Source organism: Aulonocara stuartgranti, assembly GCF_965226115.1.
Source record: "Aulonocara stuartgranti genome assembly, chromosome: 15".
NCBI lineage: Eukaryota > Metazoa > Chordata > Actinopteri > Cichliformes > Cichlidae > Aulonocara > Aulonocara stuartgranti.
In genome coordinates this window covers 10,030,955-10,102,704 of record NC_138951.1, presented here as the reverse complement: position 1 = coordinate 10,102,704, position 71,750 = coordinate 10,030,955, and the positions used below count along the sequence as shown (strand labels likewise).

The 71,750-nt window shown below is 39.4% G+C and overlaps 1 protein-coding gene across 1 annotated transcript; it reads left to right on the top strand.

Annotated features, from left to right (window-relative positions):
* Positions 1-40,932: 40,932 nt before the first annotated feature.
* LOC309688843 (potassium channel subfamily K member 2-like) lies at positions 40,933-71,434 on the top strand. The gene is made up of 7 exons (XM_082504863.1): positions 40,933-41,312; positions 44,725-45,038; positions 52,465-52,582; positions 59,048-59,208; positions 60,892-61,087; positions 63,171-63,313; positions 67,155-71,434. Coding segments are annotated over exons 1-7 (1,290 nt in total). The 5' UTR covers positions 40,933-41,311; the 3' UTR covers positions 67,512-71,434.
* Positions 71,435-71,750: the final 316 nt, after the last annotated feature.

Here is a 71,750-nt window from a genome sequence, read left to right as displayed (position 1 = left end):
CAGCTGATCGTCTCTCTTGTTTATTTATCGCCCACTTTGTGCCAGAAAGAGGAAACCAGCAGATGTCGCGCTAAACAACAGCAGCACATTTAAGCTTGATCAGCTGTTGTTAGAATTTATTTAATATTAATTTCTAGTATCAGCTGATGTTTGCTGGAGCCACAGCTGTAAAGCTGCTGGTCATGATGTCGGTTTGGATATGTGGTGAGAGGGAAACATGAAGATGAAACCAGGAGATGTCCTTACTGAATCATCAGAGCTGTGATGGAGAAACAGGTTTACCTTTTAGGTGACATGAATGAGTTGAAGGGAAGTTATGAACTGTTTCTGAGAGACAAATAACACCAGCATCATTTTCTAAGCAGCTGACAGCTGGTAACTGTGCAGGGGCGGATCTAGCAAAGTGTTGCCAGGGGGCAGGTAGGGCATTAACAGGGAAAGGTGGGGCACAAAGAAATACTTTTCTTTCTTATTCTCATTTAAAATATCTAGCTTTTATTAAATAATTATCTAAATCTTACAACCAAAGTTTTTATCTGACGTAAAATGTATAGAAATCATACATATACCAACAAGACTGTACATCACTGTCACAACAGCATTTGTTTTCAGTCAAAGGCTTTATGGCTTTAATACCTGGGGGGCCGGTCTCTAGTCAAAATGCCCGATTTTCTGTCCCAGTCCAGCCCTGCAGGTTAATACTGGCAGTGTCACCATGCCAGCTGACTGGATTTCATCATCAGCCAGTGTTGTTCTTTATCAATATTACCAAAGTTTACCATAAGGCAGCATAGAAAGTATTTACTTGCCTTTAGGTTTTATTCAAATGTTAGTCTTTTCAGTTGTTTCCCCACTTTTTTCCTGTTTCACAATCAAACACCAGTTTGTGAGAAGATTATCTTCTTTTTTTAACAGGCAGATAAAGTTTTGCATTGGCTAATTTGTCAATTGTTTGTTACAAATGTTCATATTTTAATATTAAAAAATGTTTTTGCCCAAAACATATGTGTACTATATGTCAGTAAAAATACTATGCAAATATTGATGTCCTTGAATGCTGAGTAAACACTGACAAAACACTGATTGTATCTCTTGTCCTTTAGCAACGCAGTATCTAAAAACTTTGCACAGTAGTGGTTAAAATCTCATTCTAATAAGAGTTAAAAGCGCATTCGGTTATTAGGTTTACAGGGTTATTGAATTATGGTTAATAGAATTGTTTTTAACATTATCTGCCAATTACATCTGCCACCCTTCTCCAAATCTGTGCCCCTACCTGGCCCCCCCAACAAAAATTTTCTAGACACGCCACTGCTGGGCGGCAGGAGTGTTTAGGGTGGAGGATGTAGTTGCAGGTGGAGGTGGTGCAGGACAAGCAGAGCAGCAGGTTTGTGAGTGTTTTTGACGTCAATTAAAAATATAAATAAGGGCTGACGAGGCTGCTGTGTGAGGTAGAGACAGGTATAATGGTGTGTATAAAGATTGGGTCCCGCTGTATTGCTCAGGCTGCGCTACAGCATCTATTCACAGGCGCCATCCCACTACTGAGCAGCACGGGGGCTTTGACCTGCTCCGTCTCCGACCTGGGCCGGTGCACCCCTCTTTAGACGACCTGGTGGTCCCGGGCTCCCCCAGGATCACCATATCGATGCCGAACTTAGCGCGGACACCCGATCGACACAGCCTGCTGCAGCTCAGAGCTCCTGAGCTCAAACGATCCTCCAACCTCAGCCTCCCAGTAGCTTGGATGACAGGCACGCGCCACCGCACCCGGCAAGAAGCAGCTACGTTCACAGGAAGTTTTACTTTCATTCATGTGAGCTCATCAGGTTAGTGGCCATCATCAGCCAAGATGAAATGCTGTAAAAGTAAAAAACCTAATCATTTCAAAATGAGGAAGTCAGCACAGTAATAACAGGTTGTTGTTTTATGTTGGCCTTTTCTTTTTTTTTGACAAAGCAAAAACATGACATAGCCTTTTTACAGTTTTTCTCAGTCGCTTTGGTGCGTTCCTCAGAACACCATTAACATTTGCACAGCAGTTAGTGCATTTCCCAAAACAATTAGTGCAAACTGCAAAACCTAGTGGATAGCCTGCAAAAGCACGTCACATGCACAGAATTGATTATCCATACCTCAAAAGCAAGTATCCATGTCAATGAAACTGTCAGTGCCATCAAAATGAAAAGTCTTGACACCATCTTTATGAACAAGATAGTCAAATGGCATTGTCATGTTTCCACTATGACAGTTTATAATTTCAGTGTTTCCCATTGCAAAAACAATTGGTGACACCTGAAAATGCTGACGACAGCACTATGGCCTACCTGTACAGCCATCTGAAATGTGCAGTAAAGTCACTGTAGATGTTATGGGAGTCTTGGGAGTAACTGAGACACTGAATACGTACGTTTCACATTTCCATTGTGTAGAAGTGTTTGTAATCCTACAGAATTGTGCAAAAGAAAAATATGCTACAGTCACTTGTTCACTGTAGAATACATGTAAACATAAAATCACCAATTTGGTAGAGCCTCCTCATGAGTGACAGCTGTAATTCACCTGAGATCAATTGTTCAATTTCGGAGACATTTCCAGGAAAAATGATACAGAAAGGTATAGGATTTGCTTGACAGATGGCCAATATTTGGCATGTGATAACTAGTTCAACAATTTTGTGTGTGATGACTTAAGCAATGGATGTATGACTATTAGTTTTATTGGGAATGACTATTCAGCATCCATAGGTATGATTACTTTTGACTGACATGACATAAGCAAATGGAAATGTCAGAAAGCAGCAGGGAAATGTATGGAAGCAACTGATTCATGTCCAAAATCATTTGCAGTTTGTTCAGAGAGAGGAGAAATTGCTACTATGATGTGCACAAATGACTGAGTGTTGTGGAGGTTGAACTAATAGTTATGAGAATTTCAATTCTGATCTGAGAAACGCACCAAAGCGACTGAGAAAAACTGTAATAAGCCGAAGGACAGCGTATGTGTACGTGTGTGTTTGTATATTATTGTTTTGTGTGTACACTGTCAGAAATACAATAAAAATGTTGAAGAATTTTTACTCAGTGTTTACAATTTTTGCAAGTATCTGATTGAATTGATGACAGCCTGTCATATTTTCATGCCATGACATGGGATGGGACCAGTCCTTATTTTAGGATAATTGGAGTCAATAAGAAAGATTGTTTCAACTTGCTGAAAGTTTTGACTTCACAAAATCAGGTTTTTAGCACATCAGTGTCAATGTGAGCACATTCAAAGATGCACACATTTAGTTGTGCACCAGTAATCAGCTTCCTGTAGTGAATTTTATTAGAATTATGTAGAATGTTTTTACAGTGTACATCATTATAAAATCCACTACAGTTCAGGGATGAACGGTGCACAACTGTGATAAGCAAGTTGTGAGAAACCTCGTGGTTTAACCAAATTTCAAGTGTATGTTGTGACAATATCAAGAAGAGCAAAGGGAGAGGTCAAGGTTTGCTGCTTGATTTTATATTTATATAGCGCCAAATCTTTTGGCGCTATATAAATTACATATTGTATTGTAAGGTAGTACACTCATTTGTCGAAACTTTAAACTAATGTGCCAGCCTTTAAAATGACTGTATATCAGTAACAACACATGAAAAAACAGTTTTAATTACCTGACAAAGACAGCTTCACATTTGGCATAATGCTAAGAAGCTTTTTCCAGCATGTTAGCATGAAGCTGAGAGCTGAGACTGAGTGATGTGACAGTTTGACAGGATGCAGGGTAGGTGTTGATGGTTGAATATGGTGGTGGTAGACAGGAGGTAGTGTTGGGAGGTATGTGACTTTGTGATGTGAACATGATGTGTTTGTAAAGCGACATGAAAAAAGGTATGAAAGCAAATATAGTTTGTAAATATTTATGCAGCTCTCTTCTTCTAACTAACAATAAAAGACCTTTCCTTTAAAAGCTCTGTGGAGATCAATCACAACACTGTCTCAAAGATCCTTTGAAAGCAGATGAATATGTTTTTTCAGCTTTATATTCTTCTTCAAAAAAATCCAGTGATCTCTCGCCCTCAAAGAGTGATTTCTGAATAAATGAGTAAAGATGCATGATGTATGCAAATGCTGCTAGACTGGAGACATGAGGTCACAAGAAGGTTTGATTAGTATGGAGAAAAAAAAAGATATGAAATTAAATGCTATGGCCTTCACAGCCATTCAGAGGATTCCTCTGCTAATTGGAGTTTAAAAATAGAAGACATTATGGCCATCATGTCATGATAGCATCCCTACCACCTGAAACAGATTACATTTCTTTTAAAAATATAGAGCCTCAGAAATTACATGTTTTTTTTGACTCTGTAATTATTTTTCTTAGCAGCTAATAGCAGGGTTGCAGTCTATCCCAACTGGCACTGAGACGTACCCCGAATAGGTACAATTACAGATTATAAGTGATTAGTGTGATTAGACTTCAACATATGTGCCTATGAGTGCCTATGATTGAACTTGCAACTCTACCATCTGGATGGATGGATGGATGGATGGATGGATGGATGGATAGATAGACAGATACAAACAACTTGCATGGGTGAGTGAATAATTTTGACAGTAAAGTGTAGTTGCCATCATACTCACCTTCTGTAACAGGTGTAACACCCTCCAAAGTAACATACTGCAATGCATTATTGTACTAAATAAATTTATTACATTACACTTACAACTGTGTCATGACAGTCCTATAATAATACAATACAATGATTGGCAGCAATGGGAAAGAAAATCTCTCTTTTAACAGGAAAGTGTAAGGTAATGTGAAAAATTATAGGCCTAAGTTTCCAAACAAAAGCTTGGTTTTGGCTATGAAACGTTAATGTGTAGCTTGTATTTTTGATTTTTGAGTGACCAATGAAATCTGACTTTATAACGTCATAAGTGGGCAATCACACCTGAAGAATGAAGACTGTGAAGTTTTTATAACATGAAAAATAAATCATCGTTCTTTGTGGAGTTCATTCCAGAAATAAATTGCTGGTTCATGCTACACTGATGTAAGTGAATAAAATGCTGCGGTTGAATGGGCTGACATTTTCTTCAGAAAAATACAGCATGACATGATCTTCATTAGCAACAGGAAGGCTTTTAGTATCAGATCAATGCTGGACTTGCCTTCCATTTAAAAAGCTTTATATCTAACCGCATAAAAATCACAGAACAGTGGATAGATGGATTGTTATTAAGTGCTGCCAGTAGTGTCCATTTCCTTTGATTTCTTTCTAATGTGACTGTCATGAAAATCTCATGAGAGGCTTTGAGTGCCCACATCAGTCCATCAGTAACAATCATTGTGTATCACTCGCTACGGGCTTATGTATTTAGTGATCTCGGGCAGCTCAATGATAAGGGATTTAATTTGTTCCATTCATCATGTCTCATGTAAAAAATATTACCAAAAAGCTCCATAGAAGAGGTGGGTCAGTCTAACAGACAGTTGCCCTCTTTGATCATAACAGCGTCAGGTTTCAGCCTTTCAAGGGGGTCGCGCAGAGCAACTGGATAAGTCACTGTGCGGTGATGCAGTTTGTTTTTCCAACATGTCTAGGAGCTGGGAGGACCTTTGACCTCCAGCCATCGGCAGTGAGTTCTTCTGTTCTTCTCTATTGTCTTTCTGAATTATTTATACGACGACACTGACGCGTCAGCAGATTCATCAAGCGCACCATTGGCTGTGTCTCATTGTTTAGCCTGAGGAAAGACTTACTCGACCCCAAACGCCTCACTCTCTGTTAACCTAGGTCTCTTAATTTGATATAGCACAGACAAATGACACATAACGCACTAAATATTGCTGAGCTAGATCCAATCAAAAAACAACTTTGAATTTCAGTATTTAAAAAAAGTAAATAAAGAGCTTCTTTTGTTGCTAAATACAAAGACGTAGATGGTATCTTGCATATGATGTCAAGCTAAAATAAAAGCCAGTCATTCATGCCCCGTCCTCTTGACCTTCACTTCACATCACAGAAAAAGCATTTCAGACATAGTGTGCATTTCATGCATTGGTGCACCAGCGCAAAGTGGGGTTATATGTGTCTTGATGTGCACATCTGTGTGAGTGTGTGTCTTGCACAGTGAGAAAAGACATGGCTGACAAAATGTGCATTAGCTGGAAAATTGAGTCCCTTGTACTTTGCAAGTGCTGGTACAGTCACCTCAACATTTTCATGCCTTATTACAGAAAACCTGCTCAGAGCACCGAGCGCAGAAACACATGGCTGACATTTTCTTTGATGTAAACCGACAAAGAATAAACAACGAATGGCCCGAATCTCCTTATAAGAGAGCGAGGCATCAAAACCATCATAGCCAACCATACATTACAGAGCATCACAAGTGGTATATACAACCCTGAAATTAGACACAGTTTCTAAAGGTTACCTGCTGAAATCTCGAAAAGGTTAAACAAACAGCACAAAGTAAAAATTCGATGAAAAGAGACACTTTCCATACTGATAAAAATACCATTCTTGACTATTCAAAAGTGCCGTCTACCACAGTCGAATTTGATTCCTGGTAACTGCTGTCACATTTAATATCAGACGTCTGAGACGGGTCTCGCTCTCATGGCATTTGAAAGTTAAACGTTTGTTTTACAGCTGATTTGAAATTAAAGTGTTGGGATTAAAGCAGAAACGAGCTAAGGCCAGTAAGTGGTGTGACTTTCAGAAACAGTTTAAACAGTTTGAAATTACTAGAAGGTTTCATTAAGGAATCAGCAGAATTTAGAATTATTTCTAATGCAGGATTTTCAGGTGACTCAGGAGGTTTTACTCTCGGTGAGATGTGCTAGCACAAAGCACGCACTCTGTTCAGTGTTTCAGTCTGGTTTAATAATGAAGCAAAACAACAAACATATAGTAATCCCCATAGCCATGTTGTGTTCCTTAATTCCTAGAAATTGGCTCTTTTTTGTTGTTGTTGTTTTTTTTTTTTTTTATCTCAGATGTTCTGTTTTTAGCATTTCTTTCTCAGATTTGATGGCACCTGCTGATTGAATAAATACTTGTTTTCTCAACACTTAATGTTCCTGTGTCCACATACCCTCTGGCTACCTGCAGCATGGGAACACTCAGAGACTGAACAAGACATAGGCACCAATACACTTACGAAAAGAAAAAAAAAAAGCCCACGCTGTTTCTTCTGCAGGTAAGTGACAACCTGCTGCTTACACAGCTTTTACACAACAGCGTTTACACAACCTGGATCACAGGGAAACATATTGATTTTAATAAATGTAAAAATTACCTAAGTACTCACACTCCTAACAATTTTGACAGAAATGGCTGAGCCGATGAGTCACAATTATTTAGTGACTTTGTGTTTTTTCTAAAATGCTGAACTAAAATGAGCTGCATGAACATTTCTGAGGCCACTGCTGCTAACACTAAAGTGAATCAAACTCCCTGCAGAAGCACACTGTATTTGACAGCCTATTTCACCGTGTGTGGCTGCTTTTGAGCAGAATGAAGTGCTGAATTAATGTTTTATGAGCGTGTCTTCGTGACCCTCCTCTCCCCCTGCCTGTAATGTAAAAGGGGATGCAGCTTCCCATACATTATCTATACAGAGTCTTCAGCTCTGGTCTCCTGCTTCTCCTGATTGTTGAAAGAAAACAAGGCTGCCGCCATCATGAAAACACTCATGAGCAGGTGTAAAATAGGAGGTCAGTTTTTTCCTCTTATTTATGATGTTTGTGTTGTCAGTTTTATATGAGAAGACTAAATATATAAAACTGTTACTACTGCTAAAACATTAATAGTATTATTTTTGTTTGTTTACTTTAAGCACATAAGTACATGCAATATTAATTAAATGACTCACATCCCAGCCATTGCCGACTTTTTTGTCACAATGAAAGAACCAAGCTCAGCTTTTTTTTTACTGCCATCACTACTTAGAAATGGCTGTCTGTTAGCATGGTTATGTTTTTTATATATCAGTATGATATATGACCCTGATGGGTCATAGGGTACCAGGAGTACAGTGGCTACATTGGTAGTCCTGAAGTAAGCTTGCATAAGCCCTGATGAAGGCCATCAGAGTTGGCCTTCCTGAGGTGGAATCTCATGGAACACTCATGGGGTGGAATTCTGGTAGTTCTTATGACATCACTGCTATTGCACAGTTACAGTGCAGGTTTAAATGTTACAACTGAAACATATTTTTGACTCCAGCAACAAGCAGATACACACACAGCTGAACTAGGACATTTTCATAGAGCAGTTTCTTTGAAAAAGAGGTGAGTTTTGGGGGAACTGCTTTATAAGTGAAACTTACTTTTGATGCTGTAACTTTGATAGCTGATGGTAGATATTTACAGTGAGATTTTTGAGCATGCCCAACAGTACAGATGGGAAATGTACTGCTTAACTTGAATAACTTATGTCTTTGTGGGATCTTTAAAGCTCAGATGACGGAACAAGGAGATGGGGCCCATGCTCAGCCTAATGAGGGTAAGAACTTGATCTGTTATTGTACAAAAGAAACATAATGCAGTGTTGAAGTTTCTTTTGATTAGCTGTGACTTTGCTAACTGAACTTTCATGTAGAGCAACCACTCTTGGCTGAAGATGGTAACTGGGGAGATATGGACAACTTCTTTGAAAATGGTGTGGAATATGTTATAATGTTTGCACCACGTATCTTTGAAGTTGCGAGACTTTGGGAGCCAGAGCAGCTTAACAACAACAATGGTGATCACATCAATCAGAATAATTTCTTCAACATTCATTTTGAAATTGATGACAACAACTCTGATGATGGAAATGATGGCAATAATGCTGGCAATAATGCTGATGATGAAAATGACCACAATAACAGAGATACTGAAAATGACCACAATTATTGCAATTATAATTTTGCCGATGATGATCAAAATGCTGACAGCAGCAACGATGAAGAAGAACGCAATGAAGCTCATCAAGATGAAAATGACCTTGCTGCTGCTGAGGTTGACTATGAAGTCAACCCGGATGAAGGAGAAGCAGCGGAGGATCTGCTTCCTGGAGGATTTGGGAGACAGTTTAGAGAGGAAGACAGTGATGATGAGAAAAGTCATGCCAGCGAACAGTTCCACTGGTGGGATGAATTTGCTGACAGCGCCTCTGAAGAACAAGACTCCCTACTTGAAGGCAATAAAGAAAGCGATGAGGGTGATGAAGACGAGAGGTGAATCCAAAAGTGACATGCCAACCGTCACTCAGAGTGACTGAATGGAACCTCTTTAATAAAAATGCATCTTCTACTCAGTTGTCCTTTGATTAAATACGAGCACTGCAACACACTTGTTTTTAAAAAGATATAAAACTGCTTTTGTAAAACCAAATTACTCTTGCAGAATAGACGTACCAAGGTATGGCAGTATTCTGATTCTGATATTTAAACACAATCAATGTGCCATCCTACCAAAACAACTTAACACATAAACTTTAAAAGTGTAACAAGATGCTGAAAAATAGTGCTAAAACATCAGTCCTCAACCACAACATTTACTGTAATCCAGATGCTGATATTTTTTTAGATGTGACATTGACAGGATAGGTTAGAGTGTGATGCAGAGTCCACAGACTACTAAATGTTTAACATGTACAAGGGAAACCAGCAACATGACGAGATACTATGAACATCTCAGGAGCAAAAGGTAAACGGACTGGTACTTATGCAGCACTTTACTACTCTATTTGAGCACTCAAAGCCCTTTTTTTTTACTACATTCACACTAAAAGGGCCAACTCTGTATGTAGTAACATGCCCAAGGATACTTTGATTACAGGACTCAAGGGGTCAAACCAGCAATCTTCCAAATGTTGGATGACCTCTTCTACTTCCTGATCCACAGTAACTGGGCGGTTACTGGTTATTTTAGTAGAGAGGATGGCATGACATGACAAGAGGTAACAAGGAAAGCAGAGACAGTATGGGAACTAAACACAGCTGAAAACAATCACGATAAACCGCTACCAAAACAAAACAGGAAGTTAGCCACAGCTAATCAGGAGAGCAAGAAAGAGCTTGACACAAAGGAAGACAGGTATTGGACAGAAGAACGATAGACAAGTACAGAGAGAAAACAGAAGGAACCGAAAGGGAACACAGAGGGAACTAAGTAAATAGAACAAATAGAAACAATAATGGAACGAAATTACTATAAGAAATAAGGGGCTCACAACAACTTGGGAAAGAAATCAAAACAGGAATAATAGTAATAACAAAACTGTGAGGGACCAAGCAGCCAAGGCATAGAGGACACAGGCAAAAAAAAGATATCTTCAAAAAGGGTTTTCTTTATTTCAACCCTCAAAAAGTTCAAAAAATGACAAAGTTTTATTAGTTTTAATCTTTTAACTTTATGCATCAAGCAAAAATTTAATTATATGCAACATTCTCTGACTGGAAGAAATTTGTTTAACATTTAAACCTATTTTCTGCACATTCCAGCACATAAAATAAAATATTTTTTTGTGTTTACACTCAGTCTTTCAAATAAATGCAAGTGAAACACAGCAGAAAATAAATAAAATCAAAGACTCAGCGGTCCTGTTGCTCTATTTTCACCTGTATAGCAGGCAGATGTTTGCCCTGGTGCAGGTGTGCCGCAGCGGTCAGTGGAAGAATCCGTGAGTTTGTCTGTGAATTTCCCATTACGTGGTAGCGCACTGGGTGCTTCCTCGGAAGTTAAGGGTTTTTTTTAGCTGTAAAAAGAAGTTTTCTTCCCACGCAGTGAACAGTGGACACTAATGTTTTTGTCACTTTTTACAGAATCAAACTCAAAGTAAGGTCAGTACTTCCACGCTTTAAACGTTGCACGCTCATACTCTCTCCTGCACTCGATAGATTATCCATTGTTGATCTGCACACAGCTGTTGTCACAAACGTCGCACTCGCTTACGTCACTGTCATGAGACACGGTTTTAGTAATGCAGTAACGCGGCGTGCTTACGGGAAAGTAACAGTAATCTAATTACCTTTTTTTGCAATAGTAATCCCCTACATTACTCGTTACTTCAAAAAAGTAATCGGATTACAGTAACGTGTTACTTGTACTGCCCATCTCTGTTGTTGACAGACATTAACATTAACATCAGGTTGTTTTTGTTGTAATGATGTATGTTTCGGTGCAAAAACCTGTCATTGCCAAAATCTCAGTTTTTTTTTGCAAAGTAAAACTTTGTTAGTTTAGTAATATTGAAAAATCTTAAAAATAAACACACTGGTTGGTCTAAACAGTGTAAGAATGTTGAATGTTCACAGTTTTGCTTAATCATTTTAGGATCTGGATAATTTCATTATAAAGTTGTTAAACTTATTGCATAATTTCTCTTCTGGAGGAAGAAGAAATATATGCAGAACTAGCTGTTGACTGATTTTCATGGTGAGGGTGTGCAGGAGGTGCTATGATGAGGCAACATAATGACATTGGATGAGCCCATTAGAAACATGGGCTTTGCAAGTGATTATATTTTCAGATCAGCATTGCGTGAGGCACATGTGGTTGTTATTCAAGGCCATGAAAAATTTATAATTAAGATGTATTTGGTACAATTTAATAATCTAACTGTAAAACGTGTGTCTGTATGACTGTCCTCTGTTTTTCTTAGTGACTCATCATCCAATCTACTTTACTGTAGGAGGCCAAGAAAGTACAGTGTTAAGAAGTCATTTGGCTGAGTAGGTGGCTTACTTTCAATGATGACATCATGATCCTTCACCATTAGGACCCACTGACAGAGCATTCACAAGAGCTGACTGACTGCAGCTTATTCTGTACTCAAACTGTAACTAAATGTATTATTACCCTCCACCTTCTTTTCCCTCAATGTCAAGTTGTTTTGGATGCTATCTCGGGAATTGGTTCTGCCACTACTTCTTTTAAAAGCACAGTGGTAAATGGAAGCGTGATGAAGGTAGGGGCCTGATTTCAGTGCACAGTTACACAGTGTTTTACAGTTTGAATAAAACCACACACTGAAGATAAGTAAACATGTTCCAGCATAGAGACAAAGTCAAATGGGTGAAAGACTGAGAAAAATGGACCTATAAAAACGAGTTTTTAGTAGTCTTTGAAAAACACCACAGATTTAGATGGCTTGATAGGCAGAGACAAGTTGTTACAAAGTTTAGGCACTTCATCCTCAAAAGCTTGATTGCCTCTGGATTTAATACTAAAGAGGGAAACAGTTAAGAGTTAAGAGAGGCTAACTGCTGGAATAAGGTCTCTGCTATATATGCAGGAGCCTGACCATCGAGCTTTTTATGTTTTTATTAAAATTTTTAAATGGATAAAGAATTTAATTGGGCAGTGAAGAGAAGAACGAAGAGGAGTGATGTATGAGTGTCAGCTAGTTTTTTGATGGGCCATCTCTTCGAGATGGAAGAAAGTTAAAGCATATATACTCAAGATTCAAATTAGAGGTTGGATTTTTGCAGTGTTTCTTAGACGAAAGAAACAAGATTGGATGAACTTTGAGATGTGAAATGTGCATTTCAAATGCTGGTCAAAAAATATACCAACGTTCTTGGCAGATTTGATATTAAGCCGATGTAATGACCCCCCCACCCACCCCCCAAAGAAGCTGTCGGGGTGAAAAAGAAGAAGCTTAGTTTTGCCAGGTTTGATTCTGTATTCAGCTGTTGTATTATAGTTAATTCCTCTTATTATACTTAATTATACTCTGTTATTCTGGCAGCTTTTTTTCTGCATTGCTGATAAAAACAAGAGTGTGGATGCTGATTTAGTAATTGGCAAAAATGAATAAAATAACATGGAGATCATTTATCCGAATTTCAGGAGCAGGCTCACACTTCATGCATCCCCTTTCCATTCTCTGTTGATATATGACCCCCCTGCACTATAAGCAGTTTGTTCTCATTTTCATGCCCCAACCTCCCTTGGGCAAACATGGGGATCTGCCCTGTCCGGAAGCCATCTCCAGTCCACTTAGAGACCTTTTCTAAATCGTAGACTCAACTCATTTTCATGCCATTATCTACTAGAAATGCTGTGAGAAATAAATGAGGATGTGGTCTCAGCCAGTGAAGCGTCTTACTAAGAAAATGTGAGATAATTGCTGTTAGATCCTCCTTCTTCTTTCAGCAGTTCTTAGAGCTCACCACAGCAGATAATATGCCTTCATCTCACCCTGTAACTAGTATTCTCCTCTGTCACACCAACCCTCTGCATGACCCCTTTCATTCATTCATTCATTCATTCATTCATTCATTCATTCATTCATTTCTTTAAGTAGTCTTTAGGAATAGTTCTAGGACGTTTAAAGCTGTTGTTGAATGTGGGCTGACTTTTGTTTTGTTAGTCTGTCTGCCTTTTGATGCCGCTTATTGGTTCTTGCAATTGGGCTACCAGCTGATAGTGACACAGTGTAGAGTGAGGATATGGACATTTATTTTTATTGTACAGAAGGGTGACATAAATGGTAAAGGGGAAAACTGCTTCCAGGACAGAAACAACCACATTATTCTGCTAACACAACTTCAGTTCTTTGCAAGCATTTGTGCAGACAGCATGCTAACGCTAAGCTAGCCAAGATCCCCAAGTGCTCAGCGAATGCCGACCCCAGCAGCCAGACCCTTAATATCAGGTAACAAACAGATGAACAGTCAGGCTGTAGCCTCTCTTTAACATGCTGCATTCCTTTTAAGAAAAGTTTTCGGTGTAATGTCTGTGAAGGTTCTCAGTCATCCAGGTCATCATAGTGTAAGGAGCTTGGAAACAAAAGCATCCGGACTTCTTTAAGTTTCCTTGAAGACGTTTCACATCTCATTTGAGAAGCTTCTTCAGTTCTAAGAGCAATTGGTGCAGAGTCCCAGATTTTAAGCCCTATGGGAGTGTCCCCAAGAGAGCCATGGACCCCTTTTGGTCCTACCTAATCACACGAGGCAAAGTGTGGAAACGGGTGTAGTCACAAGCAGCCAAGGTTTCGGGTGAACCCATTGTGAAACCTAGCCCCACCCTATCATGCGATTTACTGAGGTGAAATTGTCCATGTTCTGTTTAAAATGTGTAATAATTACTTTTTTGAGTAATGACTCCAACACTGATCTCAAAGAAGAGGGGAAATACCTCAACAAACATGAAACATTTGACACACAGCATGCAATTAATTTGCATTAATGTAATTTCTTTATTGCTGCTTAGAGATTGTGGTGACTCTCAAAACAGAGCCAATGAGAAACCAATGACAATCCATAAGAGAATCAATAAGGAATTGAATCGATAAGTGATATCAATAATGGAGTTTTTGGAATCTCTGTCATGCTAAAAAATGAAGCTGTTGCCAGTAGGAACTTTTATAGATGGTATTGCGTGGTGGATCCAAATCTGACAGTACTTTTCTGAGTTCATAATTCCATCAATAGTGACAAGCTCTCCAACACTGCTGGCTGCCCCAAGCCATGACAGAGCCTGCACCATGTTTTGCAGAAAACTGTTATATGTCTCGCCTGACCTCCTTCAAACATGGTTTGAATTAAAAATGTGGATAAATCACTCTCTGAGGCCCGTTGCCACTCATTTTTCAAACATTAAACCAAAGAAATGAAAACAAATTATGTATTTTTGTGACAAGCTGCTGTTAACAAAGTGGCTAAAGATACAATTTAAAATTGGTTCTTTGCTAAGTTGTCTGCTTAACACCGGTTCATCCCCTGAAATAGGTAAAATTCTTGAATTATTCATAGGTCAGTGTTAACTGTCTTAGTAAGCAAAAGAAACATTTCTCTGAAAATGGTCAGGTACAAGGACTGGACCGATAATGGGTAAAAAAAAGAAGGAAAAAAAAGCAATTGGCTTTGTTTTATGATTGTTAGAGCATTGAAATGAAATCAGTTAGCGGCACTTGGTGTGTCTTGTCCACTTTTTCTTATGTTCTTGGGGCATAGCAGGACATTGTCATGACTCACATTTGGAGAGTTTTATGTAATCAAGTGTCAAATAATTATGTATTGTGAATAAAAATGTTTAATCACACATTCACAGTATGAATGTGCTTTATCAAATGGCAGTGTTTTTCACACTGAATTGCAGCAGCTGCATTAGCAGCAATGATTTCTCTGCAGACAAAGAAATGAATATTGTGCTAATGTCATTGTAGGTGAAAAAAACTTGTATCACTTATACTAAGGACTTGGAGACCTAAAAGATATTACACTAACCAAAGTGCATTAAGGGGTTGCTGCATGGGGGTATACGGCACAAAGTACAGGAGATATTCTGACACTTTTGTAAATACAGAAAACAAAATATTGTAGTTAAAAGGGAATAAATAAGTTTGGGGTCAAAATACACTTCATCCCACACTACACATGCATTGAATACATATGAGTTCACACTATCCAGCCCTCTTCACTCAGGTGCCCTGATAGTAAACAAGGTCATGGTCTGTCATGCATGTGCGTCCCACACATGAGCACAGCTTTTGTGGCCAACGTAAAATCAATAAAACGCTGAATCTGATTTTATTGTTCTCCACAACATCCAGTCAACCCCACCTAAAAACAAAAATAAAACATAATCAAATTGGAGGTATGAGGTTTTCACATCATTTAATAATAACAGCTTCACTTACTGATGCTCTATAGTAACATGTGTTTGTCATGACATTTGTTGTTTGGGGATCCATTACTATTACTGTGATTTCATTATACAATATATTATATTACACAGAATTGTGTTTCTTGCTGACAGGCATGGGTAAAACGATAACAGAGACAATATCATTTCACAATATCACCAATTTATTACCCATTACCTTCGTGCCTCTCCAAGAGTGGCTCCACAGTGTCTACGCAATACAGTGACAACATTTATTTCTTTTGTTTTTACAAATCGCCTGGCTCTATGGACATAGATGTGCATAGAGACAAGTTTGACTAGATATGCCACTATTTTTGGACAGGTAGTTGTTGGAAGAAGTGTAGTAAAAGATCAGAAATGTCCCTGAACATTTTTGTGGCTACATAAACAGGATTTTGTCCAGTAGTTGAAGGTGAAAAGCTGGTTGAGTTTGGTTGTGAATGAAACAAATGTAGTTAAGTTGTGTAATACAAAGCTGTCAGGACCTGATATGTGTATGCTGCTAATAACAAACAACAGATACATGTATCTGGCTCATTGTTTATTCATTATTGTTCCAAGGAAAAGAAAAAGAAAAGGATCTAATCAAAACACTGCAACACAATAGTTCATGGAGAAAGGAGGTCTGCCGCTCTGGATTTTATTCATGAGGCACACTGGAACCTGTGTGTGTCTGATGCTGCAGATTACCCTCTGATTACCCTTTCTTGTCATTTCTTGAAGTAAAAGAGTCTCTAGGCTTCTTGAAGTACATTTAAAGCTCTTCTTTGGATGTTGGCTGCCTTTTGAATTGAATTGAATTGAATTGATATACCTTTATTAGTCCCACAAGGGGAAATTTCATAAGGCTGCCGACCTATTGCACGCAATGGCGGCGCCATCTTACCCTCTGACCATACATACATTACACAAAACATCACATGGGGAAGACAGGTCAGAGAGGTATAACAATGGAAAATACACCACATGAGGAAAGATAAGGAGAAAAAAATAACTCCCCCCAGACTGAGCTCCAACAGGGAGATCAGTTTGAGAACAGAAAAAAACACCTCTGCACATAGCCCATGAAAAAACTCTTAATACACCAAAGAATCACATGACAAGCAACAGGGGTGGGTAAAGGGTGAGAGACAGCTGAATTAGACAGTACATCCGAGCCTGCGTGCGCTGGTCTCCTTGATCCACCGTCAGCATCAGAAGGGAATAAGCGTCGAAGGCGTTTGGAAAGGGAGGGGGGATGAGTGTGTGCATATCAGTGTATATGTATGTGTGTGCGTGTCCAGAGTTCAGCTGAGACAGTGTCCTTCGCCCTGCTAGCCTAAGTAAACAGTCTTCCAGCCAACCCAGGTGGCCTTGCATGGAATGGGAAGGAACAGACTAAACACAGTCGTTACCAGGGTGTTGTTGTTCAGCTCCAGCCTTGAGACCGCAGCTGGCGCCAAAGGGGTATCCGCATGAAGTGATGGTGGTTTTTACTTTAGTGCGAACAGCTATGAATTTCAAAGCAGTTCTACAGTCCAACACTGGTCTCTCAATCTCCCGTTGGAGAGCCACGAGCTTCGCCATACTTGCATTCTGTGATGCTGTCATTTCTTGTGCTCAAGGAGCCAATTCTGAGAACTCACGGCAGTGTGCCTCCCCGAAATGTCATCCAATTTGCGCCCAGAGATGTTATTCCGAGCTAGCCCTTCCGAGATGTATCCAGTCTGCAGTCAGAGATCTTATTCTGAGTATTCACAGCAGCCGTAGCCTCTCCAAGATCTTATTCGTGCTGCACTCAATGAGCCCATTTTGAGAAACTCACGCCTCTCCCATCGTTCCAATCCCAGCAGGCAGCCTTGTGGGGGTTTGAACAGCCGGTTCCGCTTTCTTAATTCTTCAATAAGTCAGGGCCAAGCCAGCTCCGATCCGCCAGAACCCTGTTACCATGTTTCCGAATAGGTAGATATCTTCAGCACTCAGGCTCACCCAAGCCCAAACTTCTTGTTGAGAAAGGGGTGTCAATTGCATTTAGGGACCAGTTGATCCAATCCATAATTCCTCTTTTAGGTTTTAGAGAACAGACTGTGAGAGAATGTTCCAGGGAAAAGTAATACAAAAAACACGAGACTAGACAAGGACATAAGAGGCTAAGCAGGGAAGCTAAGGGAGAGGAGGAGGAGGAGAGGAGAAAAGTGCGACCGCCTTCGTCTAGCTCTCTGTTAAGATGATCCCACACTGCTTCAATAATGTTGAGTTCCAGGCTCTGGGGAGGCCAATTCCCAATAACTGATAATAATCTGTTGAGGTTTTTTTTATCCAGGTATGCCTTTGCTGTATTGCCAATGTGTTTGGGATCATTGTAATGCTAAATAATGAAGCCATTGCCAATGTCCAGATGGCATTGCATGGTGGATCAATATCTGACGGCGCTTTCCCTTTCTGTGCTTTGAAAGATGGCGGACTCCCTCAGGTGTCGGTGTGTTGGTGGTTCTTTGTGTCTGGGGGTGGGCGTCCGGGTACACACCGGCTCACTCCTTGGCGGCCGCTTGTCGGGGCCTGGGGCCTGGGGCTCGCTCGGGCCCCTTTGGAGGTGGGGTGCCCCCGGCCTCTCGGCCTGGGGCTCGGTCACTCAGGCACAGCTGGGGGCCGGCGGAGCTCACGGGCGCGTCACTGCAACTCCCCCTGACTTCTGCTCCGCGGCTGCTGGGCGAGCCCTCATCTGGGACTCTCCTCAGCTCTTACTGGAACAGTGGCGCGGCTGCCCCTCTGTTGGTCTTCCATGGTCTCTTGTGTTCTGGGGGCCTCTGGATGTCTGGAGTTTTGATCTCCTCCATACCCGCTTCACACCCTGGAGGACGGGGCTGTGGCCCCCCCACACTCCCTAGCAGATCATTACATGGAGAAACCTTTGGAATGCAAGCATGCTGATCCACACAGGTATGTACACATGGGTATTCACAGACGCGGACTAAAGCTTTCTTGGCTGCTGCCTCAAAGCACACTGTGCGCTGTCTATCTTGCGTGCTGCACAATATCGTTTATTATTTAGTAAATATTGATATCTATGACTAGCTAGTTTATTGTGATGGTGCTTTGTTTTCTCTATTATTATGTTACTCTTTGTTGTTTGCTGTCTCCTCTGTTTGTTTTTTTTGTTTGTTTGTTTTTTTTTCTCCATACAGGTGACCCAGGAGTTCTTTTTTTTTTTTCTCTCTCTTCCCCCCCTTCTCACCGTCTCTTCTCCCCTTTGGTTTTCTTTCTTTCTCTCCCCCTCTTTCTCTCATTCATTCCCCCTGTCCTATTTATTAAAAAAAAAAAAAAAAATGACAAAGGATGAACTGAAGCTCTGCCATCACGTAATGTCGCATACTGCTGTTTCTGATGTCATTTAAAAAAAAAAAAAAAAAAAGAGAACAGACTGTGAGAGAATGTTCCAGGGAAAAGTAATACAAAAAACACGAGACTAGACAAGGACATAAGAGGCTAAGCAGGGAAGCTAAGGGAGAGGAGGAGGAGGAGAGGAGAAAAGTGCGACCGCCTTCGTCTAGCTCTCTGTTAAGATGATCCCACACTGCTTCAATAATGTTGAGTTCCAGGCTCTGGGGAGGCCAATTCCCAATAACTGATAATCATCTGTTGAGTTTTTTTATCCAGGTATGCCTTTGCTGTATTGCCAATGTGTTTGGGATCATTGTAATGCTAAATAATGAAGCCATTGCCAATGTCCAGATGGCATTGCATGGTGGATCAATATCTGACGGCGCTTTCCCTTTCTGTGCTTTGAAAGATCCCCAACACTACTGTCTGAAATCCAGCCCCAAACCATTAGAAGTGATGGATCAAAAATATTTTTTCATGTCTGTCAAACTGTTTTATGTTTGGCATTTTTCACACATTCACATTCAGCCAAAGAAATGGGAACGTGCCTATATATACAATTGCCGATTTTTTTTTTTTTGCTAAATTGACGTTATGTGTAGATATATCACTTTATTCTTGAATGATTCATAGGTCAGAGTTAAGTGGTTCATCAAGTTAACAAAAATAAATTTATAAAATTCCTCTAAAAACAAGCAGATTCAAGACTCGTGCTTTGCATACCCCCCCCCCCCCCCCCCCCACACACACACACACACACACAAATCTCAAACTTTAGCTCCACAACTAAGTAGAAAATATGTGAAAGGCATAGTGAGACACAAACATAAGCAATATTGCGCAACTACCTTGTATTCAATGCACCATTTTGAGAAGTCTGCCACTCAAACGAGAAATTCTGAACTTAAAGAGCTGCACATACTTTTTCTCTCTTGCACCCTGTAATTTCAAAGTCTCCAAAGGCAACATGACAGGCCACTCATTCACACTGGTTCTGTTCGGTCTTTCGAATTTTTAATCTAACATGAGGAAATTGATTTGCTATGAATAAGGAGCCAACAACGGCAAACAGCTAAGTAAATACACGCCAGGCAAACCTGATCAAGTCAGAGGCTGCCAAACATTACACCGAAGAACATGTGCCATGTGTTCATGAATGCAGCATGCAGCCACAGATTACATTTTGCCCTCTGCGACCTGGTAACCATGGCAACAACACATGCATGGTCATCGTAGCAGAGTAAAAGTCACCCTCCTGCTCAGATGAAGGGAACAAGAAAAGTAGATCGATGAAATACAGTGAGGGGCCAATAATGGATGCGTGCAACAAACTACAGATGCATAAAAACAAGGTTCTGCTGCTGCTGTGCTCTGCTCTTGTGACTGACAGTGTGTAATGAATTGCCATAATCCCTCAGACTGCATGTCACTACATAACTCTATCCTCCCACTCTGGGTTTTTAACTTATAGCTCACTCAGCCTACTTTGTGTGCTAATCGCACTGCCATGCTTTCTTTCACATTTGCATTTGCATAATGACAATGACAGGAGGAATGTGTGCTTGTGTGTGCAAATGTGTTTGGGGAATCTAAAGTGTCCCTCTGCTGCATCTGTTAGGACTGTTATACAGTTTTTCTTGGGTATTCTCATTCAGCGTCATGAGACTAATTCTGCCATTAAGCTGGAGATCCTACAAATGACTCGCTATTCATTACCGCATCATCTACTAATTTGAAAGGCAATATTTAATAGTCATACACCAAAAACAATGAGATCATCCAGGCACTCAACTACAGGAGCCCTGTGCTCACATTAAAGTGATAAGATCCATCTGCCAGACAATATATCAGAACAAGATTTAAATTAAATAACCAAAAAGGTGTCATGGTCCTGGCAAGCCCCACTCTTCTTTCTCTTTCACTCTTCCTCTAGATTCCCCTTTTCTCTCATTTAGTGTTCGGAGCAGGTTTTCTGGTTCTCAGCTCCATCTCTGGGCAGGGCGGTGCCGGCCCCTCTGACCCAGCTGGCACACAAATCCTTACTCTTCTCATTACTCCTTAGTTCAATGGATTTAAGGCCATGCTAATTTATCATCTTTTGCCAGATTATTGTTGCCTCTATGGTGGTAAATTGGCCTCACAAGGTGTATGCCTGTTTCTGAAATCTTACCTGTTCCTGACAAAACTCTCTTGGGCCTCTCCTAGTTTATGTCCCTGCTTGTGCTTAGATGGATCCCTCAGAGGAATCGATTTACTTTCAGCTAAATCGCCTGTGATCTTCTCAAGCTGGTCTCAGTAAGCCATTCATCATTTTTACCTGTAGTTACCTGCCTACCCACTTCCCACCTTTTCGTCCTCTGAATTTATCCTGGCAGTTCTCCTCCACCTTCAGCCTAAGGAAAAGATTTAAGCGGCCTCCCTGGAGAATAGCTGCCCAGTCCCAGAAAAAGATTTTACCTGATCTCACACAATCTGCTGACTGCTAGTACTTTAATGAAAACAATGACTTGCTTTACTGAAATACTTGAAGAAGCTATTAGAAATACAGAAAAAAGCATTGGTTAAAGCAATGTAAAAAGGGCTTATTAAAAATGTATGCAGTTTGATTCAGATCCACTTTCATAAAGTCATTAGATAAAGTCAGTACAAAGTTATTAATATAGTTGTTTTCAAAATGGACATGATTTGTTATTTCCACATTTTCCCCATTTAAAAGCAGCCCTTCAAAAAATACTAGTAGCACCACTTTGTGTTTTAAAAGTTTCTGATGAAACTAAGGTGTCTTCTAGTTTACTCTTTCACACATGGGCAAACACACACAATGCTGCCAGCTTAGGCATTTCAGCAGGGAAGTGCACAATATAGAATAAAAAGTGTATTGGCTCTTGTCTTCAAAGATGGAAACTGTCAATCACTGATCATGACACCATATATAGTGGCATGTGCATTAAGCATCAAACACGAGGAAGCTGTCAAGGTTTAACTGTGTGGGAGGCAGAGTAGGGCCAAATTACAGGACTTAGAGACAAGGGATTACCTAAAAGAGGCAGTTTTATTGTTGTTACTACTCAATTTTACACAAATTCAGACAAAGAAGGAAACTAGGTGCAAAGAACAAAGGAACAAACTAGAAGAAACTAGGAGGAACTAGGAGATGAGGAGATTGGAGACATCTGGTGAACACAGCTGAACAGAATCTAACTAATGAGACAGGGGAAACCAAAAAAAAGGAGAAGAGGCTATCATAATAATGAGGAAATCACTAACAGTGAAACCAGGACTAAAATATACAAACTTGAGACAAACACAGAAGATAAGAAACAAAGAAAAAAGAGTGGAAAGACAGACTAGGAAGACCAAAAGGGGAATAATCATCACCTATCAAGTAACAAACAGCACAGAAAACAGAATCATCATAAGCCCAGGAATGTAAATATAACATTATGACCAGATGACTAAATAATACAGAATATAGGATCCAAAAAATACAAAACCAGAAAAACCCAAATTTCCCAGGAATTCAAAACCCTCATCTAAAACCACGACAGAAGCAGTGCATTCCCGTCTTTCCAAAAACATGGACACGGACAGATATACCTCATTGTTATTACAAAGACATCAGGGCAAAGTGTCCTGAAGAATTAGCTGACTCAAGAGCCTGGTGAGATATTTGTAAAGCAGGCTTCATTCATTCATCCAACAATGTCACTTGTCCAATTCAGGATATCTGGAGCCTATCAGAGCTGTGGACAAATTGCTAGTCTATCACAAAGCAAACACGGAGAGCTAAACAACCAATCACGCTCACATTCACACACATGCAAAATATAGTTTCACAAAACTGACCTAACTGTGAGAGGAAGCCAGAGTACCTGGAGAAAACCTCCACAGGAACATGCAAACTCCTTGCCCTGTGTGGAAGCATCTGCATTCACTGTGTTTCTCCACTTATTCTGCATTCTTCTTATTTGTAAGTACAGCAGATCAAAGGTCACAAAGAGGACAGCAGGGATTCACATAATTCTTGCTTTTAGTGAGTTAAGTTCATGCTCATTTTCCATTTTCAGAATTTTATGAGATGTCGTTTTCTGAAAGCCTCAAACCTGCACCACTGCTTACAGGCTTGAGACAGTGATAAAGAAATTGTATTCTTGAATTAAATCAAGGATTATATTCCATCCAGACAAGACGGATAATTAAATCTCTCCAAATTCAAGGGTCATTCGTGGTAACAAAGAAAAAAATCTTCTCAGGCTGAGTCGCCGTTCCCATGCATTTTATGTGTTTTGGTTTTGATAGATCCAAATAAAATATTGATGTGTGTTTACAGACATTTCTTAATATCACAGTTTTGTTCTTTTTTTTTTTAATTTTCTGCTAGTGCCAAAGGGTTTCTTTCACACTGCAGAGGCGGTTGTGAGAACAGGGCATGCATGGGGAGAGGTTATGTAACAAAGAAAGCAAAGTGCTGCATGTTTTAGTGCTGCCTCAGCATTTTGTTTTTAAGATGTTTTTGCCCAGTATGTGTTGCAGTCCCAGACAGTGACAGCCCTGAGTGATATAATCCAAAATATAAACATTTAATTTTCTCTTAAAAATCCACTTTTTCCATTAGGGTTCTGGAAAACTGTTTCTTATCTCATCTGTTTCACACAGTTTAGGTAATTACAGGCTGCTGCATACCACCAAATTACCCAAATCACTTCTCTTCTTAGCGCCTGACAAATTGCAGCATTGAGAAAGGTAGGAGGTTCTCCTTCCTCTGCCTTAATTTGGGGTATTTTTGTGGCACACAGATATTTGTAAGGTGAATGTTCAATACATGGCTGAATTATTGATAAATTTGATGAATTTTACAGTGGAAAGTTCAGAGTATTCCAGGTCAAAAAATTCAAAATGCATGCCCATCATAGGAGAATATATGATGTCCAGCACCTAGACTATGAAATCACATGTAATATTGGAATGGAGTCTGAACTCTACATGAGATGAGTTGTGTGGAGTTGAGGCAAATCTTGAATGTAATTAGTTAGTTAGTTTATCTGGTCTGGATGGGCCTGGGCCCCCTTTCCCTGGCGGGTCGCGGAGTATGGGGGTGCCTACTGGGGTCAGCGGGGGAGCTGGCCCCAGGGAGGGGTCACTTGCCCCTCCCTTCCTTCCCTCCCCATCTCCAGCTGCCTCCCTCTTCCCGCTCCACCACAACCACCCACACATGCAGGGCCTTGGAGTAGGGGTATGTCACCAGGGTGCAGAAGAGGCTACCCCCCCCCCCCCCCCCCTCTGTCCCCTTCTGGCTGCCTCTGCCTCAATTTTATCCCACAACTTAGACATTCACATTACTCACACTCTCATTACACATACATATAGGATCTTGGGGGTGGGCACGATACACGGAGTCCAAAGTACCATCAGGGTGTACACCCCACCCCTGGCATCGTTGCCCACCTCTCAATGTTAAATACACGTAGACATTGAGGGCTAGCAGGAGGGACCATGCGCTTACCTGCTGCTCTCTGGCAGGTAGCTCCATGCCCTCCTGGGTTCTAATTGCACCTTAGAACACACATGCATCAACATTACAATGAGCGGGTGGAGGGAGGTTTGGAGTCTTCTCTCACCCCCGTTCTCTGCGACCTGCTGGAGCAGGGGGGCTAGGACTAGGAGGAGGAGTTGGCCGTCCGACTGCGGTCTGGAGTGTGGAGCCTTCCTGCTGCTGCGGAGTCGGGGCGGTCTGCCTCCCCCCACCGCAGGGAAAAGGGAAACACCACCTGGGTCTGGGTGCAGTTCCCCCCTCCAGGGGCGGGGGCACCTAGACCCGGTTTGTAGAGTACGCTTGGGGAGTGTGATCGTGTGTACAACGTCTCTTTATGTCTGTCTCCACGTTGGTTGAGTGTGGAGTAAGTGCATATGAGAGCATGAGGGTGGGAATGGATGTTTGTATCTGTGTGTGCCTGTATGTCTGTGTCTATATGTCAGGTTGGGTGTCAGGCGCCACCTCTCTGGGGACATCTCAGGCCCTCCAAGGTTTGGAGGCCTATCTCCCCCTACCACCACTTCCCCTGCCAGTGGCGGACCCCCTCAGACATCGGTGCGTTGGTGGTTCTTTGTGTCCGGGGATGGGCGTCCAGGTACACACCGGCTCACTCCTTGGTGGCCGCTTATCGGGGCCTGGAGCCTGGGGCTCGCTCGGGCCACTTCGGAGGTGGGGTGCCCCCGGCCTCTCGGCCTGGGGCTCGGTCACTCAGGCGCAGCTGGCTGCCGGCGGAGCTCACGGGCGCGTCACTGCAACTCCCCCTGGCTTCTGCTCCGCGGCTGCTGAGTGAGCCCTCATCTGGGACTCTCCTCAGCTCTTTCCGGGACAGTGGCGCAGCTGCCCCTCTGTTGGTCTTCCTTGGTCTCTTGTGTTCTGGGGGCCTCTGGATGTCTGGAGTTTTGATCTCCTCCACACCTGCTTCACGCCCTGGAGGACGGGGCTGTGGCCCCCCCACACCCTCTAGCAGATCATTACATGAAGGAACCTTTTGTTTTAAAAAAACAAAAAACAAGCGCGTCCATGCTCACAGGTGTACACACTGATGATCACACCCACAAACTACACCCTTTTTGGCTCCTACCTCAAAGCACACTGTGTTCTGTTGATCTTATGTGCTGCACAATAATGTTTAACATTTAGTATTTACTGTCATATTCCCATATATCATTGTGATGTTGTTTATTCTATTACTCTTGTTCTCTTCTGCTTGCTTTCTTTTTTCTTTCTCAGCAGGTGATCCAGGTGATTGATATATGCATTTTTTTTCTCTCTGCCCGTTCTGTTGGTTTTTGTCTTTTGCCCTTCTCCCCCGTCCCTCTTCTCAGCTGTTTCTCTTTCCCTCTTTCTTTCTCCCCTTCTTTCCCCCAGTCAAGTCTGTCCCGTATTCAGTAAGTGAAAATAAAATAAACAATAAAAGGTGAATCAAATGGACCATTACGGCAAGGCTGGGATGGTCAGTTTGGTAAAGTAAATCCGTTGGGCATCTTTCTTTGCCTTTAGACAACAATTAAAAAAAAAAAAAAAAAAGTTAGTTTATTTGCTTGTTTTAATCAATTTTAAATCATGCTTTTTATTTGTTGTTTCTAATGTCTCTGTAAAGCACTTTGAATCACCTTGTTGTTGAATTGTGCTATACAAATAAACTTGCCTTGCCTTGCCTTGCCTAATTTAAAAACCTACCTAATTTTAACAGCATAATATCCAATCTTATTGCATATCCAATACAGCATTAATGGGATATTATGCACAAAAATATTGCAAATGATTGCCATTTAAGTGGCTTTTATGATCAATTTTGCTGTCGCCTATTGTGGACTCTGGATAGCCGACAGCAAGTGATTGAAAATTAAAATAATAACCTAATAAACCAGAGAGCCAGGAGCCTTGTTGCTCCTTTGCAGTATTGCACTTCATTGTTGTTCAGCCTCAACATTGTGCCCTGGTTCAGCTAATGCAACTTGTGAAGCTATCAGTGTCTCTGAAAAGAAGTGCTTGAAATTATAGTTCAAAACTCTTCACTGGAAAATATCTTCTTGGCAACTGGAGAGCCGGCGTCATTAGTTCCAGCATTCGGGTTTCACGGGTGGAAAAGTTCTTCTCCAGCACCTCAGCAAACGGCATTTGAGGTACCAGGTTCATCTGGCTGTGAAAAACCTGCTGCTGGATCTGGTTAGCGGCTCCTTGACAGCTCTATGCACACTTGAAAAGAATGAATAACCCTCAGTAGCGTGAAGGGATTGTGTAAGCAAGCTGTCTACTGTGGCAAACGGTGCTTGTGCAGTTATTTTTATATCGTTCTCTGAACTGCAGAAGTTAGAGAAAGTTGCTGGAATAGGAAGATACTTTAGTACAAACATGAAAGACATATTATTTCTGGAGCACGTTGATGCTCTGAACAGATGGTCATTACTAACAAGTTAATTTCCATTTACTGAATAAAAATGTTGCCCTTCCTAAGCACCCTTTTCAATATGAAACCTTTCGTATTACGGCAGTTCAACTGAAAGCTTGATTTTTTTTTTTAAAAAATGTCAGCGCCATGCCATTCTTCTTCGACTTCCATGTGTTAAAGTGAGGAAATACCTTCTGAAAAGCGTACAACAGATGCTTTGTGGAGAGTTCTTCCACCACAATTTGCTATTCCTGGTATGTATGTCTGCAATTTGGACGATGGTTAGTTGCCCAGCAACACAAGCTGCAGTTATTGTGATCCTTTTAACGTGATGCTGGCACACAGGCACTGAAGATGCAAATACAGGTCAGTGAGTCAAGGTCCCCTTCCCGTCTCCTCTAAATCGCGCATCAATTAGGAACGCATATGAGGGAATCATATACTAGAAGTCAAACATGTTCTCTGTTCACTGTTACATAACTTAAAACGAGGGAGAAAGAACCTGTTGTAAAACTTCAGCATCACTTTTTTAAGCAAGAGTTCAGATTTCTTGCCAAATTCAGAATCATTGTTTGTTTTTGTTTTTTTAACAGTTTCGCTGCCAAAGCAGAGCCTCATATATGCACAAAATTTTACACCAAACATGCCCACAGGACTAAATGGGTGAAAAGCTGAATTATTTATGAAGGTTTAGCAGCAGATTTATTTTTTGATTGATCATTTTTACTGTAGAAGTCAACAGACTCTCTGCAATATACCATCTGGCATTCAGTTACACAAGAAAAATTAATGTGAGATGATGTGTGCAGGGAGCCCCACAGGACCCACAGGACTGCATTTGATTTCAAGAACATAAAAGAACAATAAGCTTTGTGGAGAAAAACACAGACAGGGATATTTTTGTGTCAACATCAGCATTTGTCTTGAAAGGCTTTGGCCTTTAGCATCTTGCCTCATTGTTTCAGTGATGTTTAAGTAGATGTGGGAGCCAGAAACAGAAAATATTGCAAGCAATACTTTAAAACATCAACCTGCTAATAACTGTCTATTTGTGAACTGTTTTTGGTCAGCGTTCATGTCAATAACATGGTTTCCAATTTGCTTTCATAGCAAGCTGTGATGGAAAAATACATCTAATTTCCTGAAACTGCTGCTAATGATCATCTTTTCATCAGGCGAAAAATAATAAAGAAAAGAAAGTATGCATCAGACTTTATTTCTATTATGAGCAGCAAGCTGATGTAATTTGGCAAGATAGGAGGTGCCTCTGTGGCGAAGGCAGACAAGTTAATTCTTGATTAGCGTCACATACAGAGTGTTGCAGGTAAACAGGACACCTTGTATTAACATCTAGCTGGCCGATATCTATTTTCTGACAGTTTCATTTCCACACAGGTGGCACCTGCTTTCTGGCGAGCATGACAAGATAGCAGAAGCACCTGGACGCGAACTACAAATATATCAGAGTCATTTCCCCTTTTTAGAATTTTCCGTGTGTGCATGCGTGAGTGACAAAGTAAGCAATATCTGTGTTGTCCTACATGGCAGGGAGCATGTGATCTAACACCCCCACTACTCATCGACTGGCGTGCAGCGCAGCGAGTGTTTGAAGAGAGCAGCAATAAAAATGTCTTTGCAGCAGCACAAGTTGAGAATGTAAAGCACGTTTTTAAACGAGAGGTGCTGAAAGCACCAGATAAAAAGCCAAAGTGAATATTTCAGCATAAAGGATTGTCTTTTTTCTCTCTCACAAAAACCGTTAAGAATAAAGGCCTAATCGCAGGTTCGAAAGGCTTCAGATGGCGCAAATGAATTCACATGCACACAAAAAGCTGCCTTCCAAGTATAGTATTTGCCACTGAGATGAATGTTATCCAACTGATAATGAGCTGTTGGGCTGCAGCGAGTTGAAGTCTCCAAAAGGGAAAATGGGTAACCACAAAGTCAATGTGATAGGAAGCGAGGGAGGGCTCTTGTGGGGTTTTTTTTCTTATCAAAGCAACGCCACATAATCATATCCTTGGGCAACAGCTTATTATACAAGGTGCAAACCCCAGTGCTTCAGCAGACGCACACACTCACACACATTCAAACATAACCGTGAAGAGCTTTTTGTTTTCAGCTGAATTTCTGTATTAGTATCTACAAAAGCATCCCGTTTGTTAGAAGTAGGAATCAGGGGATCTTTTGTGGTTTGGTGATGTTGTTGCTCAGTAGTCGTGTTTGCAGGGAAGGACACAGTGGGAGTTAAATGCGAGAGCTCAGTTCACTTGTATGGATTACCTTCTTCAGCTCTCAGACGTTTATTGATCGGTCCATCTTTGTCTGACTGCTGCGTGTCACTCTCCTGTGAAGAGAGAGGGAAGTGCACAAGGAACAAGGAAGGGGCAGATTCCCCCATGTGCACACGTGTTTGTGCACATGTACTTAACCACATATAGATATAGAAAGAAAGTGGGCACAGAGGGGGAGGGGGAGCAATAGAATCTAGAGACAATTATTAAAACCGTCACTTCTCCAAAGACACCCGCTTAATTAATCAATCAATCAAATGCCAACAGTAAAATCCAAAGCAACGGAGAAAGATATCAGATATCACACACACACACACACACACACACACACACACACACACACACACACACACACACACACACATATATATATATATATATATATATATATATATATATATATATATATATATATATATGTAATAGAGCTCCTAATTTCACCACACAGATTGTTATCTAAAAAGCTCTTCACCCCTGTGTTATTTGTCCTGCTGCTGCTCCGTATGTGAGACACAGGTAAGACTCAATGTTGTGGGGACCTAAAGTTTTATTGAGACTAAAAGGTAGCACCACAATGTGAGTCATTACATTGTAAAGCGAACGAATGTTTTAATATTTTGGGTAAGGGTTAGTATTGGGCGAGTAGTGAATCTGATAAAGGTTAGAATACACCTTAGAAAACAAACATAGGAAGCTGTAATAGAGACTAAAGTCGTGCATCTAAGTGCTTGAAAACCTCCCCGCCAAATAGGTCTTCTCTCCCCGAGGAGAAGTTCCCCTTTTTCGTGACAGAATGCTCCACCAATCCCATAATAATCTTGAATCCTGCAGAAGGAAGAAAAGGCTGACAAGAGAGTCACAGTTAAGTCGAGGACACACCTACGCGGTCTATTATCTATGAGTAATATTGTGAAGGTACCCTTTGTGATATTTCTCTGGAAAAAAGAACATCTAATTCTGCCATGTGCAGTTGTTATGTATGTTTGGCACATCCCATTCTGAACAAGCAGCGTTCAATAGCTTACACAACTTCAGCCCCACCACCTGCAGCTCCCTGTGAGCACCTGTCATTGTCCTCGTTGGTTTTCTTGTGCTCCTTTGTGTTTCTTGTTTGTTTCAATCATTTATTTATGAGTTATTTATGATATTTATGAGTTTATTTTTGTTTTTTTCCTATTTTTCAATAGATGTTGGCGTCCCTGTGTATCTAATTGTGGTTTTCACTTCCTGCCTTTGCCCCCCAACATCACCAATGCTTCATTTTCTTTAATTTGCATATCTCGCCTTTCTGTCTTTGTTGTATTATATATGCATTTCCCCAGTGTTCTTTGTAGCCCTTTAGTTTTTTTTTGTATCAGTGCTTCTTGATCCTATCCTGACAGTTTCACATGGGATTTCTGTTACCAGTAACTTCATTTAAATATCTGTTGTGTTAGTGTATCAAGCCTGACGCCAGTGTCTGCGACTAGGTCCACTTTTTGTCCAAAAAGGAGAAGTGGCTGACAGAGATACAGCCTAATAACTGCCATCTGCATCTCATTAAATATAATATGGCTTTTCCAGCTTTTTATTATTATTACACACCATCTCAGTAAAGACACCAAACAGAGCATCAGAATGGAGAAGAACAGGGATTTAAGTGACTTTGAACATGACATGGTAGTTGCATGACAGGCTGATTTGAGTATTTCAGTAACTGCTGATCTACTGGGATTTTCCCCACACATTCATCTACAGAGAATGGGCCAAAAAAGAGAAAATCTCCAGTGAGGGTAGTACTCTGAGTGAAAGTGCCTTGTTGGTGCCAGAGGTTGGGGGAGAATGGCAAGATTGCTTCAAGCTGATGTGAGGGTAACTGTAACTTGATGGGACAATGGGACAAGCTTGGAGTGATGACTCAATTTCTGAAATATCTGCTATAATCGTAGGGTCGGAATTTGGTGCAAATAACATGAAAACATACATTCTATACTTCTTTGTATCACCAGTTCAGACTGGTGGTGGTGTAATGGTGTGGATAATATTTTCTTGGCACACTTCAGTTCCCTTTGTCCCACGTGAGCATTGTTTAAACACCATAGACTACCTGAATATTGTTGCTGACCACCATGTACCCATCTTCTGATGGCTGATTTTAGCAGGATAACTAAGTAAAACTAAGCTAAGCAAAGTCTCAATTTATTATGAACCATTTTCATATTTTTATTAAATAGAGTTATTGCAGGTTGGGGCATAAATGCGTTCAAGACTGTAGTAAATTAATCGTGCCCTGTGTGAATAATGTGATGGGCGTTAGAAGGCATGATGAATAAAGTGTCAAATCCAAGATTTTCAGAGTTGGCTTTGTATATGGAAGAAGATGTAACAAGGCAGGTATTGTCACACCTGCTGATTTTATATGCAGCGTTCATGATCACAGATGCAAGCTTAGTCAGCGATGCCCTTGTCTGCCACCACATTAATCTGAATTAACTCCCTCTTGCTGAGGTGTACAGGTGTGAAAGAGCAGTGTGGAAAAGATCACACTGAGGGGGGGGGGACTATAAGATAACAGGAAGGATATGTGAGGGTGAAAAATCTAACGTATGAAGGGATTATCTGACATCCATAACTTTTCCATTACAATGTTTTTTTCATTAAATATTTTAAGGTTTAAACATTTGTGAATAAAATATGAGTTCATGAGTGTTGTGGAAATTTTGACACAAGCAGGTTGTCATTATTTAGCCCTTTCAAAGGGGGTCAAACAATACAGAGTACAGCAGCAGTCTGCATGTTTCCTGATCCTCCAGTCCTCCTCTCCTCCCCTGTGTCTTTCTGTGTTCGTGCTAATCACACCTTCTGTTACAGCTGTTCCTCCTTCTTTGCTTCCCGCTACAGCACACCTGTGATAATTAACTCACCGGTTGACAATTCTGTGATCAGCTGTTGCTAACTACTTAAGGAGAAGGAAGCCCGTCAGCTAATGCTGAATTGTTAAGCTGGAAACAGTCTGTGTTGCTGGCGCTTCTTACTAGATGCTTTGTGGTATTTTGCTCCTGTTTCTTACCTGTTTTTTTTTCTCGTCTGCACAGGACTCCTGCTTCTCCATCTGACGCGACTTACTGAGAGACAGAGAGAATATTTTCCTGTAGGAATCAACTCTGTGGGTTTACCTGTGGGAGCCAAGAAATCCTCTGACTACTATTGCTTGCCTTTGCATTACTGTTGAACAGCCACTGTAAATAACCGCACTGAACTTATCATCCTGAGTCCGCATCGTGTCCTGCAGAACTCTCGAGTTATGATAGCATGACATTTGACATAGAAGAAAATCAAGCATAGAACCATTGGACAGAGCTGGGGTAATGAGACACCGTTTAACACAATCATTACAATAAAGAGACAACAGACACAAAAAACTGGTACAGGACATAAAAAACAAAGACGACTGGTATAGGCCTGATTACTAATACTTCTCAAGATGTATGAGAAAAGGAAACCCAAAGGAACCAAGAAGTAAACAAAACAATAAAGAAGAAAACAGAAACACAGAGAGACTTTTACTGCTACAATTACTACTATTAATAATAGTAATAGTAAGAATAAGAATAATAGACAATTAACAAAACCGGAGACTAAACAACATTACAAAAGTCAGCCTGAGTGTTAGAATCATAAGGGAAACAGGAATTAAAAACTTTAAGTAGTAGAACAATAGAAAAAAATCTAATATACAAATATATTAACTAAAGATTTCTAATTCAAAAACCAGTCCCAGAGACCATACTGAATATAAGTGAGGTCTGTGGCATTGATGATCGGGTAGTTTGTCCTATGTGGGATAGTGCGGATCGATACTGAAATATCGATTCCTCCGATACCAGTCATTTATGTTCTAGAATCGATTCTCACATTAAAATATCAATATTTTAGTAATTTAGGGTAAATTTGTAGTTTATCATTAACAAGAACACAGTGGAAAGAAACTATATCATTCGGATTGTCTACATTGGAAGGAACTACTTCCTCTTCCGCCTTTCATAGTCATGTGCGAAATATAGCTGTATAAATGTGTCGCAGCCCCTTGGCGTGCGCACTCACAACAATGACTGAGCGTAATTGGAGTCATGTGCGGACGTATTTTACATCCACAAACAGTCGAGACGTGGTTTGCAATACATGTGGCAAGAAAGTGAGGTGTTGTGGCAACACCACAAATTTGTCAAACACCTCAGAGTAAATCATATCAGAGAATCGACGAGCGTATATTGAGGCGAACTGAAGAGGAGGAGTGGACATGAACAGGTGCTGCTAGGGCGAGACAGACGTCTCTCACGGAGTCCTTTAGTGCTGCAGGCAGGCAAGGTGTTCAAATAGCGCACAACTTCAGGTTTTTTATTTCTATATGATGAACTCTGCATTATGAAGTGATAAGAACAAGTAATCTGATGTCCTGTAATCATTATGATGCTATAATTTGAGATACAATAAAAGATACAATAAATAAAATACAGTTTTGTACAAAGTATCGGTATCGGATCAGTATCGTCGATACCACCCTGAATTTTACTTGGTATCAGATCGGAAAGGAAATCAATGGTATCGCACATCACTAGTGTGGGAGAGCTGACTTAGTGTTTTTTAACAGCAGTAATGATCAGACTGTGTTACTCTTGCACCAAACTATCTTCAAAATATTCTCTTCAAACGTACAAAAAGATGATAGATTTGCTTTTTGCTTTCCAGCAGCCTGAGACATTATTTTAGACTTAGTCATTCTAACAGTGACCTTTGAGAAATACTGTGATTGAAATAACATCAGCATTGATCCAAATCCAACAGTTTCTTAAAACAACTAAGCCATTACAGCAGGTCAGGCATGGACATTATTTTTTCTGCAGAAATGATTGTCAGAAGGTTATCAGGAAGTAGAGCAACCCTCATTTATTTGAAATGCAAGGGAAATATTGTTATTTAACTTACCTTATTCATTTAATTGACATTTTATTACACTGAAATGCTGCTCTAAACTGCATTGTGTGTTATAAATGATGTTCTTTGTGACTTTGGTCCCGTGTGTAACAAGCTTCTCCCATGTATTTTTTGGAATATCCACCACCTTTCTCATGATGATCATTATCCCATGATTTTCATGGAGCTCCTGGCCATGGGTGATTGATGGTCACCTTATTACAAAGGTTCATGCTGATGATCTTGTAGCCCATGCCAGCACTGTGCAGGTCTACAGTCTTGTCCTGAATGTCCTTTGACAACTCTTTTATCTTGCTCTCAGTGGTGGAGATGTTGGAATAGGACAAAGTGATACTGTGGACATGATAAATTTAAGTTACTTCAATTAAGTTTAATTCAATTTGATTTATATAATGCCAAATCACAACAACAGTTTCCTCTAGGTACTTTATATACTATGTATAAGATAAAGACCCTACAATAATACAGAGAAAACCAAACAATTAAACAACCCCCTTGAGGAAGGACTTTGGTGACAGTGGGAAGGAAAACTCCCTTTTAACAAGAGGGTCTGCTTTTCAGGAGTATCTGTAATTGATTAATCCATTGTTGATTCTTGGTTTTTGTTTGATATCCTGTCTCTCTACATTAAAATTAAACCACAATGAAAATTAGAGACTTTATTTCTTTGTAAGTGAATAAATATACAAATTCAGCAGGGGGTCAAATAAGTATTTCTCCTAATATGGGCGTATTATGTGCATGCATCTGTGTGCACCTGCAGGTGTTTTGCGTGAGCAGGCGCTTTTGGACAAGTTCATTTCGCTCAGTTGTTCATGGTGATTGATTTTTGCAGGGCTCAGTTGACTGAGCAGGAAATGAAAGACTCCAGTCGACGGATAATGCAGCCTTTTTCCTTTTGAGCTTAATTATCCATCAAGAACCAGTGACTAGAACAACTCGACCCTACAATGAACATGAAGCACAGGGTTAACTAGACAGATGCTTGAGAGCAACATCAGTTATAAAGATTGTTTCCACACAAATGCTAATCGTGTGTCAAACTATGCATTATTGGCTATCCCCTGAACACAGTGAGAGTAACTGATACAAAAACAATGTGCAAAAAGGCTGCAATTAACTGGACTTCACTGAATCCCAGAGAGCAAGGCTGTTAAAGCATTGTCCCATGCAAGATGTATAATTCTCCTTTTTATAAGTTGTTTCAAACAGACTTTCTAAAATGTGTGCTGTCTTCATAGTAGGGGAGACCGGGGATAGTTGTAACGTGGGTCAGTTGTAACACTTCCAATTTCTCCAATCAGGGCTAAGTTTCAAATGATGTGACTCATCCTGTGCATGCCCAATTCAGTTCTGCTATCACATGTGAAAAATCAGCACATTTTGTCAAACACAGACAATTTAACACGAAAAAAAGTAATTTGTATGCCAAAAAGTAAGTTTTTCTACTTTATTTCAATTTCTAATAGCATTATCTGCTTTGCAGTTAAACTCATCAAACTTGAATTATGTTATTTGTATGTCTATGGGGATATATTCTGTGTAGGTCTTTAGTGCTAATGTTTTAGCCGTTGGCTGTAATGTAAGCTAGTTCATGGCTATAGGAGTCTGGGTCAGTTGTAACAGCAACAGTCTGGGTCAGTTGTAACAATAATGCAGATGTTACAACTTACCACACTATTACTTTAACTTATATTAAACAAGTTGGGGCAACGACATCAGCAGAGAGAGGTTCACTGGTCGCATTTGTATATGCGGTTAATGCCATTGGCAACACAATTCCTCCACTGTTTGTGTTCCCACACATACATTATGCAGACCTCTGTGTCAGAGATGGACCAGTAGGAAGCACTGGTAGTGGAAATAAGTCAGGATGGGTGCAAGAAACAGATTTCCTCATCTTTCTGAAGCACTTTGCAAACCACATCAAGGTAAACCCTGAAAAAAATAATGGAATTGCGATGCTGGTGAACAACTACATTTTTTCAGCTTCATTGTTATGTTTAAAATTGGTGCAAGAGCTGTAGGTTATAATGCCCACTGAGCCAATGAGGCCAAACTCAAGGAAGACCAACCAAAATTAATGAAATATTCATTTGCAGAAAATTCCATAATTTGTCTTTTTTGGGGGGTTGGAATATGCTCAAAAGTTAGATTTCTGCATTCTGTCACACACACACACACAGCTACATAAATGGCTCTAAGTACAGTCATGTGTTGAATAAACAAAGATTACATGTTAATGTTTTGTTAGTACCCTTATTTCATTGTGTTACATTTTACCCCAGGATATGTTACAACTAACCCAGACTATGGGGTTAATTGTAACATTTCACTCTTTGTGTTTGAGACCATACCATGCAATGGGTAACTGTGCTGCAGAGAAAATAGCTGCACTATTTAATAGCAGAGACATGTAAATACTTTGCATTACATTTTGAATCCACTACCTTTAAAAGAGCTCCAATTTACAGACAGAAATGTCAAAAATGTTACAACTATCCCTGGTCTCCCCTAATTTGTTTTTAATGATTTTTTTTTCAATAGATTCAGTTTACTTTCAGAACTTGTTTGTGTTGGGCTTTCATTAAACCTACCTAAAAGAAACATCAGTATTTCATTAATACAAAATGACAATTTCTGTGGATACTGACATTGTTGTATATATTTTGTAAAATAATGAAGATCAGAAAATTGAAGATCGATCTAAATCTGATCTTTCTTGTTTTTTAATTCAAAAGGCTTGTGCTCCTAAAAACTGCTGATAGCTCTCTGCAGGATTTAGAAACTGCAACCTCATTAGAAAAGATTCAGGTGTGTATTCAGCAGGATTGGGGGCAGAGATGCAATTCATTTGTTCAGCACTAAACCCTCTGAGCTTTTACAATGCAAGTTTGCAATGAAGACTATATTATACAGATTTAATCACATGAAAGTATAAGCATTTCTGTTTGCTGATGTTGCTAATTATCTGTTTCCAGAGCTTTTTTTTTTAACATTACTGCAGTCACATTTTTGACCAAGGCAATATTTCTGCATGTCCTTGCATCTCTAAGCATGTGGGAATAACAGCGAGAGTTGAAGCATTTAGAAACAGATCCTCAACCATCTGTTCCTAAGATACACTTTTTGCATCTCTACCAAATATGAAAAATATGCCCTCAATAATACACCCCATAATGTTGATGCACAGTACACTCAAATTACCAGATGCAAAACATGCTATCGGGTTCATTATAATATAGGTAATAGAAATACAATGTGCAAAAAATACATTTGAAATGTAAATCTTTAAACCTTTGTGATTAAATTTTAATCAACAGAAATTTTATGTAAGCAACTATTACGTAAGAACCTTTTGTAACGGGTCATGGGTGAACTCTCAAGTGGCTTACTACAACAGCATCATTTCGCTGCACTATTAGGAGAAATTACTGTGGTAATATGGCCCATTAGTGCAACAATGTCACCCATAATAGGATTACTATCCTGATTGCTGTCTGTAACAAAAGCCATATGTTCCAGTTACAGGTGCTGTCCAGCTTGAGCGAAACAGTCTGCAAATTACGATGAATTAGGAACCATGTGCTCATATTTCATGGGGGGACTCATAATGAGATGAAAAAAAAACCTCTTCGTGTCCAGAAATATCTAAACAGCTCTACTTCAAATTCCCAAATGATCCTCCTGACTAAATACCATTACTGCAAAGTTTAAAACTTAGGCAACACTGGTAGTGAACACTCACAGACATTTTATTAGGTATACCTTGCTTGTACCGGGCTGGTCCCCCTTTTGCATTCTTTAATTCAACAAAGTGCTGAAAACCTCAGAGATTTTGCTACTATAGATACTGATACGAAACTATCCCCCGCACTTCCATCGATCGTGAGCTGTTGCTGCAAGGCAGAATGGATCTCTGCTTTTATGTTGTTCGTGGCAAATTCTGAGCATTATCAGAATGTCGCGACAGAAATCAACATTTATTGGACCAGGCGATATTTTTTCAATCTTCTGTTACTCATTTTGGATTAGCCTGTGTGAATTGCAGAAACAGTTTCCTGTTCTTACCTAACAGGAGTGGCATTCATGGTCTTCTGCTTCTGTAGCCAATCTGCTTCGAGGTGGGACATATTTTGCTTTCAGAAATGTTCGTCTACCTTTTCTATAATGAGAGATTTTTCTAGTAACTGTTGCCTTTCTATCAGTTTGAAGCAGTCTGCCCATTCTCCTCTGACCTCTGGCATCAACAAGGCACAGAAAACTGATGCTCACTGGATATTTTCTCATTTTTGGGCTGTCCTCTGTAAACCCTAGAGATTGTTGTGTGGGAAAATCCCAGCACATTCTGAAATACTCAGACAAACTCATTTGGCATCAACAACCATCCCACGTTCAAGTCACTTAAATCACCTTTCTTCTCTATTCTGATGCCGAGTTTGAACTTGACCAAGTCTACATGCGATTGGCTCATTTGTATTAATGATAAGTTGAATGGTGTACCTAATAAAGTGTGTTAATGTCACATAAAGCTGAAGCACATCACTACATATGGTCTCTTACCTCATTCATTTAACTTGGACGTAACCTTTAAATTTCTTCAGGTTTGCAAGTAATCAGAATGGCAAAACCATGAAGAAACAAATGTTATGTTTCAGCAGCTTTATACACTAAGCAGTGGTGAGATGGTCAAAAAGGCTTGCTGCTTTTACACTAAGAGCAACAAAAAAGATGACTATAGCCGAGGGTAAAACAGCTTTAAAGCAAAGTCAGAAAGATTTACAGCCACTCATAACCTACAGTGGTTTTGTAGTTTCTGTTGACAGAACATTACAGCATTAACTGCTGAAAGACTTTGCAGCGGGTGTTATAGCAGCAGAGCGAGCATTATATTATATGCATGTATTCCACTTGAGTGCAAATAAATTCTGCTCTGCTGCTTGTTGGACTGATGTCTGACTTGGCTGAGGACACAAGCTGAACCAAAAAATTCAGCCTCTGACTGATACCAGCTCACAACAGCATGTTGACAACTAAGAAATAATTTGTACTGACTCATAGTCTCTCATTTATTATGGTTCAGACAATCAATGGCAGTTCTCTTTGGGTAAACTGGAGTTAATATTTGATGAGTAAATGCAATCCCTTGAGCCTTTCAATACACATTGCTGATATGACCGCATGTGAGACACAAAAGCCACAATGTAAGTCTCTCATATTTTATCCAGGAATGGGTTTTTCTTCTGTTGAATGATAAATGAATGGAGAAATTAATGAAAGTGTCACACATGTACAGTACCTCTGCGATTAATGCTCTGAAATGATTAATCGCAGATTACTTGGATCCTGACAGTGTGATCAGCATCCATCATAAACAATGAAACCACGACTTACCTAGAAGTCGTGTCCTGGAGGACCTAAAAAAAAAAAAACCCTCCCAGATTCTCTGAGCATGTGAGTGCAGATTGGATGCTTGAGTGAATTAAAGTAATTTAGAGAAGGATAAATGAACAGATGGCCAGAAAAAGATTATAATGGAAAAGGAAAGGATGGAACAAATGGTTGAAAATCTATGAAAGAACACGCGGTTATTAAGAGCAATCTAAAGCATTTTTAAAGTGCGGTTACAGACTACATGTTTACAATTCTTTTCATTTAGCGTTTTCCCTTCTTTAAATGAAAATTTTGTCCTCTTTAACCTCAACTACTGTCCCAACAAAACATCAAAAAAATGCACAAAATAGAAAAAAAGTAGAAATCAATCATGTATGATATCATTATGACTTGTATAATTTATGCATTGGTTAGAAAATGAAATAAACATTTTAAAAAAAGGAGAAAATCAAATATCTGTTAAAGGGATCACGTTTTTCTTTCAAAGACGCCTTCCTGATTAATGAATCAATCTAATGCCAGCAGTACATCAGTATCAAAGCATGAAAGAAAAACAGAACTACTCCAATTCAATTAGCTGCAGCTGATCATGCATGTAATCAATACTGTGGTCTCATCTGCACACACACAAACACACACACAAGGGCAGGTAAAGGAGCTGATCAGCAACTGACCATCAAATTACTGAGAATCCTTGTCAGTGTTGGTTTTCATGTGGAGGTCACGTCTGGATGCCAAGGTAAAGATAACAAGCAACACAGGGGACATAAACCTTACAGACAGTCTCACAAATTCAAATTAATTTAATTAAAGCCAGGCTTCAAAGCGTGGAGCTGCAACCTGGCTTTTTCCTGGAGGTGAGATATGGCCCGTTGACTGGGATGTTGCCAGTTTAGTCCAGTAAGAAGACAGCTCTATTTATTTATTTATTTATTATTATTATTATTATTATTATTATTATTATTATTATTATTATTATTATTATTATTATTTTAACACCAAAATGGTATTTAAAATGGCCTATTTTGGTAAAATTCATGCTTTTTAAGGTGAGTATTCTGTAGTATTCTATATGCTCTTCAGCTCACCATCTACCAAGACGTGGATGTCAGACAGGTCTGCTTTCTGGTTCTGAAGCTGAATTGTACATTTGGATGATGCTGGAAGGAAGAAACTGGTGATCCTTTATAATATATGAACATATAGAGGGTTTTTTTTAATGGAGTGGAGGTTTTAAGGAATCCACATCTCCCTTAGGAGGAAGTTTCTCTCTCTCTCTCTCCATCTCTCTCTCTCTCTCAAAAAGAGAGCACACGGTCACTGTGAGCGCAGCCGGAATGCGCCACAGCGCATCCAGCAGTGTCACACTGATGAAGCGCGTCTACTGACCCTGACAGCCCAAACCTTCCCTCCGTAAAAGCACGAAATGCCTGCAAACACCTGGCTGGATTTCGCGGAGGCGGTCTGTTCTCCGTGTTCCTTTTACGCTCTGTCTCAGCGTTGCTTTTGCTAGGAACGCGACGTCCTGGATGCGTTATCTCCAGTGACGCTGATGTGAAGCGCAGTTCGCTGAAGCCATGTGAAGAGCGGACATGTCTCTTGTCGGGAGCACCGGAGGCAAAACGCGAGTCCAGTAGAGGAACAGTGCTCGCACTTTATTGGAGAGCAAAAAAGATCCATCCATGAGGAGACGAAGAGAGAAGAGATGGTAGAGAAGTAAGTACGCAGACAAGTTGGAAATATAAGCCTAGCAAATGACGATTAGCTGCTTTTATTCTTCGTGACTTATAACCTGTTATCAAGTTTGCACTTTAGAGAAGATGTTAAGGGGGGAAGCAACCGTTCAGTAGGTAATCGGTTCACTGATAATTGATTGAAGGTTAATACCAGGGATATTTGAACTATTCGTATTATTGTTTTGAACTTGATGACACCTTTACTTAATTATAGACAAGAAAGCGACATTTTTAATTAGGTAGACCCATTAAAAATGGACTAATATAATAAAAGTGCTTACCGCAGTTGCGTGTATGTGCAAATAACCATAAAACCTAAAACAGTCCTTTTGGTTTTCACTGGATTGTTTTTGAGCGAGTGATCCTCTCCATGAGTTGTTTACTATAAAATTATGTCCAGGACCTCTCGGGGTGGTTATGTAATTGCATCTACTGTAGCAAGCTGTTTAGGAAACGGGTTTGTGACAAAGAGTTATAAATTTGTAATGAGCGTCCATTCAGTTGCTTTGCACATTTATACTATGGGACAGCAGCCAAAATAAATAAATACATGCATGCATGCATACATACACGTATTTAAAAAATATATAAAGATATAGTATTTTAACTCATGGAGTGCAAAGGGTTGCATTCTTCTTTCTTCATTCTTCTTCACATGTTTTGCATGCACAGATTGATTGATTAACAGATCGATTGAAGTGATATTTGGGAGTTTTATATCAGTCTCACATGTATATTTATTGGACATAATTCGGAAGAGGATCGAGAGATAATGATGCCGGTTGTAAAATTAGGGCTGATGCATTGTGGTTTTTTTTTTTTCCTTCAGTGTGAACACAATGTGAATGAAAAGTGTCCAACCTCATGCTGATCGCTGGGGTTGAGGTAGCGCTGTTTCTTAAGAAAAACATTATAAATGTAATTAGACAAACCAAGTAAAAAAAACATTATTACTTATAACAGCATTAAAAAAAACTGCCATTCCTACTGGACTTCCATTTTTAAGATTTAATGATCAGCTTTTCTGCCAGGTTACTGACATTTTAAGAAGGTGATGGCATTAAAATACTGCAACAGAAAGTTTCACTATAATATCTAATATTAACGTTTCTGAAATATCTTTTTTCTTTTTTAGCAGCCAAAAAACAAAAAATTGTTAGCTATATGCCACAAAATTCAGAAATTGTCTGCACAGAGGTCATCTTAGGTGATTCCAGTGATTCAATATAAAATACAAAAAAAAAAAAAAAATGCTGTATATACAGTTTTTGTTCTGTTGTACATATATATAGTCAGTCCTCATGTATTTACACTGTGCATATAGTAACTTATTATCCATCCCTTATCTATTCCACTATGTATTACATCTTTGCACCATTGCATCTTAAACATGCTTTAATTGTTTTTGTCTGTCTCATTGTGTCTGTGTCATGCTGATGTCATGTAGTCAGTATTGTCTGTTACATGCAATGAAAGCAAAGAAAAAAACGGAGCCTAATTCCTTGTATGTGTACAAAGCAGATTCTGATTCTTATTATTCACCAGATATAGATATTTGACGTTAATCAATCAGTCAATTTAAGATTGTTTTTCAGAACTGTGCAGCTTCCCTGGTAAAGTCTAATCTTTCTCTTTCTTCAGTGTAACCAGTAATTTGAACCTTGTTGTAAAGTTGTTCTATTTCCAATCATGATGTCTCTTCATTGTAAACTTTAAAAGTGATCAGCTATCTCCTCGAGTGTGCTTGACTTGGTTACTTCTGCAGTTCACACCTTTTTGGCTCAGTCAGCCAGTGCATTCATTCTTTTTAAGAATAAACCAAATTGTTGATTCAACTGCTCCTTTGTTTTTTCAGTCTAATGATGTCCTCACTTGCACTGACATCTATTTGGGCATCATATTCAGAATTGAAACGAAGGCTACCAGAGCTTTTATTGGCCTAATTTGTCATGAAACAACAAATTAACAGCCCTCACCTGCTCATGAAACCGTCTGTCAGTCAATTGTCCAATTAATTTTGAGTATCTAGAAATGGAGATCGTGTATAATAACGTCTGATTCCAAAACAAAAAATGTGTAAAAGCCTTGAAACAAGGCTGAGCCCAGACTCTGTTTTATTTTAAATCCTTTGTTTATGTGAAGAGGAAAAAATTTAACTGTCAAAAACTTAAGGACCCAACTGTATACATTGAGAGATAAAACATTACAATTCAACCCTGCTCTTTTCTTTAACACATTAGTCCAGATTTTCTTAAATATACATGTGAAAGAACCTTTTTCCACATCTGCTCCATGCTTGCCGGTCTTCTGGACCCGACAGGATCCTGGTAGTTGGTCAGAAACTTTCCATTTCCTTAAGGAAATGAACTCCTCCCTGTGCTTGAGGAATTTAGAGTAATGTAGGGGGAAGGATAATAAAATCCTGGGATGGTTATAAACCACTTCGTGACTGGAAGAGAAGGTGTTGAAATGCCTCTTCGACCCATTACACAATTATAAAGTGTTCTTGAGACTATCTCGCTTGCCCTGACACAAGTTTCTCAGAGAGGTCACAAAGAAATGGTAACTGCCGCTCAGTGTTGTGTAGTATATATCAATTTTGAGTTCAAGACAAGTTAAAAGTTTTATGCCTTTTAGGATATATATTTGATCCACAATAGGCAATTTAAACAGAGTATGGGTTGTGGTTGAGTTTGAAGTTGAAAGCAGCTCTTTGAAGTAAATTTATGAGTCAGAAATGCCTGTAAACCATTTAAACAACAATGTTTTGAAGTGTCAGGTATTTAAAAATATGAAACTGAAAATCATTTGTACTCGTTTACATTTTAAAGACAGATAATTAACAAAAGCAGTTATAAATAACAGTCTGCAATAGTGTTCCGGGACAGCCAGTCCTGGAACATTTTATGAGTTTAAAGGGTGGTAAGATTTCTAATTATCTCACAAACTTTTTCCTTTATGTGATGAAGAAGCAAACAGTAATTTAAACAGTTAGTTAAATGACAGAATCAATAACTGGCAATTATTTTGTTGACTAAACCATCTTTTTAGGCAGAAATATCACAGCTCCTTTGGTCCAAGCTTCTTCAGTGAGAGCTCCTTTTTTGTTTGACACATTTGTTAAAGGTTTATTATTACATTTAGCCCTGTTTAGTTGGAATGAATAAAACATATTATGATACTGCACTGTCTGGATGGTGACCATGGGAAATAGTTACTCGCAACCCTATTATATTATATTATGCAAATCTCATATGGCGCATATTGTTTCCTGTTTATGTCTGTGATAAAAAATAGCACAACCAAGTCTAATCATAGGAAAGGTGAATGATGTGATAAATGAGGAAACATGTAAAGACACTGATCCACGTAAATCATTTGTGTCCTTGCAGTGGCTGCACCTGACCTTCTTGACCCAAAGGCTGCCGCCCACAACTCCAAGCCTCGCCTGTCGTTTTCAACCAAACCAGTGGTGCTGAACACCCCAGAGGACGAGTGCGACACTCGGACTACGGTCATGAGGTGGAAGACCGTATCAGCTATCTTTTTCCTGGTGGTGTTGTACCTTATCATTGGGGCAACAGTGTTCAGAGCGCTTGAACAGCCTCACGAGAGCTCCCAGAAACTGGCCATTCTTACTCAAAAGCTGGACTTCTTGGTTGCGCATGCATGTGTAAACTCCTCGGAGTTGGAAGAGCTGGTCCGGGTAGGTGGAAGCTTTAGTGCCATAATAATAATCCTAATTTATTCTGTTGTGCAGGTCTTAATGTGTAGCAAAACACAAAATTTGTCTGCAGATTTTTAAAACTCAGGGAGAACACTGAGCACTGTGCAGTTTGTACCTGGCAGCTTAATGTTGTTTAAGCACCCCTGAAACCCTACCCTGCCTCTAACATTATGCCTTGCAGAAAAGTATAATAACTGTAAATAGTTTTTACCCCACAGCTGTAAAAGTCTGATGGAGTATTGTCGTCACCCTGCCGGGGAACGACCAGGGGGTGTCAACACCCAAGTTTGCAAATGTGATAACTCAAGAACAAGGCGACGTAGGATTTTGACATTCATACCATAGTTACAGCTAAGAATCTCAGAAGAGTTTGAATCTCTTGTTATAACCATCACCATCTTTGTTCCAATGCAGGACTCTCTGACTGCCATGTGTCTCTGTCATAATGTCTTTGTTTTAAAGCTAAATAATACCATTCTTTAAAGATAAGCAAATTTGGGGTTCTTTTGTACCTTTTCTTATCCATGAAATGCATTTTTCAACAGTGATTTGTGAGGGTTTTAGAAGCCTTAGACAATTGATACAGGGTTACAAATCATGAAATGCATCTGTTTTGCTAAATGGAACTTTAAAACAAAGTTTCATTCTAGGGAATTCCATATCACAGCATATCTTTACTTACTTTTTATCTGCAGTTTCATTTGAAGCAACAGAATCGAACCATGCAGGGAACTTTTTATTTTCTTGAGCTCACCATATGCCAAGCACCGGAAAATTACTACTTGAGGCTGAGACTAGCGCGGGAGTACCTTAAGAGAGGCACGTTTAAATGTTTTTTGAGCTGTAAACTAAATGACATGGAACCCATCATTGCTGGAGGCTGATGCTAATTTTGACATTTCTATTAAAGCTATTACAAATTAGCATGGGATGAACAAAAGGGCTCAACAGCCCATCTACTGTTTAATCACCCCAAATCTTGAATGCTAGTGCTGATGTAAATCTAACCATTTTGAACTGCTCTGCAAAATAAAATATACAGAAAACAAATATAAACTATGAATTGCAGCAAAATAAAGCACAATACTGCCAAATTACCCATCTGGGTCCTCAGGTTTGTGTTATGTTTGCCCTTTGGGTATTCAATGTTTGCTGAAAAGAAAGTCAAAGATGTAACTACAAATCAAGCCATGAAGTCTCAAGTTGAACTAGTAAATCTCACTAAATGAATCCAATCCGTCAACTTGTAACTGCACATCAGTCACTAAAAATAAAAATGCACTAAAAAAAGATATATTGACGGTGCAGCCGTTTAACTCGTGAAGTCACGACTGTTTCTCTATGGATTAGTTTATCTAGCAGGCAAACTTGTCAGGGTTGATTAAAAGCATTTCCTCTTGGGGAATCTTGTTGGAGCATTGCACTTGTGGATGATGATTACTTTTCTAATGTGCCAAAGCTGAAAGGTCTTAAATCTCAAGGGAAAAATGATTTTCTACCTTTTCTAAATTTGGCCGCTAGCTGCAATTTCTCATTAAGAGTCTGCCACTTGGAGCCAAGAAAAACACCTTCAACTATCAAAATGTGCAAGACCAACGTTATGTAGTAACATGAAAAATTAAAAAGGTAATATATTAAAAACCAATATATGTATTTTTTTTCACATAGTATGGTAGGATGCCCTAAAACATTGCAACAATGACCAAATGCAAACAAGTAATGAGCCAGCAAAGTAATGAAGGTCTACAGAGAACATAAAGCAAGTTTATTATACAATTTCCAATCTATGATTTCTTTTCATAGTATTCATTTTATTTATTTTTTGTCTGTTTGCTTTAACCAAATCATCGTGTCACAAGTCAAATTAAGCTACTGGCATAAACATACAGTTTAATGGCAAGGATGATTTCATTGTGAGTGGAGCAAACATTTTTAAAATTTTGTGGCATTAAAGTAATAAAAGTATTGGCATACGCTGTTTATAGTACATGTGTGCTCTAACATAATTAAAACCAATTTCACGCTGAAAGGATTTATTACTGCCTGTATTGAAAAATGTGTCGTGGCCACAGTTGTAACAGATGGCGGTTATTTATCTTTAAATTGCCGAGTTAATGTTTAATGGTGATGGTGGTGCTTTCAGAGCCGAGATCATCCGTCTTTCACATTGTTAGAGTGAAACCTGAGGCTCTGGACAATGGAAATCATCCTTCCAGCTCTCTCTTTCAGTCCCACTACCTGTTACATGACGTCCAACAATAGGGCTACGACTATACAGTGAAGCTTATTTACGGTTAAGACATACTTAAAAGCACATCATCAGGAAAACATATGGAAAGCCAGCAGTAGCAACAGTTGATTCTGCATCATCGTCATCTAAAAGTAGGAACCCACGTAACAACTTACATGACAAAAAGCAACTTTTTTTGACAATATGCACTGAGATTGGATCAGTCTGTAACAAAGTAGGAGTTTTTTTGACAGACCATCAGCTGTAAAACTGATAAACAGGATGAGGATGTTTTTTGCTATACAAGTATGTCTCTTGTCCTGCGTGTCCCTTTTTCTGCAGACTGTCCTCTGTCTTTAGATGCATCTGAGCTCTATGGGTTTCCTGGACTTCTGGAGCAAATTGGAACTAATTACTTGCTCAAGAACTTAACCTAAAAATCCAGGGCGAGTTGTCTCTGGAAGCATTTAGAATCACTTTAATGTTTGGTATTTTGAGGCTAATTGTAAGGCAGATAGCAGTGTTGATATAAATCTTTTATTGTGTTTTCACGAGACTAGAGTCCAGCCAAACTCTAGTCTCGGGCAGAGGTGGGCAGAGTAGCTGCAGTGAGTACACCAGCCTTTCAAGTAACTATTACTCTTCTGATCATTTATTGATAGGCAGCTTCAACTGAGGTCCCCCCTCCCTCACACACACACACACTTTTACTTAATGATGTATACAAACACACACACATGCACACACCTTTGCAGGTTCCTGCTGATAAAACACTACTCAGCAGAGGATTGAGGAGAGATGTGCTCTCAAAGGGAGTAATTAAAAAAAGTGAGTGATGTTAAAAGCTCCAACTCTTTCTCTCCGGTCTATTTGCCTCAGCTTTGAGACGTCCACTGCGGTCTTCACGTCATCCTTTCTTATCTTTTATTAGTTTGCATATAGCTGAGTGCCAAAGCGGTGAATTAATAAGCTCACTTGGCTGGGACACAAAAGGGGGCTGACTGAGCCAGGGCTTTCTGATCTAATGATTTGCTAAATTGTGTTTTTAAAGCCACTGTGAATGTAGTGGAATTAACTTTGACCTCCTCCTCCTCCTTCGGTTTATTTGGGAATTATGAGGTTTAGACAAAAACATGATTAAAAGCTAATCTTGGTACATGTATTAAGTCTCATAATACAGCTGTCCTCCAGTGGGCTCTACCAACTCTATTATAGCAGCTAATGAGTGGAGAAAACTGTAAATCAATTAATTCTATGCTTTTGTGCTTTTCCTAATTGTCGTCATTTGAGCTCGTTCTAGTGACTGATGAGCAACATACGGTGTCTTGTACACTTACTATATTATAGCAACGTAACTCCAAACCTGAGGTCTATTCATATTAAATCCAGCTGATGGAAATAATTAAAAAATTCTAACTCTTTTTGGTTCTCTTTTTGGTTCTTTTTAATTCTTATTCTTATTTTTATATTTTTATGACAGTATGTTTGCACTGAAGCACCGCAGCAATTTCCTAATGTTGTAAACCTGCTCAACATTTGGCAATAAAACCCTTTCTGATTCTGATTCTGATTCAATTCTTACATTTATTAAAAGAAAAGCCACTCAAGAATTAGATCCTTTTTAGATCTTTTTTCTTGGCCTCAAACTGAACAGAATGCATAATCACAGGGGAGTAAAAGCTTTAGTCCAGCGAAGTATTCCTCTGCAAGTTAATGGCATCAGATCTGTAGTAGAGTATCTGCTCCCCTGTCGTTTCAAAGTGTTTCTCTTTCATTTTGTCTCAGTAATAATTCTAGCGAGTCTCTTTAGTTGCCACTTGGGCCAAAAATGCTTTTTTCTTACTGCAGTAAATTAAACTGTTCCCCTGTTGACCTGAGTCTCTCTCTCTTTTTTTTTTTAAACCTGGTGGGATCAAGTTAATCCAGCATTCAGAGGAAATGACAGTTCACTAGCCTTGATCTTTTATCTTTCTTGTTTTATCTTGATGCTGTAATCCTTGATACCAAACAGCCAATACGATCCTTCCTCTCCATCTCCTAGTAGCAGAGAGAGGCCGGGGTTTGTTTGATTAATTATATTAGCTGAGTCTGCCGTACTCATCGATGTCTTATTTGGCTCAGGTTTACTCAAGCTGGAATCTCTGTCCATGGATCTGAAACATCAGAATGCGTCATGATGAATCTGTGACAGTTTCCATGGTGCTGTATGCGGTAGACTGATTTTTTAATTGTGCCCTTTTTCTCTCTTATTACACCTTAGATCTAAAATCAGAGTTCTCAGAGTGTGTCCTTGGGTAACTTTTTGTGCAGTCCATGAGGAGGAAAAAATTAGTAGACTAAACAAGGACATTTTCATAATATTCATAACAAGGAATTCAAACATTTTATTCACATACACATTTTTCTCTAGCGTCCAGTGGTTACCTGGGCAACTCTCAGCTTTACAGCTTTACCTACATACTGTAATATCTGTGCAGGTTATACACTAGTGATTAGAGATCGATATAGGTTAAGTAGGTCAGTTGAACTAGTCAACTCCCCCAAAAAAGAAAAGAAAAACAGTTAGAAACAGGTAGCAGGAAGAGCAGGAAGATCACAGACACAGACTGTTGTGTGCTATTGTACAGTACTGTTGTAGTATTGTTATTATATTCCATTAACACACTTTAACCTCCTAAGATCCAGAAGACAAAATGTTCTTTTTCAAAATTGTAATTTTTTTACGTTTTATGTTCTGCTTCTGTCCCTTGAAGTGGACATCAGGTCTTGTTTGATCACAGAGTGATATGATGGCTGAGTTGAGCAGAAACATTTATGGATATATAAAGACAGATAGAACTATAGAGGTGGAGTCAGGAGCTGTCAGCTGTCATTTTGGAAGGGGCAAAATGATGACCCCCAAAGTTGATCACGGATAAGACGTATTGCATAAGCAGGGGCTCTGAAGTTTTGGGATGTGGTTTGGAATTATTAGGCTTGTTGCATTCTATTTGGAAGTAAATTTTTAAGTTCAAGTTTTAATGCTTCCTTTGGAAATGACCATTTCCACCTTGTTTGTGTGCTGATTTTTTTCTAAAACCTTATTGTCTGTTTTCTGTTTGATGGAACCAGAGGACCACCCATTTGGTGGTTTTGGGCCGTGTCGTCCTGTTTTCATGTTTCATGCTAAAAACTATTTCAGCATGGTATTTATGCTATTTTCACTTTTGTAAGTGCTGACATTTTTTTCTTCTCAAACCCGGTTGCCTGTTTTCTGTTTGATGTTATCAGAGGACCACCTGTTTGGTGGTTGTGTGCAGCGGCGTCCTATTTTCATGCTTCATCGTGAAAAAATATTTCAGTCCAATTTTAGGATGGTTGAAATTAACCTGATAAAGACAGGAGACGTACAGTTTAATGCACTTAGCATGTATTTTATTAATTACATAAATCAGCAGGATAAAAGGAGAAATCAAACTCTTAGCTGGTGTGTGTCTGTGAATTACACACGTTTATACAAATAGATTTATTTGTTAGGTTCAGGAAAAGATCATTTTATGGCTAAAAATAGATATTTAACATGCTGACAAAGAAGATGAACAAATTTTAACAAGCTGTTTTCATAAACTGTTATAAAACTGGATGTGACATCACACACTGGTCTTAAACTCATTGTCACTGTGGAAATTTGGAGTCCGATATTCCCTTCAGTTTGCAAGCTGCATACGTAGCTAACTGCTGAATCCTAATTAGTGCTTAGTAACAGACTTATAAAATACTGGAATTTCACTCACTAAAACTAAAGAAGAAACTCGTGCTGCGCAGCAAACTATATCATTTGTCAGGTCATTGCAATTAAATGCTCCCAAAGGCAGAGACACTACAAATGGTTGGATCTAGCAGCATGGAGGTAAGGGCCTAGCAGATGTGACTACAGCTTCCTGTTGGGCACATGTCAAAGTAGCAGCACCTATAATTCAGCTGTTAAGAAAATGTATCTCGTCTAGAGTTGTTGTGAAGTGGCGAAACTATCAATAGAGGGCAAAACCATTTTTGTACCAGTCTGTAAACATTTTACTGCAGTAAAGTAATTTTGTTATAAAAGTAACATATGCAGATTGATTCGCTTATGAAGTTGCCACTGAAAGAAATAACATTTTTGGCACTTTTGGCACTTCATTTTTTTTTTTAAATACCACTTAAAAGTATTCTTGATGCCAAGCTATGAATAGCCATCAGGAGACCAGTCACTTATTAGGCCGTATTATGGTGTCTTAGGCGGACATCTATCACGGTAGCTGAATTCTGCAATCTCCCTGAATTCAATTTTTCCCTCCTTCTGGAACACATCAGACATTTTAATGCATTAGCTTTCCAAGGCATAATCTATCATAAAGAAAGGCGATAATGCCACAGCTGTCTGCGTCTGGCTATATTTATCCAGTATGCAGTTTGCCAGCAGGGTGAACTCACTGTAATCAAATGCCCAGTGTTAAGTATAGACTGAGCAGACTCTATGCAAATAGGTGAGAAAAGAAGCAAGTCTACATGTTGCATGAGAATTTCAATAAGGAGAGATCATTTAGAAGAACTGAACATGATTTGTTGAGAGAGTAAAATTAAATAATGTATTTGCCGATTAAACTCTGATGACCCTTCATGGCAGAGCAGAATCCCAGCATTGATTTAGGACAGGATCCCTAGATGGTGGTGAAGATGTAGATTGAGGCTTGGTGGATAGAGCTCTGTTGGGTGTGGTGGGGATGGGGAGGAGATGAGCTGCACGAATGAGACTCTGAAAGAGAGAATGACAGAGTACTCAGATTTAACAACACAGAATGGAGGCAGATTGGCTCAAAGGAGGCAGGCAAGAAGATGATAGGACTGTAATGTCAGTCAGTACTGACTCAGACAGCGTGGGAAACTGGTAGTGATGTAAAGAACAGACTAGTAGCCGAACGTCCAGGAAAGAAGGCAGACGATTACATTATTATTCAACTTACACATAAACTTCATTTTGATGTATAGAAAAAAATGTAAAAGCGATTTTTCAAAACATCATGAACTTGTGCGCAGGTCATTCCACATCTTTTGCTTGTGACATGTAAACTTTGGCATGGAAAATAGCGGCACATATTTACTGTATTATTTATTTCATGCTAAGGCTGTTTTTTTTTTTTCTTCTTTCTTCTGCAGCAAGTGGTTATAGCAATTCGAGAAGGTGTGAACCCTTCGGGAAATTCATCCAATCAGACGAGCCTCTGGGACATGAGTTCCTCCTTTTTCTTCGCTGGGACTGTTATCACCACCATCGGTAAGCAGAGAAATTTCTCGTTCGGTTGTGAAATAAAATGGAAATGCAAATAAATTGTAAGAACAATGTGGAAGCATTTTGGATACAAGTGGATACACTTCAGTCCCACTACCAAAAAGTGTGAGCCAGTGCCTGAACAGGCCTTAAATAGTTGTTTTAGTTGAATACTTGACCTGATCCAGTTTGGTCTATAGCAGCCTCTCACTTGAGATTATCCCAGTAAATAATTTTGTACCTCATTTGCAAATTGTGCCCTCAATGTTAGCTACTGTGCTCTTTATACATAACAGAACTTAAATGTCCAGCTTAAATATGTAGTAATGTAATTTGGCTTCGTACAAGCAAAAAAACAGCCTGAAACTCAAACACACTTCCCTTTTTTCCATCATTTACACCATTTGCTCTCTCTCTGTCACCTCCAGCTGTAAGAGCTTGCTAATCAGAAAAAAGGAATGGCACGCACACAAACACCCACACAACCGGTTTGACAGCTCATCTGGCTCTTCCAATTGGACCATGACAGTTCGCCGTGTCTGTTCAGTGGGCTGTTGGGCTCCATTTCACATCTGTTGCACCTTTTCGGAGCACACCCTCCTTTAAAAACACCCTAAGTGTGATCTTGATAAATATTTTAGCGTCAGACTTTGTTTGCTAACACTAAGACTTCTCCTGCAACCTCTTTCCAGATTTCTAGATTTTGGTGCACTGCGCCAGGCTTGTGCTTGCAGTTCCGCTCATGAAAAATTCCCCTCCACACACACACACGATGGGTATAACATATCTGTGTGGTGGGCTGTTGAGCTTCATTTCATATTTCCTGGATTCTGTCACAGCTCATCCTTGTGATAAAATGTTGCTAATGCATTGCATTACCATAAATGGATTTTGCCTTCTGGCTTTAAAATATGCTTCCCCTCGAATTTATTGCGAAAAAGCAAAGACTGCACTGTGGGTTTTTCGTCTGCTCACCTGAGACTGAGTATGTTGACTCTCTCTTTTATACTCCTGTGCTCCAGTGATTTACAGATGTCGAGTTTTCTCAGTACAAGCAGGTTTACTAGATTTTCTATGCAATGTGAGTGCAGTAAGTGATGCAGAGAAGTGAAAGAGCTCTGCTTTAGTTTAAAAACTAATTAAAAAAGCATGAAGCATCCAAAACTGTCTGAAATTAAGAATTGAAATCTTTTTTGGTAGTAAACTGTGCTTGAAATTAGATTTTGCCACAGAAGTCTCGATCCCGGGTGGTGATTTTGTTTGTAGTATCTCTGATGGTTGTTCGTGCAAACAACATATAATTGCTGCTCTCTCTGTTGGCAATCATTTTAATTTTGCCTTACTGGAACAAAATGTTCTGTGGCCTTTGTGCTGCTATGCAAAGACATCTTGCTTTAGAGAAGCCATTATGTCATTTCTTGTCAGCGCACAGCCTGTAAAGAATCTATTAAGAGTCCAGACAGGAAACCATTTCTGAAGCCATATCAAACATTACATTTCATACACACATACTCCTTTGTTTATGTGATCTTTAATTGGATGCCCATTATTGAAACATAGCATACCCCCCTTCATCGTTGCCCTTTATCGAGGTAATGAACTGGAATAACTTTGTGGGTTCGGTTGCCTCTCCTGGCTCCTTCCTACCCTCTCCTGGGAGCAAAAGAACAGTAATCATTGATCTCACAGCATTTCTCCCCCATGGGATTTCTTTGTTAAGACTGGTATACTTGGAAATTCACATTTCTACTGTATTTACACCAACAGATCTCAAATGATTCATTATTTATAGACTGTAGAAAATTTTTTATTATTCTCTCATACAACTTTGCTCCTTTTGGACTCTGTTGGAAGTTTGTTTTTACAAGAACATGTTGCGACACGTTGTGCAATGGTTTTCCATAAAAAGGTATATTTTTTATATATTTTTGATACCACCTCAAACCCACTGTACCAACATCTGATTCAAGGAAAGAGAAAGAGCAACCAAACCCGGAGCCTGTGTCTTTTTGTAGCTAATGAAGTCACTCTGTTAAATGTTGTGCAGCTGGTTTTCTCTCCCGGTGTCACTTAATGAGTTTAGAAGGAAGTCATTAAGCTTTTACTGTCCACTGCAATTGTCATCGCTCCTACGAGAGATTGAACAAGACCTGACGTGTTACTATATGCAATCATCACATAATCCACTCAACTGTGTCGGGAAAGAGGTGATCCAGGGCTCCTCCTTCTAAAATCTTAAGGTTAATGTACTGTTCATGAGGCAATGCTCTGAAACTAACTCAAGAATACCTTTCATGGTTTTTGAAGTCTGATATATTGCAAGTCCTGTAGGACAACAGCATCTCGGTAGAGCAGAAGGCAGATAATGTATTTTAAATGCATGACTTCTTATGTTTTTAGATATTTTTAAGAAAATATGTGATGGTTTAAAATTGGCTGTGTTTGCCCAGGGCTGTCACACTATCAGACTACCACATCACAGTTACAGTCACACAGTAAATCAGTATATTAACAATGCTGATATCTGCATAAAAGTGTGAAGCCAGTCATTATTTCATTATATTTTGCTTCCAAGGACCCAGACTTAAAAAACATTTCAAAGTGGTCTTGAGTGGTCAATTTCAATCCAGTACTTGTATGCGACAACCACAGAATAGTGATTAGCAAAAAGCAATGAGCTGAACACTTGGTATGTCTCAGCATGGTGTAGCCTTAAATTTTTGAGGTAACCGGATAAGTGGAGGACAGAAGAAGAAGTGCTAGGACTAAAAAAATATCTACAGATGGACAGTATCTGAAAATCATGTCCTTTAAAAATCAGGAAAAATAAAAATCCAACAAGGACCTAGCATAGGACCTGTTCGGGGAAACCTCGTGAGAAATGGTCTCAGTGGAAACAGGTTTGCCAAATTACTAGAGCTAGATTGAAAATAAGTGGCAACGAGTAAAACTTTTGTTTCAAATCATTGTCACTATCCACAGAGGTGGTCAGGAGAGAGGCACACCAATGAGTGTGTGTACAGCCATCTTAAACACATGGTGGAGGTGCTGTCATGGTTTGGAGCTCAGTCAGTGGTTTTGGAGCTCTTGGAGATCAAAACTGATGGAATTAAAAACACTGTCAGATTTTGATCCATATGGAAGTCGCCTGATTAGATTCATCTGAGTTTTTCAGCTTTCCTGCCAGTGCAGTAAAAGCATATCTGGTTAGAAAAACATACAATGGACATGATCAGTCATGGATTGGCCTCCCCAAAGCCCCAAACTCAGCATTACTGAAGTAGTGTGGGATCATCTTGCTAGAGAATGAATCAAAAGGCATCCAAAACTAGCTTTGAATGCTTTTTTTTTAAATAAGAACTATTCCTGAAGATTACTTAAAGAAAAAATGCAAAAGCTTACCTGAGAGAGTTCTAGTTGTGTTGAAGGATAAAGGTGGTCATACCAAATATTGACTCTTAAGGTGTTAGAATTGTATAAGCTCTGTTTTTGCCTCATACTCTATACTTATACTGTGTTTCCATGTATGTTTGCACGTTTCAATGACAAAACTAAAAAGAAACATTTTTTATTTATATCTGTCATGATTTTAATCAATATGTAGTCATCATGACACTCCTATTAACTATTTATTATTTGATTATTTATGCATAACGAGGTAACAACATCGCTTAATGAATAGACAGATGAATGAATACCACAGATGTCTTCTGCCACATGTGACTAATACCCTTACCGTACTAAGCTTTTATGTCTGCTATTGAAATAAAACAAAAGATGAGCTTAGAATATAAACTAGAATTAATTCAGGAAGAAATGAATTAAGTACAGGTTCAAATTAGAGCGCTCCTGCTTCTCATTTGTTTTGCAATGTCACCCGCAGGTTAAAAAACCTAATCCGACATCCTGTCTCCCATTGTACTGATCTTAAAATTACTGAGCCATGATTGACAATTGTTCTCACATTAGGTGTCACCCTGCTCCAATGTGATCATGGAAAGTTGTTAGAAGACACCCTGCAGCTCATTTCCTGAGACAGATGACTACATTAATTAAGAAAAGTGGATGTAGTTCATTATGCAGATGCCTTATTAAACGTTAAATAATGAAATCGATATTGCATTTTGATGGGTGTGTGGGGTCAGGAGTACGAGAGGCGCAGATTTTGTTTTTAAACACGATCTTGACTGATTTTCTAGCTGCAGCTAAATATGGGTTTGGGGATTAAAACAAAGGCGTTAAACCTGTAATAGACTCATATTTTTGTTTCTCAGGTTTCAGAGGTACAGCTCAATGTTCATCGCTTCATTTTCCCCCCATTTTTCATTCATGTTAGAGTTGGCTGAGAATAGAGGGTGCGAATAATAAGCTTTTTTCCGAGTCAGAGACGTTACGCAGCTTCTACTGAAATTTCTCACAGCTATTCTTTTGTGCCTCTCAGCAATCATATCATAGCACAGTCAGACTTCGTGAAAATTTTCTTGTCTGGCAGGTTTTGTTTTGTTGCAGCCTGTAATGAATGAAGTTCTGAAATTCTGTTTTTTTTTCACGTGAATATTTTCTCTGCTTATTTATCCATTTCTATTTGTGTTATTTCAGTAATTGCAATATATGTGGTACAGTATAACAATGTCTAAGGCAGGACAGACAGGAAAAAAAGCACAATGTATCGCCAACTACAGCTCTTGTATAAAAAAAGAACAGACATACAGCACGTGCAACACAACAATTATAAAATACACAGATACATAAATCAGCAATCTTCTTGTAGTATGAGTGTGAGACAGAGAGAGCATGCCCAAAGGCAGGCAGAGATGGAACCAGAGTCCCAGAGGACCAAAGACAAAAGGGAATCAACCCTGATAGAGGCCTGTCACTCTGGTACAATTCAAGAATAGGGTCCCAGGTTTCCAGGCACTCAAGAACCTGGTGAGCAAATGCTGCCCCGAACCAGTGGCAAACTGGTACTGCAAAGACCCTCAATGTCTAACTTACAGATAAAATGAGGGTCAGTGAAGGGGTGAATAGGGCCACTGCAGCAGCCCCACGAAACAGCCTCTGGGTACTGCACTGCCCCCCATGGCCTATGTGTGTGGTTATATGTCGTGAACCATAATTATTAGAGTTACTACTCAAAAGGGGGGTTGGGGTGAACTACATCAGCCATCCGCAACCCCCGGGCCACGGACTGGTACGTCGTTTGGTACCAGGCCGCGAGAGTTGAGGCTTGGGTGTGACATTTATGGTTTTCAGGGTTTTATCGGTTTTTATTGTTATTTTTTTGATCGTTTTATTGTTAACTAGGTTTCCATGGGTCTTTTCCCGTTTGTTCTGAATAAATCTTCTTTTTGTGGTACCGTTACTGGTTTTATTTTGTTGTAATTATCAGCGACACCTTAAAGGTCAGTCCGTGGCGCAAAAAGGGTTGGGGACCACTGAACTATATGATTCACCCCTCTCCCCAAGACCCTAAGGGAATGAGTGATGTGATGTATGGAGCTGGGACATGGAAGACCAAGTAAGAAAAGAGAGAACCAGCAAAGACTGGTTCAGTAGGCAGCCCCATTCCCAACACCCTGCCAGAGGGCGGTAAGAAGTCAGACGTCAGGCACACAATGACAATGACAACGGTCCTGAACACCGCCATGTCTAGGGCAGCACCCAGCACCACCACCACAAAGAGTAGACTGGAGTGTGCAGATGAGTCCTGAGGCTTGGAGCTCATCTGCACATTGCGTCACAATAGGGATGAGACAAAATGGTCTGAACAAGCTCCCTGAGACAAGATGCCCTAACCCACCCAATTGGCCTACAGGCACCCACGAGCCCTGGAGGCACAGACCGGACATTCTAACATGGGTCAGCCCACCTTACACATCAAGGTGGCCGGTGGGGGGGGAGACCATCCCCACATAAGGAGGGATCCAGCCAGTGACCAGGCAACGATTTGGTTGCGTTGCTTGTCGTGTAGTACTGCTTCTCTGCTCATTTGCTTGCATATTTCTCTGACCCTCAGGGTTTTGGGTTTGGATTTTGGACTTTGCTCATCTTCTGTTTAGGACTTAAATCTGAGTTTTTGATCTAAATAAACAGTGCCTTCTGTTTAATCTAACCAATGTCTGTTTTCTGCATTTGGATCCTTCACTCTTCATGTTCCTTTTCATTACAGAAGAAAAACCAAACACTCGTTCACACGATTTTTCATGATTTAAACTGACAAGCGTGATATAGCAAAAGTAGAGAGCAATACGATTTTTAAAAATGTGCAATTTCATGAATGAAAGCTCAGAGAAAAATAAAACAGATTCAACTATGAATCAACAATCGCCTTTAATTTTTATGTTAGAAAGTATGCAAATTGTACATTAAAACTATGTTCTGCTCCAGAGGATAGAATAATTTGGAAACATAACATCACTGAAACTGTCAAGATCCACTCAACATTCACTGTGTGTGTGTCATTTCTCTCAGGATTTGGGAATATCTCTCCTCACACAGAAGGTGGGCGGATCTTCTGTATAATCTATGCCCTGCTGGGGATTCCCCTATTTGGATTCTTACTGGCTGGTGTCGGGGACCAGTTGGGAACTATTTTTGGGAAGGGCATTGCCAAAGTAGAGAAGATGATCGTGGTAAGATATGTTCTCTATCCATCAGTGACATTATACATGAATAAAGTTGTAAAAAGTGAAATTTATTGCGAATTTAGATTAAAAATGAATACAAATCTGTTGATAAGGTAGATAGGCACTGACTTTTATTACCTTGAAGAGTGTAGCATCTGGTAGATTCCTAGAAGAAAGACAAAAAAAGATGAGGGCCTAATTATCAGATGTTTTTCATTTCCTGATGTACTTTGTTTATCTGTAAAAGTCAGCTGAACTCATACGTCCCCTCAAAAAGTAGTTTAAGAGTCTCCTGTTTCAGTATAAAAGCACTGACAAAAGCATTTTGTCAGGGTACTGATTTTGATGTATAGCTGGCTCTGTCCCTCCCCGGGGAGGAAAAGACAGGTTGGAAGGTCATGGAGACAATGGAAAAAGATGGACTGCCACCTGCTGAACTCACTGCCGTGCAGTGAAGGTGCTGAAAACCATCAGCTTCACTGGTCCCCATGGAAATACAGTGATGCAGTTTTAATTTGTTTCTATAACATTCACTGTAGATTACCTTTCAACTGTGCATTGTTGTACTATGCTTTTTTGAGAGCGATGCGGACATAAGACATCACAGACAGAGTGATCTGAGGGCTGTCTGCTCTTTATACTTTACCTCTGAGGTGCTGTGCTTTGGTCTTACATAACTGCAGAGGAAAAGGGCATGATACCAAGAGACCCAGCTGAAAGCAGTCACCATGAGTGCAAGGGCAGCACAAAAAAGGACAGCGTGCAGAATATAATGCACAGTAACTCAAGCAAAAGACGAACTCTGGGGATAATGAAGAAATGAAATGTGCATGCTGTTGTTGAAGCAGTGCAAGTGCTGACTCTAATGTATCAATTAGCATACAGTAGCTGCTACTAAAAATGTAGTAAATCTGTTATTAGAGCATTTCCAAGGGATGTCAAGTCATGGGTGGGCGTTCCATCTGAGAGTGGAAATAATGTCGCATGAACTTCACAGCTTGAGATGTTAGAAAACATATAATTTATTCCTAGGAAGAGGTCAAAGAAAGTGACTCATTACAATATTCAGATCCATCCATCCATCCATCCATTCGCTTCCGCTTATCCTTTTCAGGGTCGCGGGGGGCGCTGGAGCCTATCCCAGCTGTCATAGGGCAAGAGGCGGGGTACACCCTGGACAGGTCGCCAGTCTGTCGCAGGGCCAACACACAGGGACAGACAACCATTCACACTCACATTCACACCTAATGGCAATTTGGATTTTCCAATTAACCTATCCCCACAGATCCAAATAAATAAATAAATAAAAGCATGGGTTGTTGTTGTTGGTGTTTTTTTCAGTTATTACATTATATGTAGTATACATATTGACAATATCTAACGCAGGACAGGCAGGAAAAAAATTGGATCGGAATCGGAATAAAAGGATAGCATACAAATAAAAATTCACGATGTATCGCCAGCGGCCGCACCTGTAAGGAAAAGCAAACATCTTGTTTTATTAGCACATCAGAAACCAAAGCACATGGTAACTATTCATAAAATTCAGCCGCAGTGTTTCCATGTAAAGCTTCTGCGCTGTTTGAATTCTTTCAAGCACTTCCCTTTCGCTCCCACAGATTGAATTTAAAGTTTTAGTCTCCGAAAGTGCACATCATGTATTCTTCATGTGAGCTAATCTCCCTACAGAAGTGGAAAGTCAGCCAGACAAAGATTCGCGTCATCTCCACGCTACTCTTTATCCTGTTCGGGTGCCTCATCTTCGTGGCCCTGCCAGCCGTCATCTTCAAGCACATCGAAGATTGGAGCACTCTCGAGTCCATCTACTTTGTCGTCATCACGCTCACCACCATCGGCTTTGGAGACTTTGTCGCTGGAGAAAAAGGTCACTTGAATTTTTCTTTTGTCTTTCATTTTTATGTAGAATCAGTGTATTTATAGTTGAATGATTTATCGGCCAGCCTGACTCAAAGGATCTGCGCAGCAGTGATAAGCCTCCCAGTGCACTACAATTATATTCTGTGCCTCACTTTAATTTACAAGCACCTTAACAGTAGTTCTTATGAACACCGATAACATATTTAACTGTAAAGACCACCAAGCTCATAGCCACTGATTGTGTGAGTCTCTGGAGCTCTACCAGAACATCACATTAGTCTCCCAAATGTTGTCTTCATTTGGTGCTTTGAAGATGTTGATGGGAATTACTTTATATCCAAGCAAGCATAACAGAGCCACTGGTCAGATTATGTTTCTAAGGAGCCAGACCTTCTAGTAATTTTTTACATTAGTTTTGGACAATAGTTTTCCTTCGGACATTGGCTCATTTCACAATAATTATTCCCATTTTGTTCTACCATATTGTTTCATCTTTGTGAAACAGCAAGCTTGTTTTACAGTTGTTGGGGGGTTTTGTGCAGAATAAACAATGTGTCACACTGTGTCTGATGGACCAGTTGGCATTTTGTTATCTTCAGATATACCCTGCTTCCTGCTTATTTTCAAATTTTATACAGCTGCTGGAAGTAGATTCATTCTCCTTCCATAAATAAACCCGAGAAGAGCACTGATCATGACTCACCACAAGAAATGTAATAAGCGTACCGCATTTCTTGAAATGTCACACTATTTCATGACGCAAGTCTGTAAACACCCTAAAAGAATAATTATAAACAATTAACTAAACACACTGTACATAATACAGTATGTCTGTGATAGAAAAAGTAAGAGGGTGTACTGTGCATTTTTCGTAGCTTGTGTGTATTTGTGTAGCAGCTGGTATTAGCTTGATTTGACCTTCTTGGCAGATAACAAGAGAGAGGCAGATGGGACAAATCACAAACACTTAGACTGCTGGATTAAACTTCCCTGAACAGGCCTAATGATTATAGATTAGATTGTGGCACCTGTGCCAACCCCCAGTAGCTACACTAAGCTAATCAATGTGGACTCCCGTTAGTTAAAATGTTGTTGTAATGGGAGATTATCTAACTGCACACTGAGCTGGCTGGCTCTGACTCTTCATCCCTGCTGATATTTTACGGAGTCATTGAAAGGTAAGGACCATAATGGGGGCTGAGGCGGCATTTAAATGGGCTTAAGGTAATATGTTCACAATGACAGAAAACCAGAACCAGCCCATGAACTGATGCAACATGGATCTATTATAGAAAAATCATTATATAAAAGCCCCTATTCCTGGGTCATTCATAGAAATAGATTTGGGTGAAGTCAAGCAGAGCGTTGTGCAAAAGTCTTTAGCTACCACTCATTTCTTCCAAGGAGCCAGACACCTTTTTTTGAAAGTGTTCAAGAGACTTTCTTAAAAGTTTTTCTTTGGTTTTTCACTCATTTTCTGTCCATTCCCTGTACCTGACTGTTTTCAAGGCTGACCTACAAATCATTCAATCGTTCAAAAAAAAGGCCCCTAACTCAAGGGAACAACCAGTTTGGGAAAGAACCTATTTTAAATTTTATCTTTAGGCATTTTGTTATTAGCAGTCTGCTGCAAAAACAGATGTCAAATCTAACACTTTTAAATGCATAAAATAGCATATTTGCACCAACAAGATGATTCCCAAGAATCTATGAGCTAAAAAAAAAAAAAGCTTTAAAAGGTTGGGGACCAAAGAAATGTCAGGCCTTAAAAAAATATCTACAGCAGATGAAAAGTATCTAAAAGTCATGTACTTAAGAAATTGAATTCAGGTTTAAAGCTTTTTTCTACCGCCAGCTGTGAAACATGGTGGCAACTCTGATTTGGGGCTGATTTCAGCCAGTGCTGTTGGGGATCTTGTAGTAAATATTGGCACACATATATTTAAATTAATATTTGCAGCCATTTCTCATTTTCCAAGCAAAATGTAAATGAGAAATGACAGGCGGCTCGAGACTTTTGCACAGCACTGTAAGTATCCCAGAACGATGTGACCGACTTTTATAACACAGTTTTGTTTGTTGTTCTTCAGGTGGGTTCGAGAAACCAGAATACCTTGATTACTATAAACCCGTGGTGCTCTTCTGGATTTTGGTGGGCTTGGCATACTTTGCTGCAGTGCTAAGTATGATCGGAGACTGGTTTCGGGTTATCTCCAAGAAAACTAAAGAAGAGGCAAGTAGTGCTGTTAAGTTGGCTCTTTTGTTGGTTTTACTGACAACATAAAGCATGCAGATATGCAGAATCTGAACTGAAGTTGAAGAAAGAACTCTGTCAGCCCCTCGAATCCCAAAATTTATCTTAGAGTCTTATGCTAATAGCATCCCATGCTTGAGGAACCAAGCTCGTGGTTGGCACTTACTGAGAGGTCTATTAGCATTTTTCATTTTCACGTTTTTTTTTTTTTTTTTTTTTATTGCTGTTTGGCCTTTATTTCACACAAAGTATCCAACAAGTTTGGAACATTTTCCAAAGCCATCCAGCAGGCTGGATTAGAGTCTTTGCTGGGTAAATTCTGGCCCCCAGGCCTTATGTTTGACACCCCTGCTCTACAAAGTATATTGAGAAGTTAGTATTCAGTGAATTTTCACTCTTTAAGTAGCAAAGCCAACAAATTTGTAGTTAATGCATTTTTTTTCCAATGACAGAAAGGTTCAGGTTACTTTTTTTGTACCTGTGAGTACAAACATTTGGTCTGCAGTAAGTTAATAGTCCTGCACACTTTTAAAACAAACACAAGCCTAATCCAACCTAATGAATTGAATAAATAATCATAAAAGAATTTCCACATCATGAAGCATAAATAATCAATATAAGCAAAACTATGATCTGTTCATCTGAAAGATGGCAGCTGGAAAAAAAGCTGTTTTTAAGCCTTGTTGTTTTACACTTCACCCAGACGGAAGAAACTAAAAATCGCTGTGCAAAGGGTGGAAGGCGTCAAGTAAAACTGAAGCAATGAGTTGTTGTAACTGTCTAATATAGAAGGACACTGAGTTCAGCTGTGGCTCACCAATCAGCCTTTTAGATCAAGCGCTTTGTCTCAGAAAATTCTCAATCATTTCTTTCAAATTACAACCAAACAACTGTACATGTGTTAAAGTGTTTCACAATGATGCTACAGATTAACTATCCACAAATATAACTTTGTCAATGGAGGGGTTTCTTTACAGTTACTGAATATGATCCTATTTGTCTCGACTTTTTTAGTTTTTTCCTCACACACAGTTGAAAGTGAAATGCTCAATCTCCATCCTGGCCCCACCCTGTTATGTAAAAATGCCATTTTGTGCAGGACTTGGTCAAAATCTTTGGTGTGTTTGCAGTGGCTGGTGCTGATAAATATGATACTGTGCTGCTGTGGCAGGTTCATTATTTATATGTAGAAAGAATGGGAAAAGCCACACATTCATGCACACATTGAAGGGCATATAGCACTCTATAGTGGGAAATCCTTTCACAGCCATAATTAGGAGTACAGCTGTGTAGGCTGTGAGCTCCGCAGGGAATTGCATTACTGACAGACAAAGTGGGAGACTGAGGGAATGGATTAGGGGAAGGGAAGAGAAAGTGAAAAGACAGCAGGGAAAGCGTGCAGTGTTTGTGCTCCAATGTGCACCATCATTTTCAATTCAAGTGTACCTTAGAGCCTAATAAATAAACAAAACAGCCGGGAGAAACGGGTCTAATTCATAATGAAGGTGGGATCAATGATGTGTTGGCCTAACTCCCTCTTCCCTGTCACTATTCAGGAACCATAAATAAGCATACTGTGCAAAGCACATACAGTATATATCCGCCAGAGGCCTGTTCAGTAGGTCACACACAGCTCAATGACAAAAACTCATTTTTAATTCATTGCTTTAGGCTCCTGCATTAATATTCTTTGGGAAAAAAATCTCAACAGGCCAGTGATGAATGGTTGGGAAAATGTCTGCAACCTCTAATGTGTGTACAACATCTTGTGCCAAATGCAGCAAAAAAAAAAAAAAAACTCGCAACACAGACCCATTTCTAAAAATCACATTGAATTCGGAAACATTTTCCTGCTTTTAAGTCCTTTTAAGTCCGCTAACCTCAGGTTAATGATAGCACAAGAGAATGAGACTAAATGTACTAATGCTTTAAAGGTTTTTATTCTCATTCATTTCCCACTTCTCATAAAGTTCCACATCTGCTGTTGGCCTTTATGGTAGCTAACTTTTATTGCAAATAATGAATGAATGTTAAAAAGGTCTGTCGTGCTCATTTGTTAATTGGAGTGCTGGTATATTTTGTGGAAGAATGTTCTGGATAAGAGCTATTAAACAGGGGTTTGCACTGATTAACAGAAATGACATTTTATAAACCATGTTCATGTAACACATCCAAGTTTTTTTGTTTTTCCTGGATTTAGTGCTTCAACTCCATGTTCTACATTAGAGTTATAAAAAATTACTTTGTCTCTTCACATGAATTAAATTTTAATCTGACTGTGTGACAGAGGATGGCAGTAAAAGTGTCTCTAGTGTAGATGCTTAGAACTGTGCCAGAAATAGAGAAGCCTTGGGGTTGCCATGTCGGTGTCTCAAAACCACCCTTACAACCAGCAATAAGAAGACCAAAACCAGCCTAATATGCTGCAATGGGATCCCCATATTAGTACGGCAGTGTATGTACATGATGAGTAATGTTGGTAGGTTACTGAAGTTAACAAATTTAATATGAATTTTTATTTGTAGATATTTGATTTACTTATTTATGACCAAATTTGGCACATGGGCACATTTGGGACCCTAAAAAGTCTTATCCATATCGGATATTATGATCTCATCCGGTTGTCTAGCAACCTCCTGTCAGTTAAATTTACACATTTTAGCTTTTATGAATCTTTAACAGCCATTTTAACTTCAAGACAACAATAAATTTATGTCAACAGAATTTGAATACTTGGATATTGAACAATATGCTATTCTCATGGTCCTGTGTTTTGGAACCCTAAGTTTTGGAAAGTTTTTGTATTTTGGAACTTTGTATTCTTGGTTATTAAGTGTCCTATTTCAGTTGTGACTGGTTGTTTAGGGTTCTTAGTTTTTTATTGTTTTATTATACTGCTGCTGTGTTTGGTCTTGACAACCTTGGTAGTCTGTTTTTTTTTAGTGTTTAGAGTATATTTTTGAATGCTTTACATAGTCTAGCCTCCCCAGTGTCCTTAACTACTTGTTTCTGCTCCCCTTTAGTTATTTTCTGTTTTATTTTGGTAGCTGATTGTTTCTTGTTTTTAGTTTTTCTTCCTTGCCCTGTTTTTAAATTAGGTTCAGCTGTGTCTCGTCACCCTCCTGTATCCACTTCCCTTGATAAACTCAGTGTACATATTTAAGCCCAGTCTTTCCCTTCAGTTGTTGGCAGAGCATCTTATGCCATTCCTGTGTTTGCTGCCTGTTTCTGAGTTGAGCGGATTTAACCTTCTTTCACCCCAACCAGTCGTGGCACATGGCCACCCTTCCCTGAGCCTGGTTCTGTCGGAGGTTTCTTCCTGTTAAAAGGGACTTTTTCCTTCCCCATGTTGCCAAAGTGCTTGCTCGTGGGGGTAACTGTTGCTGGGATTTGGCGCTTTATAAATAAAATTGAATTGAACTAAACTACCTTTCATTTTTTCATTGGCCTTCAGATTCTGGATTCTACAATCACCCCGAATAAACGTTCACCTTGTGTTTAATTTTGTCAACTTTTAATGCTATGTTAAAAGTAGCCCAAATCTGTGAGAAACCCACAAATCTGGCAACCCTGAAGACAGCTTCAGCTCTTTGTCCAAAACGTGCACACAAATTACCAACAAGTGCAACTGCACAATCTATCATAATAATTTTATCACTGTAAAATACCAGCAATGATATAATTCACACATGTTACCCAAACACAAGTAAACAGAGACATTTAGTGCAACTAGACTTTTCTAACACCAGGTGTAGATAGAGAAACTTAGAATCACGTGTTTGATCGCCTTCAAACATCAATCTTCATTCTTTTTCTGCAGGTTGGGGAGTTTCGTGCACATGCAGCAGAATGGACTGCAAATGTGTCAGCAGAGTTCAAAGAGACCCGCAGGCGACTCAGTGTTGACATTTATGACAAGTTTCAGCGTGCTGCATCCATCAAGCGCAAGCTGTCATCTGAGCTGGGTATTAATGCGTCCATCAACCAGGAAATGACCCCTGGCAAGAGGACGCTGTCAGCTAACTTTTGTGAGGACAGAGAGGGTTATCCCACAGTGAATCTTTCCCTCAGTCCTGTCCCGGGGGCCCTGGCGAGGAACGGCAGCCTTTATCTAAACGGCCTCAGTCCAGAATACGCCGACCGACAGGAGATCGCCATCATCGAAAACCTCAAATGAGGAGCAGCGTGAATAATAAGATTTGGGGAGCTGTGTAAAATACATCTAGCCACTGACAGAGATTACAGATACAAACATGCTTTTGTGTTCATTCACAGAGCATCGCTGATGACATACCCAAACACATTTGTTAAGTAGACTGTGTTCCAACCATCGCATAAATCAGTCATGAAGCCATGTACCTTCATGTGTGTGAGCCTCACACATAAAAACACACAGTTTGGATTTAGTCTGTGAAAGAAGTCTGAAGTCTTTATGTCATCAACGTGACTGACTGACTGCTGTGCTAGTGACTGAGCCAAATAAAAATAAAAAATAAAAAAAATTGTTCCAGACTGGAGCAAATGATTGTATTGGAGGCATGAGCTTGAAGAAAAAAAGAAAACTCCTCCTGAGCAGAGGAAGGAAATGAAAACCCTGTACCGAGGTAGCAACACACTGGGCATCCTGTCCTCCTACCCCCTGCAAACAAAGACCAATAAATTCATCAAACTTCGGAAGCAATAGACGTGTCTGTGCAAAGCTCCTGCTGAATTTTTCAGAGGCCCTGAAATCTGCATCAGATCGAGAGGATCCTCACTGATAAAAACACTGCATCATCAACAATGAACACGTTCTCTACAAGGCAGCAGCTCTGTGCTAACACAAAGGAATGTCCCTCTTTCTTTTGCATTACGCTTGTTACAGCATGAATTTATATGCCTTGCATCTGCCGGTCAGTCTGCCCTCGCTATAGAGATGAATGTTGACGTATTAGTTCCTTTGTGACTGACATTCAGTTTCTCATTATGAGGAATATTCCACTTGTGCCTTACTAAAAAGTATACTGAACCTTTGAGGATGACGGTGTGTGAGAGACTGAGCAGCGCTGGTGCGAGCTCTCATACTACTTATTTTTGAGAACAGCAGTGATAATCATGTGTTTGGGATGTGTCTTGGAAAATAAGTGGACTTTTTTTTTCTTTGACTTGAGGGAGTTTGCATGACAAGGGAGGAGAAAGCATTTTGAGATATATTTGATTACTTGAGGTAACATTTGAGAAAAGGTCACCGCTTTATCAACTGTCTTAGTTTTTTTTTCTTTAACCATCTTAATGTGCCGACAGTTACATTAACCACAGTGCCAGGCTTTCTGATCAAACCCTCTAACTCGAGTATACCAAAGCTATGATCCTGCTTTCCTGACAGAAGAATAAGATATTTCTAAAATCTAGCATTTCAGGGTTTTGAAAACTGAATTTAAATGAACTTCTGGCATTTGAGGTACTGTAGTAGTAAAATATCCGAAGCTGTGAGGCACATCTCCACCTTACCGCTCTCTGTGATTGAGCTGGTTGGGGAATAGTTCCTCTATTCGTAAAGATAAGGTCTGTTATGTATTGTTGTTAGTGAATGTATACAATCAGAAATCCTTATTTACTGTGTGTCACATTAGTGACCCGATTAAGGCTTTACAGATATACTAGAGGCATCATATAGAAGAAGAAATTATTTAAATAAATGCTGCTCACTTACAGGTTTGGGGATGATGAAAATTTATACTAATGGCAGGAATGTTATTCAGGCACTGCCTATATCTCACTTCCACTTATAATTACTCTATTAATCTATGAATATGAATCTACTTCTTCTTTTAAATTATTAAAATATAAAAGTTAATCAATTTTTAAGGGATATTTTCCATTTTTGTCTCTCCTAGTGTATAGTGCATCTTGCTTGTCTGATTTTGTTCAGTGCATTTAAACAGCAACAGCTGGCACTGTCCCATTCATTTAATAGTGCCATTTACAGTTTTGCAGTTTGTCTTATAAGATGATTTGTTATGCCATATCAACCTTCCTCCATTCTGCTGCCATTAAATACTGCTAATTTGTCAAAGCTGTTGGCATCTTAGAGGTACCCAAAGTGTCCTTTGTCTTGACACTCCAGTTGTGGCAGTAGTGAGGCCAGTCAACCCTTTAGTTCAAGCACACCAGTTACCCTTGAATGCCATTTAACATGCAGGGGTAATGTAAATGAGGATGTTTTAGCAAAAACCACAATCTGGAAATTGAATGCTAAGCTAAACTGAGAGCACAAAGGCCCCAAATGGGACACAAATGAAGTTTCATGGTTGATAGGTTTGTGATTTATAGCACCTCCCCCTGCATCCTTATATGGTCTTTGTTGTTCTTTCACACTTTACAGTTTGGCTTCATCTAATATTCCCATAGCTGCTTTGCCAAGACACAGACAGTGATGAAATTCAGGGAAAAGTAAATTAAAACAGCTTGAACTAACCAAACAAGGTCTTATATAAGGATTAGTTGTCAAATATGTATGTCCATGAACTACCAATTGTAACGTTTAACTAACTTAACTCCAGCTTATATTAGCTTGATATTTCATTACTCATTTAGACGACTTTGGGGGAAAAAAGTAGTTTGTGATATGGTCAGCAAAAGTGACCTTTTAATCTGACCTCAGGATTATGCCAGTACAGTTTTTCTATGTATCTAATATGTTCCAGTTCATTTAAATAAATAAAAATGCAGAAATATGTTTCATTTTTGTATGTATAGAAATCAAATCTGAAGTAATTCTGCTCTTACAAAAAGAAATCATAACTATTGCTGCATATCATCCCATCTCCTAAAGGTGTAAGAAATAGTTTTAATATGTTTTTATTTTTGTTTGTTTGATTTTTGCCTTTCTAAGATCTTTACAGGCTAAGACATTACTTCAATTTTACTTCCCAAGTGACATTAATCCCCAAGTGTGACTCAGTTTAGCGGGCACAACATAATCCCTGACATGTTTTCTTGGTTTGAGCAGAGTCTGGTCGTGTGTGTTCGTGTATAAAAGCCATTCGCTATTATGTGTAATAAAATCAAAGGGGCATCACTGAGGAAAATAGAAAGGAACTTTAACAAATAATACTGTTACTTCTCTTTATGTTTCTAAAAAGCAATCAATATCATGTAAACACTTACCTGTACCATGTGCTGAACTGCAATACACTGGGAGAAAGACTATTAGTACATAATTGCTGAGTAGTCTGAGGAAAGCCATCCCAGCTTTAGTGTAGCTTCTCAAAGCAAAGACTGTGCTGCTGCTTCCCTTGTCAGATACGTGATTAACAGCCTGTGAGTGCTGCAGAAAGTCAAGGAGGACCGTCAATGAAGTATTATATAACATGTCAGGACACGTAAGGCCACATGCACATGGTGGTTTGTATGACCATTAACGACTGCACGACTGAGCGTGTGCGTTCGGGTTTGAAGAAGCTCATTAAGTTTCCGCCCACACACATTACGTTTCCTTCTCTTTTCCCGAGGTGACAGTTTTTAATTAGGTCTGTAGCTCACATCAGAATCCTGATTCGAGCATGGTGAATGTATCCACCCATCGTTGACAGCTGAGAGGAGCCTCATTATAGACGTTAGCACATGCATCATTTAACGCAGCGATAAATGCTTGCAAAGGTGTTCCAATAGCTCATGTGGGTATGCTGTGAAAGGCCTTTTAAAGCTCCAGCCCTCATTAATTCAGAATCAGAATGTCGTAAACAAGAATCATGTATCAATCATAGTCATAATAACAACTTGGGTTTGGAAGATGCATGAGAATTTTACAATTTGTGATGGAAGGACAACACAAATAATTTTCACTGTATTTTTTTTATATATTTCTATTTGTTGAATATATGTGAAGGCTTCATGGACACGTGATCTTTTTTTTTTTTTTTTTGAAACATGACATCATCAAGTGTTGCATGCTATTTTAAATGTTGTTTATTGATCATGAATTTCCTATCCGGGGCTTTGTTTGGTTTTTAAAAACAATATAGCATTGTATGTTTCCAGTGTGTTAATGTATGGTATGTCACATTAAACCATGACCACTTTTTTGAATATTTAGAATAAAAGGTTTTATATGAAAAAGGTCATTTTGTTTTTGTTCTAAAACATGATTTTTTTTAAAGCACAATTTTTTTTTATTGTAACATTTTACAAATCCAATGATAAGACAAAAAAAGACTGTCTCTCTGTATATCAGCGATTTCTACTAAAGATGTAGAACTTTTTAAAAAATGAATTATATGGTTTTAGCTTAATATGATTAACCAAATAGCTGAGCACTGTAAATTTCACCAGATTAACACGGTAACAGTAAATATTGTATTTGTTAGTGATGCATGGGGCACATTTAGTGTCATTATTCCATTATTCCTGCAGCAAAACAAATATTGCTGTTAAA

What these genes read in the sequence shown, in the direction of transcription:
- LOC309688843 (XM_082504863.1), top strand. An exon ending in GACTGTTATCACCACCATCG is followed by an intron (nt 52,583 to 59,047) that starts GTAAGCAGAGAA and finishes CATTTCTCTCAG; the next exon opens with GATTTGGGAATATCTCTCCT. An exon ending in AAGTAGAGAAGATGATCGTG is followed by an intron (nt 59,209 to 60,891) that starts GTAAGATATGTT and finishes ATCTCCCTACAG; the next exon opens with AAGTGGAAAGTCAGCCAGAC.